Raw genomic sequence first — 72,089 nt, 5'->3', positions numbered from 1 at the left:
CAGAATCAAGGAGCTTCCACATTAAAAGAGCAGAGGGTTCATAATATGATATTCTAAAATGCAAAGAAGCTAGGATTACAACCAAGAATAATCTACCCAGCAAAACAGATTATAATCTTTCAGTGGGTGTGTATGAGTGTGTGTCTGTATGTATGTGGTGTGTGTGTGTGTATGTGTGTGTGTGTGTTATAAAATATGGGTCTTCAAGAATTCCTGATATAAAGACTAAATAGAAATTTTGATATTCAAATATAACTCAAGAGAAGAATAAAAAGGTAAATATGAAATAAAAATTATAAGGGAATAATAAGATTAAACAGATACCTTTCTATATGGGAATATGTATCTTCTAAGAACATTGTCCTTTTACAGCAGTTATAAGGACTACATGGAAACAGGCTGCAGCAATGAATTGATTATGTTTAAATAGTCTCAAGAAAAGGAGGAATTAAAAGAAAAAGAGAGAGATGTACTTGGAGAAGAAAAGAAGAAAAAGAATAAGGATAATTATCTCACATAAAAGAGGGGTGCAAGGAAGAAGTTTTACAGTTTAGGAGAAAGAGGGTGTGGCAGGCAAACACTTGAACTTCACTTTCTTTGGAATTGGTTCAAAGAAGGAAAAATACACAAATATATACACACTCAGTTGAGTTCAGAAATCTATTTTATCCAAGAGAGAAGAAAAAAGAAATGGGAAAGAAAGGATAAAACTAAAGGAGATGATCATCAGAAACAAAATAGACTTTTGAGAAGAAACAGGGTAAAAAGAGAGAATAATAAACAGAGAAAATATGATGGAGGAAAATAACTGTAAATATTAATGGAGTGAACACACCCATAAAATTTAAGTGAATAACAGAATGAATAAGAAACCAGAATTCAAAATTATGTTGTTGTTGTTGTTGTTCTTTTAAGAGACATACTTGAAACAGAAAGATAGGTGCAATTTTTTTAAAAGGGAGTGGGAGGAAGATATGAGTAAAATCTCTTATGCTTTACCTGAGATTTAAAATAAAAAAAGTCAAAAGTACCAATCTTAATCTCAGACAAAACAAAAGTGAAAATAAACACAATTAAAAGAGAACAACAAGGAAACTACATTTTACTACCATAAATAATGAATAATAGACTTTGAATTATTTCTAATAATTTAAATATAATAAATAAATTTAAATATTTTTTTAAAGTTTTAAAGCCAAATTATTCTGATAAAGGCTTCATTTCTCAAATCAAACTTTTTTTAATTGATAAATCTGACCATTTAATAGATGGTCAAAAGATATAAACAAGTATAAAAATGCTCTAAATCACTATTGATTAGAGAAATGCAAATTAAAATAACTCTGAGGTACCACCTCACACCTAGAAAAGTAGCTAACATGACAGAAAAAAATAAATAACAAAGGGTGGAGGGAATGTGGGAAAATAAAAAGACTAATATATTGTTGGTGGAGGTGTGAATGAACTGACTTTTCTGGAAAACAGTTTATAAATATAAAAAAAAGCTATAAAATTCTGCAAACACTTTGACTCAGGAATACCACTATTAGATATGTGTCCAAAGAGTTTTTCTAAAAAAAGGGGAAAGTACTTATATGTATAAAATATTTATAGAATTTCTTTTTGTCATGGCAAAGTATTAGAAAATGAGGAAATGCCCTTCAATTGGTTGAATGAGTTGTAGTATATGATTTTAAAGGAACAGTATTTTGGTATAAGAAGTGAAAAGCAAGATGGTTTCAGAAAAATTTATATAAATTAAGGAAGTCATTGAACACATTAACAGAAAAATTATAATGAGTGAACTATATGAAAGACATAGCTATTCTGACAAATACAATGATTCAAGCTAATTCTAAAGGATTCAAAATGAAAACTCCTATACACCTCAAGAGAGAAAACTTTTGAACTCTGTGAAAAATATAGCATAATTTCTTTTTATTTTTAATTTTTTTACCTTTTTTTTGCAACAAACTAATATAAAAAACATGCTTTGCACGATTTCACGTGTATAACTAATAAATTACTTGGTTACTCAATGTATGGAAAAGGGACTAGAGAAAGGAAGGGAATTTGAAATTCAAATCTTTTTTTAATGTTAAAAATAAATAAATAATCAATAAGTTGAATTCAGGCTCTGTAGAAAAACAGTTTCAATAATATATTGTTTGTGAAATTGTGATTTGATTTTTTAAAATTCTCAAAATCAATTTAAAATTTATACAAAGTGACAAACATGTCCATATACTATGAACCAAAGATTCTCCTGGAAGTATGTACCACAAGAATGTCATTGTCAATTATAGATAGTTGGTCCTTTAAGAGAAACTTTAGAAACCTTTTCTTCAAAAGTACAATTATGTAATAGTCAGGTTATCTTTAAGGTGGACCTTTGTGTAAAATTTGGAGCCATGGCCAATAAAATTTGCCACTCTGGGATGGTTTCACAGCATACATTAATTGTATATTAGTATAAAAGGTGTATATCTTGTCAGGTCTTATCCAGATAATTGTATTCCTCACTTAATGGCCATTAATAAAATTATAGCCACAAGCACTGGGTAAGGAGTAAGGCTTTGCTCTGGTTGTGCCGGGAGGTTCACCCACTTTATCACACTATCTCCTTGATGAAGGACTGCTATGGGTGCCTCTTGTGGAGCAAAAACTGATATTTCCAGGGGTTTTTGAGTGACTCTTTCAATCACATTGGATAAAGCCAGTTCAACTTCTCTCAAAGCTTCTTGAGCTTCTTTTGTAAGCCAGCGGTGAGTTTAAAGTACTGTCTCCCCTTAAAATGTCATATAATGGTTGCAATTGATAGGTAGTCAAGCCTAACACTGGACACATCCATTGGATATCTCCTATCAATTTCTGAAAGTCATTTAAGGTATTTAGTTTCTCTATTCTTAAGGAAAGTTTTTGTACTGTAAGCACTTTAGGATATATTTCATATCCTAAATATTGAAAAGGAGCATGTCTTTGAATTTTTTTCTGGAGCTATGTGTAATTTGTAATTTCTTAGTGTTTCTATGGTCTTTTGTAGACATGCCTCTAACATTTGTTCCTCAGGTGCACATCCCAATATATCATCCATGTAATGTAATAACATAACTTTTGGAAATGCTTTTCTTACTGGAGTAAGAGCAGCAGCAACATACATTTGACACATAGTAGGGCTGTTTTTCATTCCCTTTGGGAAAACTCTCCTTTCATATCTTTTATAAGGCTCAGCTAAGTTAACACTGGGCACTGAAAAGGCAAATCTTTTTGTATCCTCCTTATCTAGAGGGATAGAAGAGAAACAATCCTTAACGTCTATAACCCAAAGAGGCCATTCTCTAGGCAACTGAGTAGGAGATGGAAGTCCAGCTGAAGTGTTCCCATAGTTTCCATTTGTTCATTTACCTTTCTTAAATCAGTCAACATCCTCCATTTTCCAGATCTCTTTTTTACAGCAGACCCACAGGAATTCCAAGGATTTAGAGAAGGTTGTAAGTATCCTTGGTCAAGTTGCTCCTATACTGTATCTAATAAGGCCTGAATTTTTTCACTCATTAAGGGCCACTGTTCTATCCACACTGGTGTATCAGTTTTCCATTGGATAGGAATAAGTGTAAGGGCTGGCAGGCCTTCAACAGCAGTACTGCCTAAAAAGCCTAAGCACTCTATAGTAATCCTAACTGCTGTAAAATGTCTCTTTCCTTTTGCCTTGCCTTGGGACATCAGAGAACGAAACTGTGCTGGAGGGGCTGATAGTATCATTGTCCTCCTGCTCCTCCCTGTCCTGCCAATGCAGGTGGAGTCGGGAGAAGGATCTGGAAGCAGAGAATATCCCAAAGTCCCATGCTTGGGCTTAGGTGGAAGTGAATATGGATTGAGAAACAAAGAAGAACCATGACCCTCAAACCTCCCAGGGCAGTCCTTATCTACCTTTCTGTCTGCCCAACCCTCAAACCTCATAAAACAGTAATAAACAATATAAATAAAAAATAGTAAAAAAAAAAAAAAAAAAGAGTTCCTTAGCTCCTTTCCAAGGGTTGTATGCTCCAGGGCTATGGGCACCAACCCTCTGCTTGTTTTTCTTGTCATACTTCCTAATTTGACACCCCATGCTAAAAGCTTTCTTTTCCTTTTTCTTATATGTGGGATTCTTAAGGAATCTTAATCTTAAGAAAGCCAATTTTATCCCATTGTATTCAATTAGTTGTCCTCCTACCACCTTCCACATCTCTGGCTCCAAACTCTCTTCTTATAAAGCCACAGAGAGGAGCACTCCAGAGCATCTTAGAATTCAGTGATCTGCTTTGAGTTACCAACAAACCTTGTTTCTCTGTTAACCCAACTAAGCATGCTTTGTACTTCCCTCAGGAGAGAGGCTCATTTCTTATTATCTGCCCCATTTCAGCTGAAAAAGTGAAAGTAACTAGTTTAGCCTTTACTGAATCTTTCTGCTTGCCTATTTTTAAACATACCCTATTCCTGGGTCATGGGGACTCCTCTGCTAGATTTGGCCAATTCCATCAATCGGGCTGCTCTGTGTAGGGCCTCACCTAGGCCCCCACATTGGGCACTAAATGTTGTGTGCTTTCTAGAGCCCCCACACTAGGGTGCCAAAATATACCATCTGGACTAGCTCTCTGGAGGATCTTGGTACCAGCCCAGTTCTTGGTCTTAGTGAAGGAGTGATACAGTGAGACTCACGTGGATGGTCTAACATGGAGCCAGTTAATTCCAAAGTCTCTCAGCCCTTATATACCCTAATGCCCTTACATAACCAAAGGAACACTGCGCATGCACTAACTATATACTGTCCATGTGGGACCACATAAACAACTTGATATTGTGTATAGATGACTTTTTTCCACCTGGTATCACTCTGCTTCAACTACAACACAGGTTGGCACTGCCCCCCACTTCTCAGGAAGGCTGAGAGCCCTTAGGGGAGCTGGGAAGCTGAAGCAGACATTGTTAGCAGGTTCCCTCTGGCCTGAAGGGTCTTATTCCTCATCCAGTTTCCCCACTGTCAGTGACCCTCTACATCTTCCATGCTACTATTTTATTCCCTGCTGCCTAAAAATATGCTCAAGTCTTTACCAGTCTTAAAATACTCTCATTGCATTCTCCAGTCTATTAACAAAAAATCCATATCTCTACTGTCTTTTTCATTCAATCTCTTTGAAAAAAATCTGTGTATATTCATTGTTTTACATTTCCCTTCGCTCACTTTTTTTTCTAAATCTTCTGTAGTTTAACTCAACTGAAATTACCTCTCTAAAATTATCAGTGATTTTTGTAATAGCCACATCTGATGGTATTTTCTCAATCCCAATCTTTCTTGACCTATGTGTGGAATGTGACACTATTGACTACCTTTTCTGAGATGATTGTCTCTGTTTTCTCTTGATTTTCCTAACCAGTGACCTCATTATCTCCTAGGGATTTAATTATCATCTCTATAAAAATGGCTCCCATGTATCAATCTTATTTATACATCAGGCTTGTGCTTCTCTGCAGCTCTAGTCACATGTCCCTAACTGCTTGTTGAATATTTCATACTGGATGTGAGGTATGCATTTCATATCTTATTGTCCTATCCTATTCTATCTCATTATCTTTCCATAAAATCTATTATCCTTCCAAACTTCCATTGGTATTAAGTGCTAGTCATCCAGTTTCATGATTTCATTGTTACCTTTGATTCATCCTTGTCTTTTACCTCAAAAATACAATTTCCAACTACCTCTCTGTATGAAGTTATTTTTTTTCTCTCAGCTGCTATTTTCCCCTACAATTTATTTTCTTTATACATTTTTGAATATACCTATATATGTACATGCTGTTTCCTTTATTAGAATGGAAGCTCCTTAACCTTTCTTCCTTCCCTCTTTACTCAAGCAGGATTTTTTTTTTATTTCTGTCTTTGTATCCTTAGTGCCTAACATATAGTAGATGATTAAATTAAATATATAGTAGATGCTCAATTAATTGATGATCAGCTTCTACTGTCATCAATCTTTCTTTCTCAGATGTATCATCTTTCTGGTATATGAACATGCTAACTTCTTAAATGATCATTGTATATCTCTATTCCCCTTCCTTGCTAAAAATTTCTCAATAAGTCGTCTACATTTACCAACTCTACTTCTTTATCACCCACTCACTCTATGATTTCCTGATGGCTCTGTCTATAACAATCTATTAAAGCTGATGTCTCCAGGATCACCAATGACCTACATCTTATGAAACAATTGTATATGGGACAATTTCAATAGATTTTAGCTGCCCTTATTCTCCTTTAACTTTTTAAGATCATTTGACATTCATATGAAAAGATGCTCCAAATCACTATTGATCAGAGAAATGCAAATTAAGACAATTCTGAGATACCACTACACACCTGTCCAATTGACTAAGATGACAGGAAAAGATAATGACAAATGTGAACGAATCCAGCCATTCTGGAGAGCAATTGGGAACTATGCTCAAAAAGTTATCAAACTGTGCATACCCTTTGATCCAGCAGTGTTACTACTGGGCTTATATCCTAAAGAGATGTTTTGCATGTCTAGCCAGCCCTTGGTCATTTTTCATACCTCATCCATCAGAAAAACCAGGATCTACCTAGTCTTGCCATCTGCCCTGTCACTTTTGGAATATTTAAATTTTCTTTCTTTGGTTTTGGCTCTGAATTCAGTAATCAAATGAACATTTTCATTGGAAATTGTGTGATAAATCAACTGTTTTATTGATCCATTTGGAATTTCTGTGACTAGTCTAGACTAAAACTTCCTTCCCTAGCCAACACTTTACTACATTTGTACTATCATCCTAACAGAATGTAAGCTCTTCAGAGGTAGAGACGGTGTCACTTTTGTATCTGTATCTCTGGCTCTTAGCATAGTTCTTAGCACATAGCAGATGCTTAATATAATCTCACTCATTCATTCATCTCTGTGATTATTACTATGATTCATAAAAGCAGCATGTAGCAGTACACAGAGTACTCATCTCAGAGCCAGAAACTGATGTTCTAATTTTAGCTGTTTGGGACTTAGTTTTATCATCTCCTAAAGGAAGGTGTTGAATTATAAAGATTCTGTGATTCTGAGGTTCTGTTTCACAATCCTCCTCCTTACAGCTCTACAATTTGTCATGTTCTCCTGCACTTATAGCAAGGGAAATAGGAAACTATTATTTGGTTTCTTCTTAAGAATATATTGCAAGGAGTGGGGAATGCGTACAATAAAGAGGAATTGGTAGTTGTTTTTTTTAGAATGTTCATGAAATAAGGTGATTTAGGGAGACTTAGTCTGCCAAGAACTTTGGAGTTCAATTGAATATAGGGTGGGAGGTCAGTTTCCCTCCCTGGAAATTATTCTTGCTAAGAGCAGCATTTGAATCACTATAATAGTCCCCTTTCTGAAGCAAGAAGAAAGTTGGGGATTGGCAGGTTTTAATGAATCTATTGGTGAGGATTCAAGAACTCAATCTTATTTTGGATTAAAGAGAGAATATCCTATCCCATATGATGCTATATCAGATAGAGAAAATTTTTACTACAAAGCAATTATAAAAAGAAATCCCAAATATTAAAATCTGTCACTCTATGACAGGTCAAAATGAGGCAATATATATAAAGTGTTTCCCAAACCTGAAAGTACTATGTAAGGATACTTACATAGTACTTCATTCATGTAAAAATTTTCATTCCACAGAAATTCCAACAAAATTCTCAAAGCCCAGATTTTATTTCTATTAATGATAATGGTGTATTCTAGTCAGTTAATAAGCAATCATTAAATGTTTCCTATGGGTCAAACACCATGCTAAGCACTGGGGATGAAATGAGTGAAAAAACTAGGATCTATGACCTCAAGACCTTACATTCTAATGGAGGAGACCTCATATAGGTATATATCAGAGAGGAGAGAGAGAGAGAGAGAGAGAGAGAATAAAAGGGAAATAACTTGGGGGAGGGGGAAAAGATCTCTTGCAGAAGGTAGAATTCCAACTGAGTCTTAAAGTCAAGGAGATGAAGGTGACACATTTCATTGACAGAAATTAGGAATAATAGATACAAAATCCATACATTCATGGATCCCCTCCATTCACATTGCTGAGACTTCCTCTCTCCTAATCAGACAAGAGAGGTTGGAGTCCTGGGCTTCCAGGAAGCAGTAGTCATCCCTAACTATATTATGCCATGCATTAGAGCTACACAAACAATGTGTAGTTGTTCTACTACTAGTAGTACTAGTTCTAGAAGAACTAATTCTTCTAGTTCCATGCAGTTGGATAGGAAGCTAATGGCAAGAAGAAAAAATTTGCAAAGAATTAGATCCTAAAGTTGAGAGTGAACCTCAACTGTAGAATGGCTGAGCAATGTATTGTAAATGAATGTAATGGAATACTAAAATACACAGAAGGGGCTGATTTCAGAGAAACCTAAGAAAACTTCAAATTTTATCACCACCATACTGCTAACTCAGTTTTGAATACTCAGCTTCTTTCCACCTCTTTTTCTCCCCTTCCCTCTAATTGGAAATGGAGGATAAAGCACTAAACTTCTGCCAAAGATATTAACAATTGGACTTTGCAGCTCACTTTCCACTTTCCATCTGCAGTTCTATTTGGCTTGAACTCCATGAAATAGGATGCTTTTGTGCTGGGTATCCCTTGGTGTCCCCTTCTCCCTTACCTACAACTTTCCACTTCCTTTCATAAATTCTGTCATCAGACTGTAAGCTCTTTGAGAGTAAGAGTGTCTTCCTTATGTTTATTCCCACCACCTAACACAATGCATGGCACATTGAAATCACTTAATAAAAATTAATTGAATTGAATTGAAGATGTGTATGAACTGATGGCTAATGAAAAGAACCAGGAGAATAAATTATGCAATGACAATATCATTGTAAAAATATACAACACTAGGTGCAGCTAGATGGCACAGTAGAGTGCCAGCCCTGAATTCAGGAGACTTGAATTCAAATCTGGCCTCAGACACTTAACACATCCTAGTTGTGTAACCCTGGGCAAGTCACTTAATCCCAATTGTCTCAAAAAAAAAAAACAAATAAATAAATACATATTTTTAAAAATTTAAAATTTATATTTACATGTATATATGTGTGTGTTGTGTATGTGTGTATGCACACACACAACACTGAAAGACTCAATAATCCTGATAAATGCAATGACCAATTATAATTCCAAAGGACCAAAGATAAAGAATGTTACTAACTTCCTGACAAAGACTCAAAATACAGAAAGAGACACACATTTTTGAACACTGATAATATAGGAATATGTTTTGCTTGACTATGAATATCATTAACAAAGGTTTTCCTTTCCTTTTGTTTTCTTTCCCATGATGGCAGAGGGGGAGAATCAGAAGAGAGAAAAAATAAAAGCTTAACTAAAACAAAAAAAAAGAAAGGTCCCACATACACTAAAATATTTATAGCAACGCTTTTTGTGGCAGTAAAAACTGGAAACAAAATAGATGCCCACTAATTGAAGAACAGCTAAATAAAATGTGATATATGAATGCATTAGAATATTATTATGCTATAAAAATGATGACTACATAGAAGCATGAAAAAATGCATGAACTTATGCAAAATAAAATGAACAGAAACAGAAAAAGTATATAAATAATGACTGTGAAAATATAAACAGGAAGAATAACAACAAAACAATCAAAACTAAATTCTATGGCTGCTAGGTGGCATTATAGATAGACTGCTGGACCTGGAATCCAGAAGGCCTAAGGTCAAATTCTACTTACTTACTAGTTCTCTGACTGGATAAATCATTTAAGCTTTTCCTACTTCAATTTTCTCATCTACATAATGAGGAAAATAGTAATGATACCTATTCTTGGATTATAGTCAGTATGAAATGAAGATTTGTGAAGTATTTGCAAACGTTAAAGTGATAAACAAATTCTACTTATCATCATCATTATCATCATCAATATTATCATCATCATCATCTTAACTAGGGTTGGTCTTAAAGGTATTTTTCCCCACTCCACACACTTCTTAGCAAAGGTAGGAGCCTCTGGATATGAAGTACTGAACATAACATCAGACTTATTCAAAAATGAATTCGTTTTTCCAAATTCTTTTCTCTCTAAGAAAAATTGTTATAAGGATTTCTAGAAAGAACTTATGAGGGATATAGCAGGAAATGTAGTTAAAGAAAAAACAAAAAATAAAAATACAATTTTATTATATTTGAATGATATTGCTATTTAATATTTACAAGATATATTCATCCATACAGTTAATATTCATTAAATTCCTACATCATCAATCATGGCATCTTCTTCACTTCAAAGATTTCTGTCAGTACCCAAACCTCTCAATATAATCAAAAGAACATTGGAGCAGCTAGGTGGCACAATGGATAGAGCACTCAGGAGGACCTGAGTTCAAATCTGGTTTCAGACACTTAACACTTACTAGCTGTGAGACTATGGACAAGTCACTTAACCCCAATTGCCTCAGCCAAAAGAAAAAAAAATCATAGCATCTCTGTTTTAAGCAATTGTTTTATATTAAAGAAAATAAATAACTGATCTACATTGTACATTAAAAACCTTTCCAGAAGGGACTCTCAGTGGGAAACTAGGCATGAGTCTCTCCTAAACTGTTTTAGTATAATTTGAGAAGAGCCTCCCTCTTTGAGGTCCAATGAGTCCAAAAGCTTGTGCTATAGATCTTTGCACTTATATTCTATGACTATAAAGGCAGGATAGAGCACCAGCCCTGAAGTCAGGAGGACCTGAGTTCAAACCCAGCCTCAGATACTTAATACTTCCTACTGTGTGACCCTGGAGAAGTCACTTAACCCCAATTGCCTCAGGGAAAAAACAAAAGGTTCTAATCTCAAGGTCTGAGGGCCAACCCTGGGCAAGTCACAGTCTTATTTTCCTCCATTTGTCATCTGTAAAATGAACTGGAGAAAGAAATGGCAAACCACTTTAATATCTTTACCAAAAAACCCCAAATGGTGTCATAAAGAGTCAGAAACAAGTCAAATAATTAAACAAGAAGTCATTTAGAGGTAAAGGAATTGCAAGGGGAAAAAAATCACCTGAAGATTTACAAAGCATTTTCTCCTGAGTCACCTTCTTGAGCAAGACAGTTCATGTTTTTTTATCCCCACTGATCAAATTCCAAGTTTACTCTTCTCCAAGCCACACACACATACCCCTGAGTCTCAGCCAGCTGCTACCAATTTCCTGAGATCAGAGTCAAAGACTGTAGGGCTTAAGGCATGGTTTTCCAAAGAGCAGTAGGCTATATGATCCCACACTACTCTGACCTTAGTGAGAGTGCGTAAAAGAATATAAGGAAGTCTGGGAACCTGACTCCTTCTCAGACAATCAAAAGGGTTCTATCTAGTAAACTCCATTCAAAAGAATAATAATAAATGTTTGGAAATGTAGCCTAGAAGCAAAAGTTAAAGGGGAAAGGCAGTAAGAGTGAGTAAGGAGTGAGTTAGATCCTTAGTTAAAACTTTGTTATCTCCTGCACAAATCATATCTGCCCTGAAAAGGATATAATCATATTGTCCAATTCCACAACAGCCAAGATCTTTTGAGCCTGTCAATTCCCTGCCAAAATCTTTGCTAAGCTTTATTGACTGCAGAATAACAGGAGATTCTTCCTTGAAAGTTTTGCTTGCTTTCAATATAGATGACAGAATTGAGCTGGTTATTTTTTATCTTTTTCTTTCTAGGTTTTGTCTGCACTTAATTGAGATGACTAATTCATCCTTTTTAGTCATTTTGATAACCACATTATCGAGTCAGTATGACTGAACACGGAACACTGAAATGAACACTGAAAGCTATAAATTCATTCCTCTTGAGGCTGTACTTCTCACTTTCAGGACTTTTCTCAATTAGGTGTACCACAAAAACCTTTTTACCCTGTAAGTTCATTTTATCCTTGACTTTCATACATTTGAAGTACACTCCACCCTTTCCCACTAATTGGCTGGTCCCTCACAGAATCTCCATGACCTACCTGTTTCCTTTTTTTTTTAATTTATGGAATAAAACAAACATTTCCATAACGATACAATGAAAAACATTTTTGCACATGAAACTGCAAATCTACCATGCATAACTTGCTATTCCTTTCAAATTAATATACAACAAAATTATCATGTAAATTTCTTTTTTTTTCTTCCCTTCCCCCACCCTAGAAATGACTACCATAAGATCAAACTAGATATATCTATGTAAAAATTATTCTGTACTTACTTCTATTTATCAATTCTTTTTCTGGCTGCAGATAGCATCTTTCTTCATATATCTTTTATAGTTAGAGTATTCATAATACTTGAAATAGCTTATTTGCTCAAAGTTGCTCTTAAAGTAATATTGCCATTACCATATACAAAATTCTCTTCATTCTACTCATTTCACTCTTCATTATTTTATGCAAGTATTTCAACATTTTTTTCTAAAATGATCTGGCTCATCATTTCCTATAGCATAGCAGAATTTCATTACAATCACGTACCATAACTTGTTCAGTTATTCCCCAGTTGATGAGCATCTCAGCAATTTCTAGTTATTTGCCCCTACAAAGGGGTCTTCCATAAATATTCTAGAATATATGCTATTTTTCCCTTTCCCTAATCATATTTGGAAATAGAACAACAGTGGTATTGCTAGACCAAAGAGCTATAAATATTTTAATAATTCTTTGAGCATAATTCCAGACTGTTCTCTATAATGATTGGATCACTTCACAATTCCACTAAGAATTAATTACTGTCCCAGTTTTTCCATAAATTCTTCACCATATGTCACTTTCTGGTTCTATCATTTTAGCCAATCTAGTATGTATAAAATCATGTCTGAATGTTGTTTTAATTTGCATTTTTCTAATCAATAATGACTTAGAGCATTTTTATATAACTATATTGTTTTAATTTCTTCATTGGAAAACTGCTGTTTATATCCTTTGACCCTATTAAAAGCAATTAAACAGCAACATTACATAATTCAGCAATAGTAATGTCTTTTGTGTAGTGTTTTATAGAATTTTATACTCATCTAACATGGTTGTGACTGTAATCAAGACAGATTAGAAAGGAGAAGCTAGGAAACTTAGAATTAACAGAAAACTGAGACAAATATTGAAGGACACTTTAAAAGAAGCTGGATACAATACTAGCTGCTGCCAACTAGAAAACTCTATGCAATCCTATAGTGATAGTTTCCGGGTTCATATTGAAATAGAGCTCCCAGCCCAGTATCAGGACTATCTAGACATGTTTAATATAATTGAATCAGAGAAGTTGCCCCTACTCCTCAGGTACTTGACTATAAGATTATTTCTAGATTTAGACAGCCCAATAAAACTTGCACTTGAGAGAAAAAGTTCCTCCAACTTTTTCTTTGCAAAGGCATATACCTAGTTCTGGTTGTTTAAGACCAGGAGATTACAATTCACCCATGACTTGTATGTACCTCAGCTACCTACAGAATGAACCCATCTTAGATATTATTTAGATATTACTCCCCATTTTCCTTTCTCTAAAATGATTTCATTTCCTTCTAAATGAAAAACTGCATGAAGGAGCAAAATTGCCCATTTTATACCTCAAAACCCTTCATCTTATTTATTATCTCCTTCTTTGTTCCAATAACTCATGATTTCATCCACTTTGATTTCCTTGTGGAACTTTATGCTTTCATTATTATTGCATTCCTTCCTCTCTGTCTCAACTTCATCTCTCAATCTACTGGTGTTAACTACAAATACAGATCTTTCTCAATTAGGCATACCATAAAAACTTCTTTATCCTGTAAGTTCATTTTTTCCCTGACTTTCATACATTTGAAGTACACTTCACTCTCTCCCACTAATTGCCTGGTCCCTCAAAGAATCTTCATACCATAAATACCATAAATGACCTTCAACTTATGTGAGCTTACTATTTCATCAAGGTATTTTCCTATATTTCTTATCTTTCCTTGTCAAACTTGATCTCTAATAAAAAAGGGTCATCAATACTATCTGCCCCTTCTTCCTCAGTATCTAGTCTGATACACTTGCATCAGCACTCTACCTCTCAATTTGTTCTTTCTAAAGTGATCAGTGATCACTTTACTACAAAATGAGATGATATTTTCAGTCTGTGTCCTCTTTGACCTTTCTCTAGTTGTTGACACTAATCACCCCTCTTTTCTTCAAAATTTTTTCTTCTTCAAAATAACTTTGTCTCCTTCTGTCTGGTTAATGTTCTAATCAACCATGTCCTGCCCATTTATCAAGGAAGTTCAAGCATATACTGGGTCTTCTCTCTTTCCTTGTTCTCATCATATCCTATGACTTCCACCCTCCAATGAAAGAGGACCTCCTTAAAAAAACTGTTTAGTCAGTCAGAGACTAATTTTGTTTGTTTGTTCTTGCTATTTAATCTCTGAAATATCAATATTAATTCAGTGCATTTTACCAAGCAAGCACTTAAATGTTTATTATAATGAGTTGATTCAATTATTATAACTATATATTAAAATCCCAAATTAGGCTTGTAAATGTTTTATTTGTATACCTATTACAAAATAGGTATACAAATAGAACATTTACTGGTAATAAAGTATAAAGAAAGTCATCTTAAAACAATTCTTTGGTATACATATAATTTTACCATTTATTAAAATCAAAAATAAATTTACATACTAATGAGATTATGTGCCTGATATACTAATGCCACTTAAATCCTACATTCTCCATCTAAATGGAACCTCTCTGGAAGGCTTTCTAGGAGCAGAGAAAATATAGATTCATCAACTTAGATATAGGAAGGATTTTAAAGGTCATCAATTACAACCCCTTGATTTTTATAAATGATGAAAATAAGGCCCAATAAGATTAATTATTTTGCCCAAGGCCACACAGATAACATGAAACAAAACAAGGATTTAGTAGATATTATCTATTTGACTGTTCTTTACATCTGGAATGCTCTCTGTTCTGCTCTGCTCTGACTACCTGGCTTCTTTTAAATTTCTACTAAAATATTTTCTTTTGGGGGGAGCCTTATCCAACTCTTATTATTCTAGTGCCTCCCTTCTGGTAATTATTTCATATTTATCCTGTATATAATTTATTTTCATGTATGTTTGTACATGGTATCATTTCCTTTCCCATTAGATTGCGAAGTCCTTGAAGGTAGAGATTGCCTTGTGTCTCTTTCTGTATCCTTTACAGAGTTCTTGACACAGAGGTGCTTAATAAATGTTTATTGATTGATTGAATAAATATTTGTTAATTAGTTAATTGGAAGTTATGGTGATATTTGAATTTATGGAATTACTGAGGCCCAGTCCAAGCCATATGAGCTACTTTTTTACATTAATAAAAAACACAGTTGGGGAATACCATAAAAACACTAAAGCTTTGGGGTAGCAAGTTGAATCTGGGGGAGGGGGGAGGGAGAGATGTTTACTACTGACGTTTCCTTGTATCTTTGAGATCCAAATCACTCTGAACCAGATGATCTCCCACTCCTATTTCAGTTTTTCCATTTGTTGAAGCTGCTGGGATTTTGGCACTTCAAAGAAATCTTGGATACAACTTAGCTTGCTCACCTTCCAATTAAGACTCTGTCCTGTCTCATGGAAAGGGAAAATATTTTTGCCTTCCCTCTGGGATTTACCTAATCTCTAACATCTGACAGACTTAGGACAGGAAAAAAACAGTCTATACTATCAATGTCAATCTTTATGGCTAGCAAATGATATAACTGGAAAAATTTTTTTTTACTCATTTGTTATTCTCTTTAACTGTAGATTCCCTAGAGTCCAAACCCCATCAATTTCATTATATGTCTTTCAGGGGTTTTTTTCAGTGTAATATTCCCAATTTTTTTCTTTTATTGAAAGATAATTACTTCACTCCTCTTCAATTTTTCCTTGAAAAAATTTTTCAATGTCTCAAATTGTATATATCAATTGTATATCAAATTATGATACTCTATTTACCTCTTACATACTTAGAAGCTCTGAAATCTATAAAAAGCCTCTTCTCGATTCCCAATCAAAATATCTCATGGCAACACTCCTACCTACCATAACTATTATTTCTTGAATATGAATTCAGTTCACCTTTTTTAATTCCCATCTTAGTCAGAAGCTCCTTCTATTATCTATGTTTTTCTCTTGAGTTCCTAGAAATGTTGAGTAAGATTCTGAGAGAAGAAAAATTACTTCTTAAATATTTGGTTTGAAAATAAAACAACATGAAAGCTGAGAAATATTGTTTGCATAATTGCATCCTTTTATATAAAAAAATAATTCTCAGTGATGGCCACCTCAGATTATCCTATTTCTTGTAATGTGACTCCCTTCCTGGTGTGTAGTGGTCTGTGAAACAGAATTTTTTCTGAGGGTAGTTGAGATGAATAATTTTCTCTGCAATAAACTGAATCATTCAGGGGTATAATGACATTGAATATTTAAAAGCATGGTACTCACACAAAATTTCTCTTTTTAAAATATATTCTGTAATCAAAAAATAAGCATTTTTTTTCATATTTGTTCCAGATTGTGTGTGTATATGTTTGTACGTTTTACTTTGATACCATTCCTGCAAATAGTCAATTACTAAGACGAATAGCAAAGAAGCTAGGTGACTAAGTCAATAAGACTTATGCATATTCCATTAAAAAGTGTGGGACATGGATAGAGAGCTAATCTTGCAGTCTGAAAGACCTGAGTTCCAATCCCACCTCAGTATATGTATCTCAATATCCACATTCTTATATCATTTCCTTAAATGAGATTTTTTTCTCCTCAAAATTATTCTGAAAAGAGCAACTTTATAAAAACCTATATGTCTTTTCCAAGTGTTGCTATGCAGAGTACACTTTATGTTAAAATTCTAAATGCAAATTTACTTGAAACACCATCTCTATTGTAGACAACTAGATCCTGACAACACAAACAGGAAAATAATAAACTGTGCTAAGGACATAATATATTAGACAAAGGACTAAACTGCTGTATCTATCCTTTCTCTGCTGAACTTGAAAGAAATTCATGTTTGTATGGGCATGTGTACCTATGCATCCATAGTTCTACTAGTTTTTCTCCATCTTTGTCTTTCTTCATTTTGAATATTTTCTCCAATAATGCAATTTGAAATACATTTGCCCCTCCCTGTTCTGGGAGACATGCCATGCTTATTCACATCTTCCCTTAAATTGGCTTCAACCAAAATGTGTGTTCAACATCAGTGATACATTTTCCTTCCAAGATTTTCTTTATAAAACTTGTAAACCAGCTTCAGATAATTCCAATAGAATAATTAATCTTCATCCCTCTGTGAATACTCTTACAACCAACATCAATCACTGATGTAAGTGGTTATCTATTATACTGGATTAGAATCACAGTGTGATACAGTGAAATGACAGAAGGATTTGCATTCCAATTCTGCCATTTGCTACACATATGACCTTAAACAAAGAATATTACCTCCTCCTGGGTACAGTCTTCTATTCAATAAAGAATTTTAATAAATCAATCAATAAGTATTTATTAAGCACCTCTTATGTGCTGAATACTGGGAATAAAAAAAAAAAATTAGTCTCTGCACATAAGGAGTTTGTAGGACCACTATAACTGAAGAGGTAAAATAATCACCAGGAGTGTTAAGTACAAAATTGATTTGGGAGACCCATTGATTGTAAAAAGATCCTATAAAAATATCATAATAGAGATTGAATTCACAACATGAAACAATTATGAAAAGATATCTATCACAGATACAAAGGAGTGATATTTATTATGTGAATTAACACAGAAGTGAACAAGGAAAGAGGTGACTGAAACAGTTGACTTCTCTGAGGACTTCTCAGAATAATAATTTCAGGAAATTCAAGACTCAGCACCAAGGATCTGTAAATCATTAAGGCTTTGAGAAGAAGAGCAAAAGATTTGCTCTTCTAGCAGAAATACCTGAGATAATTTCCTGGATCTTAACTTAAACTGCTCAGAGAAAAACATGACTAATAATTTAATGACCTGGAGATATTCAAGAAGTCTCCAAACTAGCTATCTCTATTTGTTGACTGAGGAAGCCTGGGATGAAGTAAGTGTCTTTGGTTAGTCTAAAAACCTTCCAACTCCTCTGGCTTAATGGATTACTTACCTCTAAATAAATCTCTTTATTGTGAGGGATTATGTGGTTTCTCATAAAATTTTTAACTAAGGTAGATTGAACCTATAACCTAAATTTTGTTTATGAAGGTCTGATGGGTTTGGAAAATGAAATTCTTTGTACAAACCTTATAGTAGATGCTCATACTAGCTCAAGTAAGCATTTGTAAACCTTGTAAAACCGACCACCACCATAAACTTAGGCAAACATACCTGCAAGCATTTGTAATGGACCACCATAAATTTAGGTAAACACATCTGCAATATGTCAATTATATCAGCCTGACTAGAATTTACCAAACCCGTGCTAGTTCCACTTGAGCAAGCATTGAGCAAGATAGTAAAATTAACTGGATAAGGGAAGGGGGTCATGGATTCTCATGGTTTATGACTATATACTCGCCCTTAACTTCTGTGAAATTGGCTTCCTATATATGGAGAGTTCTGTGAGTGGAATGCCCACTTCTCACAAGATTCTAATAAAACTTCTCTTCTTCACTTTGAGAAATCTCTGAGTAGTCATTTTGAGTTAGGACTTGCCATATCTCATAGAGGTTTTTAACAATTAACAAGCTCCCTATTAACAATTAACCAGAAGGAAATTACCATTACAGAGAATGCCCCATAAAGTGGGACTACATCATTGATTACCAGGCTAAACCCAAAGAGTAATTTGGTAGACTAACCCCAAAGGGAGTTAGCAAGGGAAGGGGATTACACCATTCATTGGTGAACCAACTCTTAAAGGCATTTAGCACCCTCAAAGAGTTAGGTAAAACAAGGGAAAAGACACCATGAATTGAGAGAAAGGGGAAGAAAGGGGAGGAGAAAAAAAGACACCCCAGGCTAGTCCTAAAAGGTATTGAACAAAGACCTGTACCATAAGTGGACCTTTTAATGGAGAAACAAAACCTAGGGGTTTAACATCAAAATTTGACTTTCTGGTTGGATGGGGTTTCTAGGGTGGGACTATAATGAAAATCAACTTAAACAAAAGACCTACTTAAGAACAAAAGGTTCGATTTAAGTCTGAAATGATCCCTTCTTGTTTGCCCCAGAGAGTATTATAATGCTAACCATGCTTCAGGCTACCCTAATCCCCACCTAGCTACTCAGGATCTCATCACAGGTTTGAGATCCTATAATAAATTATAAAGTGCAGGTGTTGGATTGTAAGAGACTAGATCATCTGGTGTACAATATGAAGATCTCTATGAATTCCTCCCCCTCTGTAATACCCTACAGAGATTTGTTTTATCAGCCTGAGATTCCAACCTTATAAATTCAAAGGTAAGTATTATCTACTCTACACAGTAAGATGTTAATATGTTCCACAAGAGGATTAACACATTAATGTATTAAGAGTGCTGAATGCCTTATTCCTGTATCAGGAGGGTCAATCATACACACACTCCAACAAATACCTTTCTCAGACCCTTCTCTTTGGCTCAATCACTTGACTTCCTGCTATTCTCTGCTTCTGTAGAAGTATTCTCAGGTCTCAGGTTGATGTTCTATTTTAGGTTAAGGAATTGTCTACACAGTCAAATGATAATAAATTCCACAAGAATAGCAACCCATTACCATATTAATAGCAATTAAAGCTCTATTAATGTGTCAGAAGGGTGAATGGGTAGGTGGGGACTGTCTCTTTTAGCACTGCCTTCTCCTCCCCCAAAAAAGACCTTTCAGAGAAGTTTCTTTTTGACTCAGTCTCTGTTACCACTCTGAATAAACTCTGGAAAAGAATAACCCATGTTACCACTAATTATATCATGTCATACCATAGTGAAAATGAGAAAACTTACTTAAAATAGCAAGTATAGCTATTTTTTATTTTAAAATAATTTTCAAGTGTTGCCCACACGTTTGGCACCAAACAAATCCCTTTCCCTCTTCTTGCTCTTAAGGATGATGGGTTCTCAGTTCAAGTTGGTCCAAAACACAAGGTTACTGTAGGGAATTTGTAATTATTGAAGAAACAACTTGCCCATTCTGCATCTTCAAGATATGAAATCCACTCCTGCTACTCACAGAGACATGTCCTAGGAGGTCTGGAACAGCACAAATCTCATTTATTCTGCAAATGCAAACAAAATGTCAGAAAGGTCACAGAAATCTCTTGGTGCTACATTAGTGATAAGGCATCAGATTGTTGAGTTCAGAAGAGAGACCCCAAAATGTTGTGACACAGACTGGTGTCACAAGTTGTCTCAAAAGAATTTGCAGTCTTGAACCCATCTCCAAGTCAAGGGACAAAGTTAATTGTAATTGTAATGCCACTTGAAGTGGGCTAAGTTTCAAAAGAATTTAGCAAACCAAGAGAAAGGATATAGATTTACAGGACAAAGTTAGATCAGAGCTTCATGTCACTTTTTTGCTAATTTATGACTTATAGGTAGATTTGAGAAGTGGTCTATTCACTATTGTCTCAGAAACTTGGTTATCACTGACCAATAGATCATCTATCTGATAGTCAGTAGTGTTTGTAGGACTATTGTAAGGCCAGGAGTTCTACTTTAGAATCATTGACAGACAGATTGTTAGAACAATAGCACTCTAAGTTAGAGGTCCTCAGGATCACTAATATATCTCCCCTGAAGTCTAAAGGAAGAAATATTATTATATTCCTAGGCCAGAAAACTTTTACAATCATTGGTAGATAAGATTGTTAGAACAGAAGCACTCTAAGGTCAGGGGACTTTCTCACTGCTATATTTCCCCTAGAATCTGTACCCATCAAGATCACAGTAGAAAGGGGTAAAATATCTTAGTTTAGCAACCACCCATCACTATCACCACATCACTTCCTCTGGTTCTCTTTCTCTCTTTCTCTCTCTCTCTCTCTCTCTCTCTCTCTCTGTGTGTGTGTGTGTGTGTGTGTGTGTGTAATTTTTGATATATTGATATGTCTCTCTCATGACCTGAGCTCATCCATTCACAATCATCCAATATCTCTGCTTGATGAAATTTCCCTCCTAGGAGTCTGCTTCATTATCCAAATCCTAATAGGCCTATTCATCATTTGTAATACCCTGAAAGACTTAGAAACTCTGTTTATTTCAATGACCATTCATGATAATGATACTCATGAGGAATGGTATCCACTTAGAAGTGTGCTAGTAAATATTTAACAAGCAGGTCTCTATGAAAAATTGTATGTGTCCTATTTTTCATTTTAATTTGTATCATTACATTTTCTTATGTACAATCAACAAAACAATAAATCCAGCCCCAATTTGTAGCATATGAAAATTTCCAAGGTATAAATGCTAAGTTTAACAATACTGATGATTGAACAATAGTTTCTTATGAATCAGTACAAGATGGCTCCATCACGCCCTCTTTACAGAGAGGGGATGTAGTAAATATGCAAAATGATAGACATTTTTAGACGTTATTTATGGAGGACTTTTATTCCTTGACTATGTATATTTATTATACTTTTTTTTTCCTCTTTTAAGAGCTAGAGAGAAGATGTAGATTATGGAGAAAATGAGAAAAATTCTTATTAAATTTAAAAAAACAAAACAAATAGCCCAAGTTAGGTGAGAGTTTTTGTTTGATTATTTCCAAAGCAAAAAGAAGGCTCTAAAAAGAAGAAATACAGGACAAATTTTAATGAGTAGAAAAGGTTATATTAGATTATGTGTATGGTAGGTTATGAAAAGGCACTATATAAAAGATGATGAAATCATATACATATCTCCAAAACTGGTACATGCCTGGAATGAAACATGCTAGGCTAATACAAATTTGCCATTGAGGAAACTGAGGCAAACAGCAGTTTAGGACCTTGACCAGAGTCATATAGATGCATGACTACTAAATGTGTGAGGCTAGATTTGAAGTCAGATTTTCCTAAATTCAGGCAGAATTTGTGGCCTGCACAGCAGAAATAATTGATAAGATTAAAAAAAAAAAAAAAAAAAAAAGCTTAAATCTGTGGAAGTATTTGGGTAACTGGAAGTCAGCATTGCTGATGTGAAGATCATGAGATGCACAAGACTTCAGCAGTAAATAACTTTTATTGTTACTGTTTCTGATTCCATTCCTCCTCAGGACTCCCTGCCATGTCTGGTAGTCTGTGCCTACTCTCACATTAAAGTCACCCAGAATTATAAACTTGTCCTCCCTTATCACACTCCCTAAGTCTACATTAAATTATTCTTTGACCTCATCAAGGTTTCTCATGATGGGAATATACACACTGATAATGGTGGTGTGACACTTTCCTGTAAGTAACAATGGTAGGAAGTCTGTCATTCACTCTTCAATGGGCACACAAGTTTCTTGATTAATAGTGTTGATTGCAAAACCTACACCAGCTGCATTACATTCCCTTTGCTGAAAATATTCCAGAAAAAAAAAATGTGTATATAGTTCCAACTTGCAAAAACCGGCTTTCATTTGCCAGCCTTGCTTCAATCAGGGCTGTTATTTGGGTATGATACCTGCTGAGTTCCCTCATAAGAATTGTTCATTTTTCAGGCCTATTGGATTTAATTTTTTTTTTCATAAGTATGCATACAATCCACCTACCAATGGTGAGTGGAACCATTTTTGCAATAGTTTTTCTACATATTTTTTATTTCAGACACAGTGTAGGATTACTATTAGCTATGGTAAGAGATCAGGATTGGATAAAGCAGATAATTTTTAGTACACCTTTACTAGTGCCTTCTTCATACCTGGAGGTGAGCAGTGTGGTTCTTAAAAGGATGCTCAGGACCTCTGGTCCTCCAAGATGGCTAAGGGAGGAAGGAACTCTGAAGAACCTCCCAAATTCCCTCCCAAACAACTAGAAATCTGCCTCAGACTTGATCTAGGGACATGGGAGCCGCTTCCCAGTAATGTAGAAAAGGCCTGTATCAAAAGTCTGTCTCACAGAATGGGGTTCAACCAGCCAGCCTCACAGCAGAGGGCCTGCAGGAAGAGTCCAAGTCTGGGGCAATCCATCAAGTTCTTACCCTCCTACTAAGCCTCCTAGGCAAGTGGAGCAGTCTGTACAAAGTAGCAAGGGCCCCCCACCAACTTCACCATCAACAGGACCCTCAATCAAGGCCTTGATCACAATGCTGACCAGGAGTGAATTCCCTTTTCAAGACTGGCTAGTGTTTCCAAAGCAATCCAGCAATAGGGCCCCACCCCTTGGGAGAACCAGATACAAAACTGATCCTCTAGGGCTTACTACCAGAAAGATCCTGTTTCCATAGCAACCCAGCAGCAGGGGCCCCAGCCAGGGAGCAGACCAGCAGCTAAACCCAGTCTCAGGAGGCCAATAGGAAGGCCAGAGTAAAAGCCAAAAGAGAATCCTGTCCCTCCAGAGAACGCAGGCAGCTAAGCCCTGAAACTTAATGGAGTTCAGCAATAAGACCACGAACTCCAGCACAAAAAACTTGGGACAGTGCAGGACCAGGACCCAATTCTCACATAGAAACACCAAGTCACAAAAAATGAGGAAAAAATAATAACTTGACAGTAGAGAGTTTCTATGGTGATAGGAGAACCAAGGTGTAAACAGAATTGGACAGTAGTGTCAAAATGAATCATGGGAAGCCTCATAAAATGTAATTTGGTCTCAGGTCCAAAAATAATTCCTGGAAGACCTTAAAAAGGATTTTTAAAAGTAAAATAGAGAAGTAGGAAAAAATATTGGGGAAAAGAAATGAAAGCAAAGCAAGAGAATCATGAAAAGAATCAAAAGCATGAGGAAAAATAATTTTAAAATTTACTGAGAAAAATTACTCCCTAAAATAATAGAATAGCCAATTGGAAAATGAAGCACAAAAGCTCAATGGGGAAAAAATCCTTAAAAATTATAACTAAACAAGGGGAAACAAACAAAATCAAAAAAAGTGAAGAAGAAGAAAAGAAGAAGAAAGAAGAAAAGAAGAAGGAAAAAGGAGGAGGAGGAGGAAGAGGAGAAGATAAAATTTCTCATTGGAAAAATAACTGACCTAGAATGTAGATCCAGAGATAATATGAAAATTATTGGATTACCTGAAAGCCATGATTAAAAAAAGAAAAACCTAAATAACATCTTTCAAGACATTATGAAAAAAAAAACTGCCCTGATATATTAGAATTAGAGGGCAGATAGAAATTGAAAGAATGCATCATTCAATGACTGAAAGATCCCAGAATGAAAATTCTTAAGAATATCAGTCAAATTTCATATCTCACAGGAGGAAGTGCTGCAGGCAGCCAAAAAGAAACAAATCAAATAAGGATTATATAGGATTTGGCAGCTTTCTCATTAAAGAATCAGAGAACCTGGAATATTATACCGAAAGGCAAAGGAGTCTGGCTTATAACCAAGAATCATCTACCCAGAAAAACTGAATATCATCTTTTTTGGGGGGAGGGGAGATTGATATTTAACAAAGTAGAGAACTTTCAAGCATTTCTAATTAGAAGACCAGAGCTGAATAAAAAGTTTGACCTTCAAATATAAAACTGAAGGAAATCATGAAAAGGTAAAAAAGAAACAAGAAAGAGAAAACATAAGAAACTCAATAAGGTTGATTTCTATATGGCAAAATAATATTTATCACTCAACTTTATTACTATAGGAGTAATTAGAAAGAGCATATATAGTCAAAGAGCATGGATTTTAATTGGATGATATGAAAAAAAAAAAGGTGAAAAAGAAAATTGCTCTGGAAGAAGAAAGGGAGGGGAGGGGGGATTAAATAAGGTAAATTATCCAACATAAAAGAAACAGAAGAGCTGTTATAATGAAGGAGAATATGGAGGGAAGGAGCTGGCAAATTGGCTGAAAGAGGGAATAACATACACATTCACTAGCATATAGAAATACATTTTACCCTATAAGGAAATGGTAATAATAAAAGGGGGAAGAGGAACTAAAAAAAAAAAAAAAAAAAAGAAGAGAATATTGAATAATATGGTAATAAAGATGTAAAACATTTTTGAGGAGGAAAGGGATGAAGGAAAGAGACAGAGATAAACAAGTGAAAAATAGTATGGAGGGAAATACACAGATAGTTATAACTATAAATGTAAATGGCACAAACTCACCCATAAAATAGAAGATAGAAGAGTGAATTTTAAAAAAGCAATCCTATAAATTTTGTTTACAAGAAACACATTTGAAACAAAGAAAAACATACAGGGTTAAATTAAGAGGCTAGAGTAGAATCTAATATGTTTCAGCTGGAGCAAAAAATGCAGGGGTAGCAATCTTGATCTCAGACAAAGCAAAAGCAAAAATAGTTTAATTAAAAGAGATAAGAAAGGAAATTATATCTAGCTGAAATGTACCATAAACAACAATGCCATATTGGTACTAAATGTATGCACTAAATGGTATATCAATTAAATATTTGAAGGTGAAGTTTAAGGAGTTACAGAAAGAAATAGATAACGCTATTCAGTTGGGGGTACCTCAACTTTCCCTTCTCAGAACTAGATAAATCTAACCAAGAAATAAACAAGAAAGAAATTAAAAAGGTAAGTAAAATTTTGAAAAAGTTAGATAAGATAGTTATCTGAAAAAAAAAATTTAATGGAAATGGAAAGGAACATATTTTTTTCTTAGTTTTCTTAGTACCTTTGTTTACATGGCACATAAGCAAAAATTAATAATAAATTTTGGTATGTTGTCTCATTGTTGTAATTCTCTTTAATGAATCATATAGATCCACATGTGAATTGTACCAAACAATTAAAGAACAATCAATCCCAATACTATATAAACTATTTTGAAAAATAAGCAAATAAGAATTCCTACAAAATTCTTTTTGCAAAACAAATATGATGCTAATACCCAAACAAGAAAAAAATCAAAGCAGAAAATATAGTTCAATTTCCCTAACAAATATTGATGCAAAATTTTTAAGTAAAATGCTATCAAAAAAATTACAATAATATATCACAAGGATCATACTCTATTATCAGGTGGGATTTACTTGAGTCACTATTAATCTGTCAGCAAAATTGACCATATCAATAATAAAACCAATAAAAATCATGTGATTATTTCAATAAATGCAGGAAAAGTCTTTGACAAATACAACATCACATGTTTAACACATATTGGATTACTTGGAGTCTGGGGAAAGGGTGGTAAGTGAGGAGAAAAAAATTGGAACAAAAGGTTTGCAAAGGTGAATATTAAAAACTATCTTTTAATATGTTTTGAAAATAAAAAGCTTTAAACAAAAAATTATAGCATCCATTCCTATTAAAAACACTAAAAAGCATAGGAATAAATGGAGTTTATCTTAAAATGATAAGGAATATTTATCAAAAACCATCAGTAAGTATTATTTGTAATGAGAATAAGACAGAATCCTTCCGAATGCAATCAGAAATGAAACAAAAATATCCATTATCACCTTGATTACTTAATATTGTCCTAGAAATGTTAGTTATAATAATAAGAGAAGGGGGGAAAATTAAAAGAATTAGAATAGGCAACAGGGAAACAAAACTATTACTCTTTGAAGATAATATGTTATACTTAGAAAATCCTAGAGAATCAACTAAAAATGACTTTAAATTATTATAAAATATCAGCATTAATATATATTTCCAGCAAAGTCCAGCAGCAAGAAATAGAGAAATTCCATTTAAAATAACTAATTCCTTTTAAAATTACTATGAACAATACAAAATTCCTGAATGTCAACCCACCAAAACAAACTTAGAAACTATATGAACATAATTATAAAACACTTCACACAAATAAAGTCAGATCAATTGCTCATAGGTAGGCCAGACATTATAATAAAAATGACAATTTTACCCTAATTAATCTGTTAACTCAGTACCATCCCAATCAAACTATCAAAAAGTTATTTTGCAAAGCTAAGAAAAAAATAATAAAATTCATCTGGAAGATAAAAGGTTAAGAATATCAAGAGAATCAATGAAAAATGCAAAAGAAAGTAATCTAGTCATACTAGATCTCAAGCTGTATTATAAAGTGGTAATTATCCAATCTCATACTAGCTAAGAGAGCAGTGGATCAGTGGAATAGATTAGGTACAAATTATATTATGGTAAGTGACTATAGTAATCTAATGTGTGATAAATCCAAAAATTCAAACTTTTAGAACAAAAACTCATTATTTGACCAAAAACTACCAGAAAAACTAAAAAAACAATGTGGCAGAAACTGAATATAATCCAAATCTCACACTATATACCAAGATAAGTTCAAAATGGGCACATGATTTACTATAAAAAGTTATACCACAAAAAAGTAAAGAAAACATGGAAAACTATCTGTCAGATTTATGAATAAAGAAAAAATTTGGGAACAAAGAAGATAAGAAGAGCATTACAAAATGCCAAATAGTTCATTTTGATTGTATAAAATTTAAATGTTTTTGCACAAGAAAGAAACAATGAAAGCAAAATTATAAGGAAACGAAAACGGGAGGAGAGTGGAATTTTGCAACAAACATCTCAATGATCTTTGATCAGTTCTCAAATACACAGAGAACTTAATCAAATTTACAAAATACAAGTCATTCTCCAATTGATAACAAATATGAACAGGCATTTCAGACAAATCAAAGCTATGTAAATTAAAACAACTCTGAAGTACCATCTCACATAACCAAAATACCTAGAAAGATTTACATGAACTGAAATATAGTGAAGTAACAGAACCAGGAGAACATTGTTCAATGAAGAACAGTGAATGATTTAACTGTTCTCAGCAATACAATGATCCAAGATAATCCGAATGACCAAATTGTGATATATAATTGTAATTGAAGATTATTGTACTATAAGAAAAAAACAAGCAGAATGTTTCAGAAAAAACTAGAAAGATTTAAATGAACTGAAATATAGTGAAGTAAACAGAACCAGGAGAACGTTGTGCACAGTAATGGCAATATTGTTCGATGAAGAACAGTGAATGATTTAACTCTTCTTAGCAATACAATGATCCAAGATAATCCCAATGACCAATGATGAAGTATATGATCTGTCTCCAGAAAAAACAAATTTATATTGACTAACTACAGACTGAAGCATACTATTTTTCACTTTCTTTCATTTTCTTTCTTTTATTCAAATCTCCTTATATAAAATTACTGATATGGGAATGTTTTGCATAATTGCACATGTTATAACTTATATCTGATTGCTTACTGTGTCAGGAATGTGGGGTAGGGAGGGAAGGACTAATAGAATTTGGAACTGAAAACTTTAAATAAAAAAAAAACTAATTAGAAAAAGAAAAAAAAATAGCTATTCAGACACCCAAGGGATTGCCAAATCCCACTGCTCCTTCCAATGAGAAGACTACTCTATTTTTTGGATCAGTTGTGTGCTGGGTCATGACTACAGTTCCCAATATATCTGCACTGAAGCTTTGTCATTTTCCATCACCACAGGACTTTGGGATAAGTAACAATGGCAAAATGGCATGGGTAATATCTTTTGACTTGTGCATAAACTAGACTTAAGTGAAGCAAAATTGGGGGAAATCATTAGCCTCATTATTTCTTCCAGAATTAGCAAAGTTTGCATGGCAGGACAAAGTTAAGTTGAATAGAAATCAAATCAAAATGACTCTAAAAACTTATCAACAAAACTAAAAGTTATTCTTTAAAAAAAGCCTAATAATATTGATAAGCCTTCAATCAATCTATGAAAAAGAAGACAAAAAATCCAAATCAACAAAATATCAAGTGTACGAAGTGAAATAACTTTATCAGAGTAAACAAAAAGAATTATCAGAGCCTTCTGTATACACTTGTATAATCTGATAAAACACAGAACAAAAAAGAAACAGAATAGCTTCCAAAAAAAAAAAAAAAATACCTGAACTATCCAGAAGACTAATAGAGATCTTAAACTATCCAATCTCATGAAAGAAAATAGAACTAGCTTTAAAAGAAATCAAAAGAGGTTAAAAAAAACTGATGAATTCACAGAATAATTCTATAAAACTTTGAAATAATAATTAGCACCAAAAACTACACAAATTATTCTCAAAAGTTGAAAATTAAACACTCTACTGACTCCTTTTATTAGACAAAATAATCTTAAACCAAGAAAAGAAAAAAGAATATAGATCAATATCTTTAATGAATATTAATTCAAAAACTTTAAATAAAATCTTGTCCAACTAGTTCATCAAAGAAATCATTCATTATTACTAAAATAAATTTATCCTTAAGTTTTTCTTTATTTAAATAATATTTTATTTCTCCAAATACACATAAAGACAATTTTCAACATTCATTTTTGCATAATTTTGTGTTCCAATTTTTTCTCCTTCCCTACCTTAGCTCCCCTCCCTAAGACAGCATGCAATCTGTTATAGGTTAAATATGTGCAATTCTTTAAAACATATTTCCATATTTGTCATGTTGTGCAAGAAAAATTAGGTCAAAAGGAAAAACAACCCACAAGGAAAAAAAACCAAATACAACAAAGGTGAAACTATTGTACTTTGATCCATACTCTCCATAGTTCTCTCTGAATGCAGATGACATTTTCTTTTTTTTAATTTGGCAAACTTTATTTATTTATAAAGCTTTTATTTTCAAAACATATGCAAATATAATTTTCAACTTCACCCTTGCTAAACCTTGTGTTCCAAATTTTTTCCTTCTTCCCTAGATGGCAAGAAATTCAATACGTGTAAAGCATATGCAATTATTCTATACATATTTCAACAATTATCATGCTACATAAGAAAAATCAGATCAAAAAGGGAAAAAAATGAGAAAGAAAACAAAATTCAGGCAAACAACAACAAAAAAAGTGAAAATACTATGGTGTCATCCACATTCAGTCCCCTCCCTAAGCGCAGATGATTCTCTTCATCACAAGACCATTGGGACTGATATGAATCATCTCACTGTTGAAAAGAGACATGTCCATTGGAACTGATTATGGTATCATCTTGCTGTTACAATGTACAATGTTCTCCTGATTCTATTCACTTCACTCAGCATCAGTTCATATAAGTCTCTCTAGGACTCTCTGAAATCATCCTCCTGATCATTTCTTATACAACAATAACATTCCATAACATTCATATACCATAATTTATTCAGCCATTCTCCAATTGATGGACATCCACTCAATTTCCAGTTTCTCACCATTACAAAAGGGCTGCCACAAACATCTTTGCACATGTGCGTCCTTTATCTTTTTTATGATCTCTGTGGGATACAGGCCCAATAGAGATTCCTGGATGAAAGTGTATACACAGTTTGATAGCTCTTTGGACATAGTTCCAAACTGCCCTCCAGAATGGTTAGGTAAGTTCACAGTTCCACCAACAATGTATCAGTGTCTCAGTTTTCCTACATCCCCTCCAGTATTCATCATTGTCTTTTCCTACCATCTTAGCCAATATGAGAGGTGTACAGTGGTACCTGTTGTCTTAATTAGCATTTCTCTGATCAATAATGATTTAAAGCATTTTTTTCATATGTCTAAAAGTGGTTTTTATTTCTTCATCTGAAAAATGTTTATTCATATCCTTTGACAATTTATAAATTGGAGAATGGCTTGAATTCTTACAAATTTGAGTCAATTCTCTATATATTTCAGAAACGAAGCCTTAATCAGAACCCTTGGATGCAAAAAATTTTTCCAGTTTGCTTCCTTTCTAATTTTGTTTGCAGAAAAAATTTAACTTAATATAATCAAAATTATCAGTTTTGCATTTCATAAAGCTCTTCTTTAGCTATAAATTCCTTCCTTCTCCACAGACTATCCTTTCTTCTAATTTGCTTATAGTTTTGCTCTTTATGTCTAAATCATGAACCATTTTGACCTTATCTTGGCATAGGAGTGTTAGGTGTGGGTCACAGATGACATTTTCCATACCAAGTCTATTAGAATTGAATTACCACATATTTTTAAAAGAACCAAATTAATTGATCATCCCATAATCTTATTACTATGTACTATGTTCTCTTGGTTCCCCTCACTTCACTCAGCATGTAAAATGCAATTTTCCTGAGGATGTAGGATTAAAAAAACAATCAACATATGTAATCACATTTTAAAAAATCCAAAACTACAAGATTATCTCAATAGACAAAGAAATAGCCTTTAACAAATTGCAAAATTCATTTATGCTTTTAAAAAAGCTTTAAAAGTATGAGGTTAGAGGGACTTTTAAAAATAACATTATTTATCTAAAAGCCAAAAACAGATATAGCTTACAATGGTAATAATTAGAAGTTTTCTCAAGAAATAAGGACTGAAGCATAAATGTGTCCTTTCCCTGGGATTATTTGGTGTAGTGTGAAAAATGCTAGTAATGGCAATAAGCCAAGAGAAAAAAATTAAAGACAAAAGATAGTCAAAGAAGAAAACTATTCCTATTTGTGGGGTCCACATTTGTTTAGAAATTTCAAGAGAATGAGCAAAGATATTGAGACAATGAGTTCAGCAAAATCCAAGGCTACAAAATATACCAAGAAAAGTTCAGATCTGATTGCAGCACACCCATGGCCATATTCCATTGAGCTTGACATATACCTCAAGGTTTTTGCTTAGATAAATGCTCCATGGACTGAGGGGACACAGTTATCTCTTTATTGGTCACTAATAATGGGGATTGTGTCAAAGATGATTGGTAACTGTGGCTCAGAACAATGGAATAATATTTGTTGAAACCACCTCCTATGTGGGCAATAACAAAGATTCACACTCTTTGGGATCTTTTTGCCTTAACACACTTTTCCAGATCTTTTGCTTCCTTAGACTTTTCAAACAGGGGGAATAACAAGAAAATCCTTTTCTTTCTTCTCTACTCTCTAGATGTCAATGGTAGATTACAACAGAAATATATAGTGATAAAAAAAAAAAAAGTCAGTGCCAAGGAAATAGTAATTGCAGACCTCATGTCCCTTCTGAATATTTTTCTTTTATGAGCAAAATCAGAAAATAGCAATATTTAGAAATCAATATTTCTAGCCTTGGTGGTTATCTTGTAGGTTGAAAGTTGTTTATTTCAGAGTGTGGGCAATAATTTAATGGAAGAAGATTTTTGGTAATTGCATATTTCTTAGAAGAAAAGAAGAAAAATTCCAGGTTTCCCTCGTCCTTGAAAACTATTACTTTTTAATTTTTAAAAAACATTTTATGAGGGGCCAACATATCTGGATCCTATCAACATTCCATAAAAGCTGTGAATGCTGGGACCATGCACTTATGAGTTAAATGTAAAATCTTTTTTTTTCAGCAGTTCCACAAAGAGTTTTTACTGTCCAAAGAGTATATGAATTCAACAGGTCATTAAAGTGTTTTCTAAATTTGGTTCACAATTATCATTTAGACCTTTGAATCTTATGGACTTTTGTGGGAAGATCTGTGCTTTGAGGGAATACTAAACACAAATAATAACTAAGCTTTGGTCTTTGGAGTTTTACTCTGATATGAAGGCAGAGTGAGTGAGAGAAACCTGACCCCCTTATGTTCAATCTCCAAAATGGACCCAATTCTATGTTATCAAAGAGACCATCTTTGAGAGACTCTGGGATGCTGGCTGCAACACAAATAAGCAAACACAAGACATTTTGGAAAAAGAATGTATATTAATAAATGGTGGGATTTGGGGGGAAAGATAAACTGTCAAATAGGATTCAGGAAAGCTTTTTATAAATTAACCTCCCAATTGAAACTCATCACCTATAATCTCAGTACCATGCCCTGATCAAAAAGTAGCAAAAAAAAAAAAAATAAATGAATTCAGGAAATCTGGGTTACTGTGACAACCCCAAAATAAAAGCAAATACTAAAGTGTCCCAATACATTGTTTGGGAATGGTGACCCAAGATTAATCACATTTCATGATATTTCATGATATTCATGAATGAAGACTATAGTATTCTTAAAATAAGCATTGCTACCATGACAACTGTGAGCCTCATTTTTGATCAGAAGTAAAATTCAGAGAAATAATGGTTAGAACAATAAGATCTTTGAATTAAAATGGATTCTTGGTCCTCTTCATAATCATAAATATTTTCATAGAAGATCCAACCATGGAAAAAACTTAGAAAAATTATATCCACATCCTAAGGATAAGGGACAGCAAGATGGCACAGTAAATAGAGCGTCATCCCTGGAATAAGAAAGATTATCATTCTGAGTTCAAATCTGACCCCAGATACTTCATAGATGTGTAAGCCAGGGAAAGTCACTTAACCCTATTTGGCTCCATCTGTAAAATGAGCTGTGGAAATCAATAGTACACCACTCCAGTATGTTTGCTAACAAAATTCAAAAGGAAGGAGGAAATTAAAAAAAAAAATCCAAAGAGGGGTTTCGAAAAGTTGGACACATCTGGAAAAGAATTAAACAGCAGTTATATAAGACAACAATATAAAAGGCAAAGTAGGAGTCAGCAAGGAATTTTAAATCTTGCATCAGCTTGAAGGAAGTCTAGTTTCATGAACAGTATGTATCCTGTTAACACTATTCCACATCATCCACATCCACATTTTAATATGAATTCGTCCTTTTGCTTCTTGTTTTCCAACAAGGATATGAAACAAAGGCTTATATGTCTGGGTATCTTTTTTTTTTCCTACAGACCAAATATTGTATTTTATATTTAGTTCTCAACCAGTTTTTGGTTCCAATTCTCCCTTTTTACCCTAGGCTCTCATGACAATTTCATCAAGGTTCTAAAGGAAAGCACAATTCAGCTTTCAAAATGGATAAGTAGGAATAGGAAGAACTGCATGTAGCTTAAACCACAAACAGAACATTATTGCCTTAGAAGGGAAGATCCTGAATTGAAAATAAAATGCTTTTTCATGGCAAATTTCAAAGGTGACTCTCTTCTGCAAAGCCAGGATTCATATACCTACAGGTTCTCCTCACTTAAGTGGCTTCTCAGGTTTGATATTTAAAAGCCATCTGAGGCTTGTCTGATTTTAAAGAAAACTATTTAAAAGGACCATAAGAAACTGAGCAAAATGAAGAACCATTCTTTGCATAGAAACACATAATTACCTATAGTTTAATATGCATGAACACTTCTAAGACAAAATGACAAGAGGTGAACCCTAAAACAGAATGAGTATTTGGGATAGCTAAACAAAGGAATTTGCTATTTTCAGAGTTGGGGATGTTGTTGAGAGTGGATAGAAGTGAGCTAAAGCAAAAAATATCCATAATTAAACTAAAAACGTTGGTGAGTTATATTCAACATCCAAAAAACACTGCTCCTCTGTCTTTCTCCTTGGCACCACTTCTGCTCTTGCTTCAGCTTGATGTTCTGGATTTTCTGGGACTCATTCATTTCAATTTAGTGAGCATAAAAAGTAATCCCTAGCTTCAAAAAGCTTACCTTTACATTCTGCTACTGAGATAATGACAAACACAACAGTGAAATCTCATTCATGAATAAAACAAGGATATTAATAATCATTAAGTGCCCACTGTATCAGGCACTGTAATAAGTGCTTTACAAATATCTTATTTAATCCTCACAACAACGCTGAAAAGAAAATGGTATTATTATCCACATTTTACAGCAGAGAAAACTGAGGCACACAGAAGTTAAAAACTATCCAAAGTCACAATTCTTGATGCTGTATTTGAACTCAGATCTTCCTGACTCCAGGCCCAATACTATTTCCACTATTTCATCTAGCTGCTTCAAAGAAAAATAATTGTAAACTCTCTTTTGAAATGTATGCATGCCAAAAAATAAAAATAAATAAAAGTCCCATGTGAGATAGATTAAAAATTTATGCTTATTGATTATTGATTTTTTTCATTTAATTCAGAGCAAAATTTAGCTCTACTGAGATAAGGTGTCTGAAATATATATATATATATATATATATATATATATATATCAAAATAATGTGACAAGGATAGTGATCACTATGGAAAAAATCTTAGAGCAAACAAGTTATTCAAGTGAGAACATTTTCACTCAAGATATTCATTGTCATGTGAAGTATCCAACAAAGATCTTTCTATATATTCTGTTCTGGCTACAACCTTATTGGGTTGGAGTTGAAAAGAGAAAGACATGGATGGGGTTATAGAGGAAGATTAAAGAGGATATATATTATTAGACAAAGACAATGAAGGTTAGATGAAAGAATTTTAGTGAAGAATTTTAGGGTTTGTATTTCTTTTACTATCACTTGGCAACCTTAACATTAGTTGTGATTCAGCATCATAAATTTAGAGAATTGTTTCCAGATTGCTACATTCTCTTTCCGTTTAAAGCTGCTACTTATCAGCAGTTCACTGTGAACAGAAAATATTAAATTACAGCCTTGAAGTACTGAATTTGTAATGGGTATGTTGGAGCAACTTAAAATTATTTCTGCATCATTCTGCATAAGTGACTAAGGGTCTTAAGTACACATGTCATCATAGAAAATTGGAAGGACACCTAGGAGTCATCATCTGCTCTATGATCTATTACATGCCTTTGAAAACACAATTTCCTATATAAGAATAATAAAATAATCTTGTATCTCATAATGTTTAATCTTGTGAAATATAGGTAATTGACTTGTTTCCTCCCTCACAATTACTAGTAAAAAGTTAAGCTGATTTGAAAATTTTGGTGGAAAGTTTAAAACAAAACCATTCCCAACCATTGTCATAACATCCTATTTTCAGAGTTCTTTTATTTTAAAATAAATTTTGGAACTCTTTTCAAAAAAGAGAAAAGATAAATTTTCTGTGCTTGAATAATAGGTAAATTCCATGAGAAGCATTTTCAGAGGTTGTGTGCTTCCTTCGAGGCCTGTCATCTAGGAAAAATGCAATTTAATTCTTATGACATTGATCCAAGGTCATGATAACAAAATAGCTGTCTCTCTTTTTGATACATATGTTCCAGGCACTCTCTATTACAAGGTCTATGCTATTTGAATTTCTTTCAAAGTAAACTCATTCTCCATGGTCTCAGCCAGAAAGCATCTTGCTTCAGGACTGAAAGTAAGTTCATGCTTTTCTCATTTCATAGTTTTGTAGATTTTTTAGTCTGTTACTACCCAGAACCATTAAGAAGACTAAAGCAGGGAAAATTTTAAATTATCCACCAGTTAATTTCCTCAAATGTTTGCTTTTCCTTATTAAATGAGAAAAAAAATATTCTTTTTCCCTTTTCTCTCTCTGTCTCTCTTGTTTTTTTCTATCTTCTTGCTGTCTCTTTCAATATATTTCTGTCTCTTTGTGAGTGTCTCTCAAAATATTCCTTTAGTTTTTATTTCATTGCTTTTTCTCTATTTTCATCCAAGTTAGTTATCACGTCCTACATTAAAAGCAGGAGCTTTTGCCCCTGACTCCCAACTCTTGCCCCTGACTTTTGAAACTAAGAGGGAAAATTGTAGTCTTTTTGATCATGAGAAAGGATTGATTTCTTTTTGTTCACCCAATTCTTCTGGTATATAAGATATAACTAACTATAACTATATGATTATCAGGGATGTTGACTTTGGTGGGGGAGTTATTAATTTCTATTTTCGAGTCTCCTTAACAAAAGTCTTGTGTTATACTTCTGATCATCTTGTCCTAGTTAAGATCCTAAGTTAAGGTTAAGTTAAAACTTGAATGTTTCATTGACTGATTTGTAGTTATAAGGAATGTTACATAAAATTTGATAGAAATCAAAACATTACAAATGCTATTCCAGATTACTGATAACTGTAAATTAGACATAGATCTAAGCAGCTTATTGTTTTACAGTAATCATACTATGAGACGAGAATGAGGAGGAAAAGGGAAGTGTCAACAGGAAGGAGTAATGCTCATCACTCTTCCAGATTTAGGAATATTTTCCAAATACAGATCCTCAACTTTCTTTTTTAGAAAAAAATATCTGTTCTTTTTTTCATTCTTATGAAACTTTAAGATGTCTGGAACAGTGCTAGCAATAAACTCCTTAAATAGAATGGGAGAATAGGTATCCCCTGCTCTCTCCAAACCCCACTGGAAATCATGGAAAACCTTAAAGGTTGGCAGAAAAAGGGACAATAGTTTAGCTGGTAAATCAGCATGTACAATGGAAAATCCTACCTTTGAATACAGACATATTTTTTTTTGTGTTTTTTGGTGGGTTTTTTTTTTCAGAAATAAATTTTCCCATTAGCAATTTCAGGTTTATTCTTAAAAGGCGTGTGATAATGCAAAATTATATATATATATATATATAGAGAGAGAGAGAGAGAGAGAGAGAGAGAGAGAGAGACAGAGAGAGAGAGAGAGACAGAGAGAGAGAGAGAGATATGAATGGGGGGGTTCAAATAACATTATAATGTTTATCACTTGTTTCCTTCATCCTTGTCCCAAAAGGCTAATTCCTATACCTGCCTTTAATAATATCCAGACCTGCCTTCTCAAGAAACTAGTTTTACCAATTAGTCCCTGTGTCTTTGCCTCAGCTTCTCCACTGCTCCTTTCTCATATGCCTATGAACCTTAACTCTAATTTCAACTCAGTTTCATTGAATCAGAACTGTTTCCAGATTGCTATATTAATTTCTGCCTGAAGTTGTTATTTCTTTCCAGTTTATAATCAACAGAAAATACATACTATGAGCTCTAAACCACAGAATTTCTGTTAAGCATGGTAGAAAAACATATTATAATTTCTATATCATTTTGAATATATTACAGTTGGAATGGAGAGGAAAGAACAGATTATGATAAAATTTTCAATGAAAAGAATCATGATGACTTAATGATTAACTGGTTATGAAGAAATTAGTCAAAAATGACCCCAAGGACTCATGACTTGAAAAATAATGGTGCTTTGATTGAGATTTACTTCTAGAAAAACAAAAAAAAACATCCAATTAGTGGTGGGTATTTCTAGTCCTTTTTAAGGATTTTATCTGAAAGAAGTTGCTTATATAAATAGAGATTGTACATTTTAATACCAGGAAATTAAGAAATTTTCCAGCTTCCTGGAGAAATTGTACACCATACTGATAATTTCCCTACTGTTGTAGTCTTTGAGACTAAATATAGTATATGTGAAAGCTGAAGGGAGTGTGACAGCAGGGTGGGGAGTCACACTTTTAATGATCATTATAAGGTACTAAAGTTCTAACTCTAATGCCTGATTTCTCTCAAATGGTGTAGTTCAATCGGCACTTTATTCCATTTTTTTCCCTAATGTTAAGTGCTTATGCCTGTATTACACCATAATTCTATTCCCATCCCCATAATAGTTTCCAATCACCCCAGTTTGGAAAGAACATTCAGCATTTTGTAACTTGTCAGGGTCAGGTACCTTTAACTCATTTCTCGGAAGAAATTACATAAAGGGGCAAATGATGTTGTCAAAGACCAAAAGATGTGTCCCCTTCTTCATAAAATTAACCCACCTAACATCTGCAGATACAGGAATAATTTAAATTTGCTGCATGCTGCACATTTTATGGAAATCAGTGATATAAAAGAAGAAAAGGAAAATAATTTAGAATGCACAAAAGGAGAAAGTCAAGGAGATAATGTCCTTTTAGATGAGTGTCTAATAATTGAGAAAATATCAAACATTTAGAACTGGAAGAGATCTCAGAGACCATTTTGTCTAGCCCCCTCATTTCACAGATGAAGAAACTGAGTTCCAAGGTCACACTGGTAGTAATAATAATGTTTCTATTCAGGAATTTTCAGTCATATCCAAGTTTTCATGACTCTATGTGGGCTTTCATGGCAAAAATAATAGATTTTTTTTCCATTTCCTTGAAGAAACTGAGACAAACAGCATTCAATGAGAGACTTGCCATGGGTCACACAGCTATTAAGTATCTCCGGCCAGATTTGAACTCAGGAGATGACTCTAGGTCTGGCCCTCTATCTGCTGTTCCCCCGACTGTCCCAATAATAATAATGCTCATATTTATATAGTGCTTTAAAACTTACAAAACAACCACTCATTTTCTAGCCTTCATTCTAAAGACTAAGAGAGGTAATTGAGAGTCACATAGCCAGTAAGTTTCTTAGTCATTATTTTAATCCAAGTTTTCCTAACTCCAAGTCTAGTGTTCAATCCACTGTCACCTACTTACCTAGATTACAAATCCATATATGTAGACCTATAATTTCATTTACATATGGAACTCCTGGTATGAAAACTCCCTGAACCATAACTAATGGTAACTCATATGAATTTATAATCCTAGAAAGTAGCCTAACATATCAATTGATTGACATATAAAGATTAAATGACTCATCCATAGTCATATACTAGCATGTGTAAGTCAGGACTTCAATCCAAGTTTTTTTTACTTTCACATTAGGATTCATTGAAGGGAAAGAAATAGGCATTTATTAAGTGCCTGCTGTGTATCAGGCACCATACTAAGTCCTCTTGCAAATAATATTTTATCTAATCTTCATAACAGCCCTATGAGGTAGATATTATTATTATCCCCATTTTACAGTCGAAGAGACTGAGGTTAAGAAAGTTACATAGAATTACACAGCTAGTGCTTAAAACCAGATTTAAACTCAAGCCTTTATGATCCCAAGCCCAGAGCTCTATCCATTGTGCCATCTAGCCACTTGAAGAAAATGAATATATTTACTTTGAAGAAGAAAAGACTTCAGGGGATGTGATGTCTTTTTAAAATTTATTTCCACTAGTTACATGTAAAACAATTTCTTTTGTTATGTATGTACATTCATTTTTATATGTTTCTGTAGGAATTGTCTTGGAAAAGAGACAATGAAACAAAAGGGGAAAACCATAAGAAAAAAAAATGGAAAAAAGTGAACATAGCATGTGTTGATTTACATTCAGTCTCCTTAATTCTCTCTCTAGATGCAGTTCTATACAAAGTTTATTGGGATTGCCTTGGATCACTAAACCACTGAGAAAGTCTGTCATAGCTGATCATTGCACAATCTTGCTGTTCTTACATACAACATTTTCCTAGTTCTGCTTGTTTCACTCAGCACATGATAGATATCTTAAAGTATTAGACAAGCTATCATATAATAATAGTAATATCTAGCATTTATTTGGCATTTAAAGATTTACAAAGAGCTTTATAAACATTATCTCATTTGAGCTTCATAATAATTATGGGAGGTAAGTGCCATTCTACCTCTCACTTTGTACATAATAGGAATCAAATATAATAATATATGTAAAGCACTGTACAACTTTAAAGCAATACAAATTTAGCTATTGTTCTGACAATAAATGTTTATTGATTTTTTTTACACACAAAAGGAATTTAATAAGTATTTGTTGAACTGAATTTATAAATTAATGCAACAACTAATACTGGGACCAAATTCTTAGGTAGGTTATTCTTAGCTCTTTCTAAATTTGACCAAAACAATAGCAGTAGTCTTATTTACCACCCCTTGAAAAAAATAAACTCACTGAGAGTAGGAAGTATTTCAGTTTTATCTCTATGTCCCAAGTGTGTAGCACAATGTCCCTGCCATCTTGCCTCAGGCATTTACTAAGCCTGTATCCCTAGGCAAGTCCCTTAAGTCTTCCTTGGTTATCCCACTATAAAGTGGGATAAAAAGAGCATCTACCTCCTAGGGTTGCTGTAAGAATCAAAGAAAATAATATTTTTAAAACTCTTTGCAAACCTTAACATGCTAGATAAATGTTGGCTATCTTCACCACTACTACCATCATCATTATTAAACATCTAGTTATATCTCTAAATCTCCTCCAAAATAAGTATTATTTCCTCCAGGCTTCTGGATGCCATGGTGGATAGAGCACTGGACCAGGAATCAAGAAGACTTGAGTTCAAATCTAGCCTTAGATACTTACTAGTGGTGATTTTGGATAAGTATTTTTTTCACTTTTTATTTTCAAAACACATGCAAAGATAGTTTTCAACATTTACCTTTGCAAAACCTTGTATTCCAAATTTTTTTCTCCCTCCCTTCCCCACCTCCTTCCCTAGATAGCAAATAAACCAATATATATTAAATATGTGCAATTCTTCTATACATATTTTCATATTTATCATGCTGCAAGTGTGCAAGCAAATAACAACAAAAAGTGAAAACACTATGCTGTGATCCACATTCAGTCACCATAATCTCCCTCTGGGTGCAGATGGCTCTCTTCATGGTCTTCATAAGACCATTGGAACTGGCCTGACTCAATTAGCTGTTGAAAAGAGCCATGCCCATCAGAATTGATCATCTCATAAATTTGTTGTTGTTTACAATGTTCTTTTGGTTCTTTTCATTTCACTTGGCATCAATTCTCTCCAGGACTTTCTTAAATTAACCTGCTGATCATTTCTTATAGAACAATAATATTTCATAACATTCATATTCCAAAACTTATTTAGCCATTTTCCAACTGCTGGGCACCCATCCAACTCAGTTTCCAGTTACTTGCCACTACAAAAAGAGCTGCTACAAACATTTTGCACATGGGCATCCCTTTCCCTTTTTTATACTTTAATAGCCCTTTGGCTATAATTCTATATTGCTCCTAGATAAGTAATTTAATCTTTATTTGCTTCAGTCTCCTGAACTGTAAAATGAGGTATTATAATAATAATAATCATGATGATTATGATGATGATGATGATGATGATGATAATAAAATGGATAATAATAGCACCTACCTCACAGTGTTGTCGTGAGGACATGATGAGGCAATATTTACAAAAAAAATTTAATATCATGTCTGGCACAGAGTAGACAGTTAATAAATGCTTATTCCTTTCATTTCTCTTTAATAGATGCTAATATAGAATATTTTATACCTCACTATTCATGTGAGAATATTTCTCTATGTGCTCCAATTTGTGTATATCTTTCCCAAAGTTTGGGACACAGAATGGACTCTAAAGGTAACTTTACTAGAGCTCATTGTGTAGCAGAATATAACCTTCCTCATCAATATACTATAGCTCTCAATTCAGCCTAGGAGAGCCCTAGCTTTCTGACTTTCAAATAACACAACTGACTGATACTGACTCTCCAAATAGTTTTCATATGAACTATATGAACATCCCAGATTTTTCATCCAGTTCATCTTTATGTCATGTACAAATCTGACATTTTTATCTTTTATAACTTCTTGAAGTTATAAACATGTTGAACATCACAAAACTAAGGACAGGTTCCCAGGATGCTACATCAGAAACTACCTTCCAAGCTGACATCAACCCATTAATGACTCTTCTTTGGTCATTCATTCATGAATATGCCTCTATTTTGTACACAAGATCAGAATGAGGGAGGAAAAAAACTAATACCTTGCTGAAATCTAGGTATATAGTGTCTTTATCTTTCTTCTAATTTACCAATGTAGTTATATTAATAAAAAAAAAAAGTACTTTGTTCCCCCTTCCCTAAGAATTTCTGATGCTGTGGCTTGAGGACTGATTTTCTTAAGGCTTAAAAGGGGAAAGGGAATATGGAGCTGCATCAATTATTCAGTGTATTCCTGTTGTTCAGTAGATGTCACTTTCTTTGAGTGGTGGACTAAATGATCTAAAGTTTCTGTTATTCAATCTTTTTTGTTTGTTTGTTTTCAGTTGTCTCTGACTCTTCTTGACCCCATTTGGGGTTTTCTTGATAAAGATAATGGAGTGGTTTGCCATTTTCTTCTCCAGCCCATTTTATAGATGAGGAAACTAAGACAAAAAGAATTAAGACACAACTAATAAGTGAGGGGTGCCATATTTGAACTCAAGAAGATGAGTTTTCCTGAATCCAGGCTGAGTGCACTATCAAGCTGCCACTAAAATTTCTCAAGTGCATTAAAAGACTTTCTTGAAAGGCTGCAATATTGCTCCCTAGCCTCCTCCACCAATCCTGAAGTTTCAAGAAATAGGGTTATTGAGCTCTAGAATTAAGCTAAGAATTATAAGAAATATTAGTTAAAACATTGATATAGAAAATCTCTATTTTGTGCCAAATCATAATCTCCACAACATCTATTTGAATTTTCCTCACTTACATCAATTACTTAGTATTATTTTTAATACATTAAGATCACATAGCTTATTCAACATAAGAAGAAAGAAAAGAAATTGCTCAAATATCCTGTAAGGAGCTGTCTGACTATGTTAATCTCCTAAACCTCCTTTTATTTGTCCTTCAGATCTTCAAGGGGTCCTGAGGAGAATTTCCATATTCCCTACACCTACAGACCATAGAAAAGAATTGAGGAAGTAGAAGTGTGCTGAGGATTTGTAATTCAACAAAAACTGCTAGAAAAACTAGAAAGTAATCCAATAGAAATTAGGTATAGACAGATATCTTATAACTTACAACAAGATAAACTGTGACTTAAACATAAAAGTCATTGCATAAACAAATAAAGAGATGCAAAAAATAAATTATCTTTCATATATCTGGATCTATGTTTAGGAATGACTCATGAACAAAAAAAAAGATAAAGAGGATCGCAGAGTATAACATTTTAACTATATAAAGTTATATATATATTTTACATAAACCAATACAAACTAAGACTAGACAGGAATCTATCAACTAATGGAAAAACTCTTTGTAATAAGATTGCCTGACTGATTGAAAAAAAAAAAAAAAAAAAAAAGAACTGATTGAAAATTACAAGCCTAAGCATCATTCACCAAGAGATAAGTGGTCAGTGGATAAGAAAGAGAGCAGTTTTCTAAGGAACAAATCCAAGCTATCAACAACCAAATACAATATACAATAGTTACTTAGCAGTTCTAAGGTTCATATATCTGTGCATTAGGTGAACAAAAATAATTTTTAAAAAATGAAAATTGTTAGAAAGACTGTGGGAAAACAAGCACAGTAATGCACTATTGATAGAGCCATGAATTGGTATAGCTTTTCACGAGATCAATCTGGAAATGTGCCCAAGAAGTGCCAATTCATTTATAAACTTGCCTTCCAATGCTGTACTAAAGTGAAAGTCCCTAGAAAACATTGCTGAATAAGGAGACATTGATCCCCACCCTAACAGGCTCCTCTGTCATTGTCACAGCACAGATGGTGAGGTTATTACAAGTTCCCCATTTTTCATGTCTCAGGATTTGCTTTATACATTGAACTAGAAAGATCACTTAAAGCTCTATCAATCAGTGAGTGACATGATTTCTGGTAGAAATAAAAAGTTGAGCTGATCAACATTCCCCTCACCAAACTATTTTTAAAAAATTTTATGACTACTTTGTGATGCAGCTGAGATTCCCAGATGGTCTTATTCCAGAGTTTCTCACTTCACAGTTCTCAAAGCCAGGATTGCTTATGCAGTATTCATACACTCCCAAATCAAAAGCCTCCAATTCTCTTTCTACTAGAGTTACTTAGTGTTCACTGAGGGTTCCCACTTTGATTCCTACTCATCATTCTGCCCAGAGGAATAACTTCCATTCCCAGAGTTCTCTTGATGTGGGAGATTGAAAGCTTAAGAAATTCCATCCACTTCCATGAATATGAGCTCTTTAGGGACAAAGATTTTCATTTTGTTTTTCTATATTTAAAACCTACCTGAATTTTGAGTCAATTTATTCTCTACTTTTTCCTTTTCTCTTCTAGAAGTACACTATAATAATACATATTCAGCAAATAGCTGCCACTATCAATACTTTTAATCATTTATAGGACAGTTCAAGCACACCATTGATCTATTTCCATCAAAGCCCTGGTGGAGCTAAATTGAATCACATTTTATTATGTGCTTATTATGTGCTTTATGGGGCCACGAGAGGGTGCACTGGGTAGAGTGCCTAGTCTAGAGTCAAAAGAAAACTTCATCATCTTCATCATCTGGCTTCAGAACTTTCTAGCTCTGGGACACTGGGCAAGTTGCTTAACCCTCTTTGCCTCAGTCTGTAAAATGAATTATAAAAGGAAATGATAAACCACTCCAGTAACCCTGCCCAAAAACCCAAATGAGCTCATGAAAAATTAAACACGACTGAACTGACTCAAAATATCTGGCTAGCACTAAGTGAGTTGTGTAGCAATTACAAGGAGGCTAGGTGGTGAAGAGATTAACCATGAATTCAGGAGAACCTCAGAATCTTATTAGTTGTATGCCCCTGAAACACTGGACAAGTCACTTAACCCTGGAAAAAGAGAAGAAAAGAAAGAAGGAAGGAAGGAAGGAAGGAAGGAAGGAAGGAAGGAAGGAAGGAAGGAAGGAGGGAAGGAAGGAAGGAGGGAAGATTACAAAGACAAAAATGGAATATCCATATTAGGGAAGAGAACAGACCAGACATCACTTAGTCTCAGAATATCACCACCATGTTTTGGTATGGACACTTCTTCCTTTTCTTTCATCCTTTTCAGCTTCCCCTTTATGTGTTGTCTTCCCCATTTAAAATGTAAGTTCCTTGAGGACAGGGACTAGCTTTCCTTTGCTTACATTTGTAAATTTATCTTCTGCCTCCTGGTACACACAGTATTCAGAATATAATAATCATGTAATAAACACCTATTGACTAACAGCAGTTCCTGCTCTTAAGGAGTTTGCACTCTATTGAGGAAAAAGCAGGTATACATATAAGTAGACATACACAAAGTAAATAAAGTTTTAGAGAGCTATTTAGCAACTACAAATTGTCAAAGAGGTTTCAACTTGATGATGAGTGATGATGAGAGAGAGAGAGAGAGACAGAGACAGACAGACAGACAGACAGACAGAAACAGAAAGAGAGACAGAGAAACAGAAAGAGACACAGAGACAGGGAGAGACAGAGAGACAGAAAGAGAGAGACAGAGAAAGAGACAGAGACAAAGAGACAGAGACAGACAGACAGAGACAAAAACAGACAGAGACAGATAGACAAGGAGAGATAGAGACAGAGAAAGAGACAGAGACAAAGAGACAGACAGAGACAGAGACAGATAGAGAGACAAGGAGAGACAGAGAAGAGAAAGAGACAGAGACAAAGAGACAGAGACAAAGACAGAGGCAAAGACAGACAGAGACAGATAGACAAGGAGAGACAGAGACAGAGAAAGAAACAGAGACAAAGAGACAGACAGAGACAGACAGAGACCGATAGAGAGACAAGGAGAGACAGAGAAGAGAAAGAGACAGAGACAAAGAGACAGAGACAGAGACAGACAGAGACAGACAGAGACAGAGACAGACAGAGAGACAGGGAGAAACAGAGAGACAGAGACAGAGAAAGAGACAAAAACAGAGAGACAGACAGAGACAGAGAGAGAGAGAGACAGAGACAGACAGACAGACAGAGAGACAGAGACAGAGAAAGAACAGATCATCTACTGAGATCCTCAGTCCTGGTTCAGTAGCAGAGCAGACCAGTGAGGCAGCCTTCAGTCGCAGCTCAGAAAGCAAATTGCCAGCACAAGAAAACGGGCTGTTGCCTAGAGAGAACAGGTAGAGTTCCTCCCTGCTGTGAGCAACACACCACACTCAAGGGGCCCCTGTATTCAAAGCCAATGCTCAGAACCACACAGGAAGTGAGGGACAGCACCTCCTTTATCCCAGGAGCAGACATCAACCTTAACATACACCAAAGAGGAGATACAAAAAGAAAAGGAAAGAAAATGAACAAGAAATAGAAAAGAACCTTGACTATATAACACTACTATGGTGACAGGGAAGAACAAAACACCAACTCAGACAAGGACAAATGTGCACAGAGGTAATTACAAAGACTGATACGAATTGGACTCAAGTCCAAAGAGGCTTCTTTGAAGTGCTCATAAAAGATTTTAAAATCTTAAAATTTTAAAAATAAGAGAGGTAGGAGAAAAATGAGAAAAGAAGCAAGAAGCATCAATAAAAAGTCAACAGCTTGGAAAAAGAAGGCAATTTCTTAAAAAATACAATTGGCCAAATGTAAAAAATAATCCACTGAAGAAATCAATTCCTTAAAAAACACAATAGGCAAATCCACTGAAGAAAACAACTTGGAAAAATAGAATTAATCAAATGGGGGAAAAAATACAAAAGCTAATCACACATTAAAAATCAGAATGGGATAAATTGAAGCTAATGACTCTGTGAGACATCAAGAATCAAACAAACTAAAAAAATGAAAAAATGGAATAAAATGTAAAATTCCTCACTGGAAAAACAGCTAACCTGAAAAATAGATTTAGGAAAGACAATCTTAAAATTATTGGTCTACCTGAAGGCAATGACCAAAAAAAAAAAAAAGAGCCTAGATAGCATTCTTCAAGAGATTATTAAGAAAAAGTATCCTCTGTATGTGCATGAATGTTTGTGGCAGTCCTCTTTGTAGTGGCCAGAAACTGGAAATTGAGTGGATGCCCAACAATTGGAGAATGGCTGAATAAATTGTGGTATATGAATATTATGGAATATTATTGTTTGGTAAGAAATGACTAGCAGGATGATTTCAGAAAGGCCTGGAGAGACTTACATGAACTGATGCTGAGTGAAATGAGCAGGACCAGGAGATCATGTACACTGCAACAACAATACTACACGATGACCAATTCTGATGGACCTGGCCATCTCCAGCAATGAGATGAACCAAATCAGTTCCAATAGAGCAGTAATGAATTGAACCAGCTACACCCAGCGAAAGAACTCTGGGAGATGACTATGAACCAGTCCGATTCTTTTTGTACATCAAAATAACTGTTTGGACATGTATATTTATATTGTATTTAATTTATACTTTAACATATTTAACATGTATTGGTCAACCTGCCATTGGGGGGGAGGGGTTGGGGAGAAGGAAGGGAAAAATTGGAACAAAAGGTTTGGCAATTGTCAATGCTGTAAAATTACCCATGCATATAACTTGTAAATAAAAAGCTATAATAAAAAAAAAAAGAAAAGAAAAAGAAATCTACCCAGCCAGTAGATCAGCCCAGAAGACCCAACTAGAGTCTTCATAGCTATCTCTTGACATCACAATGGAATATAATCAATTAATCAATAAACATGTATTAATGAATTTCCAAGTGTAAAAAAAAAGAATCTATTGATCACCTCTGGAAAGAGATCTCATAAGGAAAAGCCCAAGGAAGATTATTGCAAAACTCCAGAACTATAATCTCAAGGAAAAAAATTCTGCAAGATGCCAGGAAATAAAAAAACAATTCAAGTATCAAGAAACAACAGTCAGGATTGCTCACATCTGACAGCATCTACAATAAAAGATCAGAGGGACTGTAATACCATATTCTGAAAGGGAAAGGGCCTAGGGTTACAATCAAGAATTAACTACTCAGCAAGACCCACCATCATCTTTTAGGATAGGAGATGGATCTTCAATGAAGTGAAAGATTTTCAATCATTTTTATTGAAAAAAATCAGAATTAGGGGCAGCTAGGTGGCACAGTGGATAGAGCACCAGTCCTGAAGTCAGGAGAACCTGAGTTCAAATCTGGCCTCAGACACTTAACACTTCCTAGCTGTGTGACCCTGGTCAAGTCACTTTAAAAAAAAAAAAAGAAAGAAAGAAAGAACCAGAACTAAACTAAACCCAGAAAATTTGATCTTCAAATATAAGATTCAAGAGAAATATGGAAAGCTAAACTGGGGGAAAAAATAATTTAAAGGTTAAACTATTTACATCAGCAGATGGAAAAATGATATCTGTAACTCTTGAGAACTATATCTATTATTAGGGCAATTAGAGGGGACATCACATGAACAAAGTGTGTGATTGTGAATGAACTTTGATGTGATGATATCAAAAAAAAAAACATTAAGAGGTAGAAAAAGGGTTATAGTAGGATAAGAGAAAAAGAGAGTAAGAGTCAAATTAAATTACATAAAAAGACACAAAAGATGTATTACAATAGAGGGAAAGAAGGGAGGGGAATGAGCATTGTCTGAAGCTTGCTATCATCAGTTTCTTGGTTTTGCTCACTTTACTCTCCATTATTTCATACAAATCTATATATGTTTTTTTAAGATCGCCAAGCTGATAGTTTCTTACAGAACATCTTATACAATGTCCCATAGATATTCCAAACTTCAAAATTTCCGAAGAGATCTCTTGCTTCATTCTTTCCATCTTTTCTATTTGAGGCATTTAGAAGGCAAAGAAGCAAAGAAATTAATGAAGGTGAAGAACTCTAAACTTGCACTCAGGACTTTAACTCAAATCCAATCTTATAGACTTGCTAGCTATGTAACCTTAAGGAAATTACATAAGCTCTCTCTACCTCCGTTTCCCCTACTGTAAAATAGAAATAATAATAAAAACTTCAAAAGTTGTTGTGAGAATCAACTGAAGTAATATTTGAAAAATGCTTAAAATGATGCTTGGCATATATTATTTCATTAATAAACACTTGTTTCCTTCCTTCTTTTTCTCCCTTCTTTCCTATTATTATGAAGGACACCACCATCCTCTCAACCACCTAGGCTTTCAATCTCTGTCAGCCTCCATTCTTCATTCTCACTCCCTATATATCTAATTAGTTATCAAATCTCATGACTTCTCCCTTTAAAACCTCTCTGCTAATGTCTCTTCTCCACTTACATGGGAATAACCCTAATCCTGGCCCTCATTATCTCTCTTCTGCACTATTTAAATAGCTTTCTATTTGGTTTCCCTGCTTCAAACTTCTCCACACTCCAACCCTCCTCCACTTAACAGAAGAGGGAAAGAGAAAAGAAATGCAACTAAATTTTTTTAAATGAAATAAGTAATCTAAAATAAAGCCTCCAAACTTGTAAAAAAAAAAGTTGATGAAGGGATCAGTGGATAAAACGGGGAAGAGAGCTGTATCAAAGTAGTTTTATCAAAGCTAATCAAAGGGACAACATACTAACTTAAAGGAGAAAGAGGAATAATTTTTTTAATGATTGAATATGATGGGATCTTCCTGGAGAAAGTCACTCAAACTCTTTGAAATTTACTTGCTAATAAGAATAACAATACTTCCATTACTTGTCTCATGAGGTTACTGTGAAGAAAGCACTTTATAAATATGAATTATATGCAGATGTCAATTACTATCATCCTTGTGTCATTGATTGTCTATCAATATCAGAGCCAATAAGCATTATAGGAGTTCTGATGTGAGAGAAATCATTTTGGGATGTCATTAGGGAAGATTTCAAGAAGGAAAAGGATCTTGAAGGATGGATAGCATTTAGATGGGGAAGAAGAAGAATAAGGAAGTAGGATTGTAGTAGGAAGAAGTAGGAAGAGGATTAAACATAAGCAAAGCAAGAAGGCAGTAATGCAAGGGCATCTTCAAAAGACAACAAGTTATTAGTCTAATTTAAATGGGGATTTTGTGTACAGGTGTATTGGGAAATCTGATTATGAATATAGATAGTAGGTGGTCTTAGATGTTATGTTAGAGAATTTTAACTTTCTTTGGAAGGAGAATAAGTAGCCTCTCAAATATTTTGAGCAGCAAGCACCAAGAGTAAGATAGGGAAATATTTTTTTTTTCTGTTGGTTGTTTGAAAGATGGATTAGAATAGGAAAAACCTAGAGATAAGGTAATGAGGGTGTCATGTCAATAGACAATTTATTAAAAATTGGGACTTTAAATTGCAATACACTTTCCCATCTCCAACATACCAGCAATTACAGGCATTCTTTTAACAAAATTTAGTTGATAATTAGGCAATTTAAAAAGAGATGATATAAGGAAATTCATATAAAGTGACAGCATGGTCACCCTATTCAAGCCCAGAACTTAAATTGATTATATATTTGTACATAATCTATACATCATTTGCTTGTTTTAATTTTCCAGGTCTTACAAATGCCCTGTTTGGAATTCAACAGTTTTCATTTGCACTGCTCACATTCAGTATTACATATTGTCCTAATAGGCTCTGATACTTTTTTCCTAGGCCCATATATCAATCATCCTCAAGTTCTCCATAAATATTTTCTAAATTGTCTAATGAAAATGAAAATACAATAACATATAAGAAAAGAAAGAGGATGGTAATTTTCTTTTTAAACTGTTCCCAATATCCATTGGGTCAGTGGTGGTTTTGTTTACACCTAGCACCAGAATTTGTTTTCATTATGACCTCAAGCTCTGTGGAGAATAGATCAAAAGTTCAACCACTCTCCAAAACCTTATTCTGCTTTCAAATACTTCCTTTAAATATAACAACCACACCTAACTTCTCAGACTTTACTTTCATGGAGTGATGATTCCAAGAATATTGTTTATGAGAATTTTATTTTCTATTTTAAAAAAGGACACAACGATGAATCCTTGGGCTAACTTCAAAGGTAGAATGTCACAACAGGAGCAGAACTTTCAGAAGATAGATTGATTGTACTTTAGCAAATCCCAATTGCAGATAAATGTGGTTCTTACTTTTTGAAAAATATTAGCTTCCTTAGTCAGAAAATTATACTGCTTCTTTTGGAGATACTTAATACAAACAAAAGACAAGCATCAGGCAAATCCATCATCTCCACTTTCATAATTGGAGCTTTCATCTTAATTTGGATTAAATAATATTATTTGTATAAGTATGGGGGATATTTCTTTCAATTTTTGTATGTATAATGCAATTCAGAGGCAAATATTCTATGCATAATTATGACCAGGTTCTCTACAACCAAAAATATCATCCATATGTATATCACATAGTGAATTGAAATGTTAATGATTGAATTAACGATAGTTCAAATAAGTTTTACCTTGAGGGGAAAAGATTTTTTTCAAAAAAAAATCAAAACCCATATTTTTCTTTCATTTAATGATAAAAAAATAACCTCCCAAGATATTCTCAGCAGCATCCCTAATGAGCCCCAGGATATTATAATTCTACCAAACATAATGTTATAGACTTATCCTTTCATGAAGTGATCTTCTGGGACTCTGAGTTTTCCTCCTTTCTGTGATAAAATTCTTTTGCTAAATTTAAATATTAATAGATGCATAACATGTATAATATATTGTATCACCAATTCAACAAACTTTAAAATTCTAAAGCCCTGCAACAGAGTTGAATTAAGAGAACCTATAAATACACATAACCATGGGGAATTGCATTTCCAACTTTTGGAAATCAATATTCACTCACCTCCAACATTACTTAGGCTACTATAAAGGAAATTTCTCAAGGCTTAATTTGTATAGTCTTTAAAACACAGAGATAAATAAAACTATAGGAATGCCTGATGAATTATACAAAGTAAGGAAATTAACCTAAGGAATCTTCTCAGAACCATTGTACTGTAATCAATATTATTGACTTCTCCAGCTCATTGTCCAAATCTCAGAGCTAGGAGTTTGCATCAGAGTTATTAGGAAAGGGAATTCATTTCATTCAATACAAATGAAAGTTTAGCTTCTATTCTCCAAATTCTCAATTCATAAGTGGTCACCTTTATAATGTGTCCACATATTCAACTTATATTTATGAGTGTTTAAAGGCTATATAGCATTGTAAAAGCTACTGAAGTATAAAACAAGAAAGAATAAAGTACTTGCCTTCAAGTAGATGGATGAATTATGTACATTTTCTTATCTTCAAAATAACTGTGTGTTTTTTCTGAATTAAAAGTTAGAACACAAGATCTGACAATATTTTTCCCTAGATGTATAAATTTATGAAAATATTGACCCTCCTGCCTTGTCTCTCTCCTCATCAGTTCATCTCCTATCTAGGTACAAAATTGATATTCCTAAAGCACGGGTCTTAGTAAGACTCTTATCTCCTGCTCAATAAATCTTATTGACTCCCTATTAGTTATGATTTTTTTTAATCTCCTATTCACAATATGGTTTTGATTGACCAATGTAAGCTTATTTCATATGTTCCCCTCCACACATTCTCTGGTCTATCTAAAATGACATATTTGCTATAATCACTACTTGACATCCCATCTCACATCATTGCCTTGCACAAATTATTCCACTAATTTTGAATATACTCCTTTCCCACCTTCACCTCTTATAAATCCTACTTTCTTTCAGAATTCAATTCAATTATTACTTTTCCAGAAGATGGGTTATGAAATCTCCAGTAATTAGTAACCCTCATCTATCACCACTACCCCCAAATTACCAAATATATACCTATCTGTGAATATGTCGCTTTAATATTACAGAATTTGAATTGGAAATTACCTCAGAGGCTATCTAGTTAAGCTTGGAGAATAACAAAAATATGCTTTACATTTTATTTTAAAAGTAGCCTTTTCCTGAAGGCTTCCAATAATGGGGAGACCTCCCCTATCTAAAGTAGTTTATTCCATTTTCAATTGGTCTAAATTCTTAGAAAATTTATTTTACATTAAAACTAAATCTTCCTCTCTGTAACACTCACACATTGATCCTTATTCTGCCTTCTAGGTCCAGCAGGACAAGTCTGATCCTTTTTTTTTTTTTTTTTTTTTTTTTACACTGTAGCCCTTCAAAGAAATGAATTGCTATCTAACTATAACTACTCTATTTTTTACTTGTGAAATTGATTTCTTAATCTAAGATCTTTTATGATCCCTACTAAATTTATTAAATGCCATCTTATTCAATTTAGTCTAATAGTTACCTTACTCACATAATTTCGAATTCTGACTATCTAAGATGTGACTAAGTTTCCTGTGCATAAACACTGGTCTACTGAGACAGCTTTCTTTCTTCCTTCTCCCTAGAATTATTTCTCTTTGTATAGCCAGAATGTCATTTTGAAGACCTTTTTATCCTTCTTTGACTGACTTTCCCTGTATAATTTTTGTCCAGAAAATCTTTTCTAACCTTTCTCTGAAATCTTTAAATATATACTTTTCAGTTATTATTTGTCAAAAACTTGAAAATTATAGCAAAATGTAATGATTTCTAGAGAAAACAAAACATAATGTTTGAGTCAGAACTATAGTGAGAAATCTAGTGTATCTATGGTTCTCCCTTACAGAGTTTACTCTAAAGGTTAATGCCCTTTATCACTTTGGAATTTGAATTAAGTGTAATTTCACAGATTCACTATCTGGAGTCCCTTTTGTTAGAAGATCTGAGAGATAAATGGTTAGAAAATCCACCATGATGATAATGTTTATTCATTCAGTCAAACGTATTGAGTATACATTACATAAAAGGCACTATACTAGGTTAAGGAAGATAAATGAGACTCCATGACTTCCCTCAAGAAGTTTAGAATTTTGGACAGAAGATAAAAACATTCCAATTACTATCATATGTGGGACAATGGACTATGTGCAGAAGGGAAGTACTAAGTATCAAGATAAATGCTATATTTTGGGTCAAGTTATATTTTTACTAGTTATAGAAAGATCAGCTACTCAGGAACATAATATAACACATATTAATTAGGTTATATCTCTAAAGGCACTGAAGATGTCTATGTTGTTAAATATTGAGTCTTAACTAGTTCATAAAGTGTATTGAGGTTTTTAGGCACTCAAAATTATAAATTAAAATATCATTTTGGATGACCTGGCTATTAGTTGGTAAATTGTTTGACCATAGCCTTAGCTTTAATTTTTAAAATGAGTTTCATCATCCAAAACAGCCTCCAAAATTTGGAATTCTCAGTCCCCTTCCTTTAACCAAACATGCTATTAACCCATATCTTTCTAGGCTGTATGGAGTGAGGGAGTAGAGAAGTGCAGGAGGGAGGGGGGAGAGAGAAATTTAAAGAAAGAAAGTGACTCTAGTCTGAATATCTGGAGTAATTGCCACAGTTTGAATGGTGTTTGTACTTTCACTCCATGAACCTTATCCAGTCCCATTTGTGCTGGACAATTAATGATCAAGGAATAGCTTTTACTTTTTATACTAATAAAGGAGGGATATCTTTATAGGGCCCTTATTATTAAAAGATTAAGGTGTCTAAACTCCATCATTGCCTCAGGCAAGAAGCAAACTCCAGTGCTGAAAAATCAGACACAATTTAATGTGTCCTACTTTGAATTAAGATCTGTATAAAGTTTAATCCTGATTAATTCTGCTTTATTGACTCTATTAAATGATGACTATATCATTACATACACAGTAGGTGCTCAATAAAACCTTATTGATTGATAATAAAATGACATCAAAGAAAAATGTTAGCTTGACAGAAAACTAACTTATGTATTATTAAATCTTAGTCAACTCCTAGAAAAAGCCAAAGTTAGTTTACAAACATACTGATTCACTCTGTTGAAGAGCAGCTTTCAAGTTTATTTTCTAAAATGTTCTGTTTATCCTTTATTTCAGCAATTGTTTCTCCATCTGAAGGTATTCTCCTCAAAGTAAGGCTGTTTGCTCCCATCATTTACAGGTCATGGTGAAATCCTGATTCTGATTGTGCTGAAGAAAAATCAAAAGTGTTTTCAAGGAAAACTCTTCTTTTAAGGATTATGAGTATTCAGGATTTCATTCAGCAGTGAGCTTCTAGAATCTCACATTCACTTTCCCCTCCCTCCCATAGAAATGAGGAAAGTTGATTGGTGATTGATAGGATAGGTGATAGGATCTCTGAGAGGCAAAGAAATTGATTATTTTTAATTCACAATTAAATATTCTGCAAATCATTAACATGGTGTGATACAGTGGAATAAGACTAACCTTAGAGTTAGTCATTCAGCCCTTTATTAAGGGTCTACTAAATTCCAGCTATTATATTAAGTGCTGGGGATACAAAGAGAGGGAAAAGATAGTCCCTGCTCTGGACTTACAGTATAAATGAAGTCAGGAAGACTAAGTTTCAGTTCCTGCCTCTGACATTTACTGTCTATGCATCCTTGTTCAAATTACTTAACTTTTTAGTTCTTCAAACAATTTCCTAAGCCATATCTACTAAGTAATAACTCTTTGTGATAAACTTATCCTTCAAGATTACTGCCAATATTTGATGATTATTATCATGATATGCCCTTTTCCATAAATATACAGCACATAATTCTTGCACAGAACTGTCTTTTTATATTCATTCATAAATGTGCTTTGTAACCCAAAAGGAAAAAACATCAGTATTTGAGATCTTTGCTCTAGGATTGCTTTTTTCAATTTCTTTCAATTTGAAGTAACAACAATGAACAGAAGTGGATACTATAGAACATTTTCCACAGAGTAAATCTTTAGATTGTAAGAGTCCTGAGGGCAGAAGTCTTTTGCCTTTTATATATATATATATTTATATATATTCTCCTATATATATATATATATATATATATATATATATATATATATATAGTGCCCTAGCACTAGCCTAGCATAGTTCCTACCATATAGTGGGTGCCTAACTTTTTTTTTCTTAGTTTAATGATTGCTCCTGATTTCAAATTCCTACTGAACAGAGGATTTGAGAAATATTTCAATTCAAAGTAAGCACCTTTGCAGAGGGAAGTTATCAGGTTCCCCAGAAAGAAAAAGGAAATGAAAATTTGGTATAGGGAAAAAGGAACCATAAGCAGATTTGCAAATATAATCGGATTTATATATCCTAAATCTAATAGGACACATAGCCATAGTACAAATTAATATATGATAGATAAGAGCATTCAAAAAGTCTAAGTAAACTATTATATAAAGTCCTGGAAAAGACAGTGAGGAATCAGAGAAAGCTTCTTGGAGGAAGTAGCTTTAAAAGTTTCTGAACTTTAAAAGGAATTGAACAAGCAAAAGAGGAAAGCATTCCAGACAAAGGAAAAAAAAACAAAAAAATTAATTAAAAAATTACAATTAAATTTTTTAAAAACCCAAAAATAAATAAATAAATGAAAGTTTAAAAAAATAACATTATGAACAGTGAAAAGAGAGAGAATTCATTCAAAAGACTACAGGTAGTCTAGTTTGGCTGGAGCATAGTGAAGTAATTTGAAATAAAGCTGGAAAAACAAGGTGGAACAACATTTTAGACTACCTTGAATGCCAAGAACTTTACTTGGTCTACACTAGATAACCACTGAAGAAGTTTCAGGAGGAAAAAAAGTCATCATCATATCTAAGCCCAAGAACATATTGGTAGAAATGGATGTGAAGGAGAGATTACAGTGGGAGAGAGTCATAATAGAAATACCTATTAAAAGATATTTATAATCATTCAAGTTGATGGTAAAGAAGGATTATATTAGGATTTGATAAGGAGACTGGGGAAGAAAAAGACAGAAACAAGGCAGAACTGACAGGACTTTGTAACTGATTAGATAGGTAAAGTGATAGAGGGGAAAAATACAAAAGATTCAAACATGACAGATTGACTAATAATATAGGTGATGGAAATGTTAAAGTCAGATGAAGGAGCAGAATTTAAAGGAAAGACAATTAGTTTACTTTCAGATGTATTAACTTTGAGGTCCTACTACTAATTCCAGGAAAAAATATCCCTGAAGGCTGTTGGAGGAAAGGGGGTAAAAGTGTATCATTGCATTTCTCTCAAGTCCATGTGCCTCATAATTTTCATTAAATAGCTTCTTCCTTAACACAATTTTGTCTTTATTCGGGGAAGCTGAAGGTTCAGATACTCTAAGGGCCAATCCCTAAATTTTATAGTGATGTCAAGCTCAAATAGAAACTGATGTTTAAAGGCAACAGTTCACTTAGAAAACCACAAATTAACATTATCTGTGTTGTACTGTATTTTTATTATTATATTCATTTATTAAGCATTTCCTAATTATAATTTAATTTGGTTTGACCAGACTCTAGAGTATGCTTACGTTTGATATCTCTGGCTTAGAAAAAACAGAAATACTGGCTCTTAATAGACTTAGTAAATCTCACCAAAATACATATATAATATAGCCAGTATGGCAATGCTAGATGCTGGTGCTAGCTGCTCTGAGAGATATATAAAGCATAAATCCAGATACTTGTGATTATTTATATAGAGGACTGAGAGACTACAGAAGATACAACATAAAAGACAATAACACAATCAATCAGAAGCATTAAGTAGCTACAATACAAACACAAAAGTGAGATATTTTCTGCTCCCAAGGAGCTTACTCTAAAATATTGAAGAGATGGCTTTCAACTTTTTCAAAGTAAATAGAGTATGATTTGTTCTGGGTTCTAAAGTGGTTTTTCCTAATTTCCCTTATGCAAACATACACAGTGACAATACTGAATAAAATGGGAAGATTTGGATGAGAGTCTGGAAAATTGTCATTCAAAAAAATTTAATTAGAAATATCAAATATTAGGATTGACTTAGTAGAGTGGAAATTTAAAGTTAAGGAGGTGGGATAGTTTGGTAAAAATAGCTTGTACAGTAGAAATCAAGAAAATGAAATTCCAATTCTAGTTCTACATATAGATGTATGACTAAATGAGCCATTGTCTCAGTTTGCTCATTTGTAAAATCAAAGTGTCCCACCCGTTGGTTCTCTAGATTTCTTTCAGTTCAGAAATTTTATGATTCTAATAGTCTGGATCTTTTTAATATTTTTGTTGTTGCAATTTAATTATTTGTGATCCTATTTGGGCTACTGGAATGCTTTATCCATGTCTCATTTTACAGATGAGGAACTGAGACAAATGGGATTCAGTGACTTGCCCAGAGCCTCATAGCTAGTAATTGTCTGAAGCTAGATTTGAACATAGGAAGATGAGTCTCCCTGATTCCAAGCAGGGCACTCCAACCAGTGCAGCATTTAGCTATGTCTGTTTATATTTATTGATTTGTTTTTGTGACTGGTATTTTTATGTGTTGTCCTTTAGGCAGAAGTATTTTTCCATCAAGCTCCCAGCAAGTGCTCCATTCAGAGGAGCTATTCCAAGTAACACATCGATTTTCCTGAGAAATCAAGCTTGAGTAACATCTTCACTTGAACACTAAAATAGGGAGAAATGCAGACAGATAGAGCTCATGAGTTGATTAAGATCCTGGGACATGGTGGCAATCCACCTGAAAATATCACTGAGAACTCTACAAATAATACAGACTGTGTCCCAGTTGTGGTCCCAGAAGAAGTGTTCTTCGCCATTTCCATCATTGGAGTTTTGGAGAATCTGTTGGTCCTCCTGGCTGTAATCAAAAACAGAAATCTTCATTCCCCCATGTATTTTTTCATTTGTAGTTTAGCTGTTTCAGACATGTTGGGAAGCCTATATAAAATCCTAGAGAACATCCTGATCATCTTCCGGAACATGGGCTATCTCAAGCCTCGTGGAGATTTTGAAACCAGAGCAGATGATGTTGTGGATTCCTTATTCATCCTTTCATTGCTTGGATCCATTTTCAGCTTATCAGTGATTGCTGTTGACCGCTACATTACAATTTTTCATGCTCTGCAGTATCACAGCATCATGACAATGAGACGTGCTATAAGCATCCTAGCAGTGATCTGGGCATTTTGTACAGGAAGTGGGATTACCATGGTTATCTTTTCCTATGATGTACCCACTGTCATCTCCTTCACTTCACTGTTCCCTTTGATGCTTGTTTTTATTCTGTGTCTATATGTGCATATGTTCCTCCTGGCGCGGTCCCACGCTAAGAAGATTACTTCTTTGCCCTCAAGTAGAGTGCACCCAAGAGCCAACATGAAAGGAGCCATTACACTCACCATCTTACTGGGCATCTTTCTTTGCTGCTGGGCTCCCTTCGTCCTCCATATCCTCCTGGTGACATTCTGCCCAAATAATCCTTACTGTGCCTGCTACCTGTCAGTCTTCCAGGTGAACGGAATGCTGATTATGTGTAATGCTGTCATTGACCCAATGATTTATGCTTTCCGGAGCCCAGAACTGCGGAGTACTTTCAAGAAGATGTTCTGCTGTTCTGGATGCAAATGTAATTATTAATCTTTGATCCAGAAAGAGCACATAACTGATTTCTACCTACCACTAAGTAGCTAACGAGTCATATGAATAAAAACCAAAAAGAAGGTCCAAAAGAAAGTTTCTTTTTTAACTGACAGCATATGGCAATTTCTCCCATCTTCAAGAATACTGAGGTGTCCACCATTCCACAGTCACGGGTTCTTAAATTGTTTTGAATTTCCAAAAATAAAGGAGCACACACTGACATGTCTTCTTTGTCTGCTTACTAACACTATTGGCCTTAAAAATCCCTAAGCAGCATAGCTCATGCTTTGAAACCTGAATTTTCAAACAAGAAAATCTATTTTAGGGATGCTCTGGATCCTGCTCCACAAAAGAATCAATAGAAGAAAAAAATATTTGTTTAAATAATACACTGGGAATCATGATGCTTTTTTTTTTAAGTCAAAACAGTCAAAGAAAAGAAAAACAGTTTGGAGTGAGAAGTCTATTTTTTTATAAATATTTTACCCTATATTCTTAGACTTAAAGAAACTAAGATAGTAAACAATGGTGAAAACAAAAGACATCTTATTAGTTAATAAAATTAGACACATAAAAGAAAAATCCCCCAGTTATTAAGAGAGATTAAAAGAAAGCACAGCTATTGGAGAATTTACTAGAAAATTCTAGCATTTGTCTAAATAATTTTATTAGCCAATTTTTTGATTTTTAATAGTTGGAGGACCAGTTTCAAAGTGAAAGCCATTTTTTAATTGACAAAAGAACATAGAAAAGTAAATTAAAGGGCAGGATAGAAAAATGAATTTTAAAAAAGACTCAAGGGGAAGGAATAAGGCATCTGTATTCAAGTCAAGCCTAAGAATGCAAATTTGGAGGAACAAACAATCCAAAGCAAATACTTTTCTTGTTTATAGTAGCATGTGAACATTTTGGCACTATGAGATCATATATTTAAAAAGGGAAGAAATCTTAAAGGCCATAAATTTCAACAGTTTCACTTTACAGAAAAAGAAATCGAGGCTTAGAAAGGTGAAGTTTCTTTTCTAGGATCACAAAGATATTAGGAAAATCTGAGATTATATTTGAAGTCAGTTCTTCCAGGATCTGAATTCAGTGTTTTATCTCCTTTGTCATATTGTCTCCCATGTGTTAATGTTTCCTGGAAGAAAGAAGGAATTGCTACCAGCAGAGTGATCTAGAAAGTATTCAAAAGATGAAAAGACCCAAGATTGTTACTATAGTTTATGGCAAGGGCTAAGGGAGTTTCTATTTTAGTTTTTCCAGTGAATGGAGGAGTTAAGTAAAAGGTAGTAGAAGGTTTATCAAAAGAAAGGGAAGTAATACAGTTGAGGAAGGTAACGTTATTCAGCAATAACATATGGCACAGTATAAGAAAAGGTTTTATGACCTTTGTTTCTCTCAAAGGGTAGAAACAATAAATTTTTAAAACAAACTAAAATATAATACCTTATTTATTCTGTATCAAAAAGGTATCAAATATTCCATGTAAATTAGAGTTCACATATTTCACATAACTAAAGCTTGCTCTTGTAAATGTAAAATTTTAGTTAAACATTTTAATATAAATTTTCACAGAATCACAAAAATGTAGATACAAAAGAGTATTAAGGAAAAGGAAAGGAAACAAATAGTTATTGTCTACTATGTGTCAGGCACTACACTAAATGCTTTACAAATATTATCTCATTCTGTCAATAAAAAGTTATTATAATTAAAAAAATATTATATCATTTATATTTAAGACAAAATTCTTAGATTATCTCTTAAAGCTTCAGTGACAATCTAATTCAATCAATGCCACTAAGTAGTCATCCAACTTCTACCTGAAAATTTCCAGCAATGGAGAACCCATCACATCCCTAGTGATGCCTTGTTGCACCTTGGGATAATCCAATGTTAGGACATTTTCCTTTACGGGGAACCAAAGTCTGTCTTTCAACAATTTCCATTCACAGCTGCTAGTTCTAGCTTTTGTGACCAAGCAGAACAAATCTAATCCCTCTTTCTCATGATAGTACTTCAAATAGTTGAAACCACAATTCCATTTGTATAGTCTTCTGTAGCTTAAAAAACTTCAAGCTTTTCTAATCTATCCTCATAAGGCATGAACTTGCAGCCCTTCAGCATCTTATTTAGCTTCCTCTGAAAGTTCTCAAGTTTGTTAACTTTCTAAATGTGGCTCCCAAAACTGAACACAATATCCAGATGGAATCTGACAGCTGTAGAAAAGAGCATTTCCCTTTCTTAATGTAAGCCACAATCATTAGAATCAATTCACTTCTGTTTGCCTGTTTCCTCATCTGTAAAATGAAGATAATAATAGAACCAAATTCCCAGAGATGTTGTTAGAAGCAAATAAAATAATAATTTTAAAGGGTTTAGCACAGCACCTGGCACATAGTAAGTGTTATATAAATAACTGCTAATGTCATTATTATGTCATATTAATGACTTAAACTGAGGATCCAATTCATTATACCCAATCTCATAGCTTTTTCAGAATTCCTCTTTCATTCATAATTTATTCTTTTTGAATTTTACTATGTTAAATTAGATCCAATATTTTATCTTGTGAAGTTCTTTTTTCTTGATTCTTTTACCCAGAACATAAACTTTTCTTTCATACTTCTATCATATACAAAAAATGAGAAGCATGTCACCAATACTTTATCCAAATCACTGACAGAAATGTTAAGTAGCACAAAGCCAAGCACTTATTTTCGGGTGCTATTTAGGTGCATAATGATTCATGTCTTTATATTAAATAGGCTATATGCTTTGAAGGTTTTTAAATTTTCTCTTTGTGTGTGTGTGTGTATTAAATTTCCTCCTTCACATCAGGCGATCACTTCTTGCTGCTATTAATGAGTGTCCCTTTAGTAGCTGCTATTTCTCTTCAAATTTGCTACTTCTAATTCCCTATATTTGGGAAAACAAATAACTAAGCTTATTAAAATTGTCTCTAAATAGGATAAAAGGGAACCCAAGAGCTTTTGCATAAATAGAATTGAGTACTTGTAACTTTGTTACCTCAGTTTGGACTATTCAGAATTGGTTTTTGCTTCAATTTTTCTTTGCTCAATTATCTTTAGCTATATCCTAAAAAGTTGCAGTTGTGGAATAAATAACCCTCAGAAGAGTAATTGATTACTTGTCTCCTCTGAACCTAGAAAAGCAGTAAGTCAGCATTCTTTCAAGCATGGAGACAAGAAGCATCTACTTCTATCTCAATTCCTCCATTCCTCATTCCAGTCAGGGACAAACTTATATGGGCTGCAAATGTTTCAACTGTCACCATCATTACAATGCAATGTCAAAAAGGAAATCTGAAAAGTCAACATAGTTTTGGGGACCTTTAAAGGGACACATTTACTATTTCCCTTTGGAGTCAATTCCCTCAGACCAACTTATAGATGAACTAAAGTTTGGGAAAATAAAAAATAGGAGTGGGTGGAAGAGAAGAGGGGCAGCATCATGGCAGAAAAAATAAAGAAATTCAAGAAGTCTTGGATTCAAATCCTCCCTCTAATATTTAGTATTTTGTGACCATAGGCAAGTCACTTATTCTAAGTCTGAGATTTCTCAACTGTCAAATGAAACAGTTGAACTAGATGGCCTCTAAGTTCCCCTAAGAGCCTATGAAATGCTCCCACATACAAATAAATTCGTATCCTGATAATGGCAGCATGATTATACAAGTTCATGTCTTTGTTCTCTCCCTATTCACCTTGAGGGAGATTGACTCAACTTCCTTTGGTATTTAACTTCTACTAGAGACTTGTTTGTAATGGCACTGTAAAATATTATTCAGTGAAAAAAAAAGTTTTATTTTTAATTTATGGAATAAAACATGTACATAAGAAGATGATTGTATTATACACAACTTGCTGTTCCTTTAAATATATAATAAAATTACCATGTAAATTTTTTCTATTTTTCCATCCCCCATCCTAGAAATGATGTTTGTATGTATGAGTATGTATGTGCATGTGTGTATGTGTCTTCATGTATGTATATATGTGTATGTGTGTGTGTGCATGTATGTAAAACCATTCCATACACACTTCTATTTATCAGTTCCTTCTTTGGATACAGAGGGTGACTTTTTGCAAAATGTCTAATGTTTAGTTGTGTGCTGTCTTTAAAGACATTAAAGACATTACAACTGCCCTGGATTAGAGTCTAAAAAATTACTGTCTGGGAAGCAGAGCCAAGATGGCAAAGTAATGGCAGGGACTAACCTGAGCTCTCCCCTAAACTCCTCCAAAGATCCTTAAATAATAGCTCTAAACAAATTCTATGGCAGCAGAACTCACAAAAATACAGAGTTGAACAATTTTCCAGTCCAAGAAATCTTATAAAGTCAACAGAAAAGGTTTAACAACCCAAGGTGAGAAAAGGGCACAGTACAGCACCGACCGGGCCAGCACAGCCCCTGATTCTGAAAAGCAGAAAAAAAAGGCTATGGGAGCTACTGAATCAGTAGCTGCAGAGGCAGCTTCCAGAACTCTCAGACAACAGAAGATAAGGGGAGTCAAGAAACTGGTTAGAAGGAAATTAGAGGGAATTTCTTTGCTAGCATCAAGGCAGGATTTTGTTGCTTTTCCCATACTTGGATTTGGGTCACTGTCCTGGTATGGGGGAGCACTAGCACAACAGAGATTTTAGGGATCCTCCTCAGTTCCAAGACAAAAAAGAGGGCTTATGGTCACTCATAGACCAGAATACAGGCCAGGACAATAGTAAAAACACCTCTTCCTAGACAATACCATCTGGAAGAACTGAAAACTTACAGGTCTCTAGAAATATCTCTGAAAACAGCTGCACAAAACCCCTGATGTTTTGGACAGTACACCCTTCACTGTGGGAGCAGAGCCCTACTTTAACAAAAAAAAAAAAATAATAATTAAATCAAGTACTGGACAAACAATAACAAAAAATATTCTGATCATAGAAAATCACTATGGTAGCAAGGAAGATCAAAACACATGACCAGAAGATAACAAATTCAAAGCTCTTACATCCAAAGATTCCAAGAAAAATATGAATTTGTTTCAGGCCGTAAAAGAGCTTACCTCAGTTTCCTTCTCTAACTCATTTTACATAGAATGAAATTGAGGCAAGCAGAGTTAAATGATTTAAAGTCATACAAGTAGTAAATATTTGAGACTGGATTTGAACTCAGATATTCTTGACTTCAGGCCCTGCCCCTTTGTTTAGGATATAAATACTTGAGACCTTTTATGTTGATTTTATTTCCCTATCCTGCACTCCACTCACTATACCACCTAGCTACCATCCCCTACTACTTCTATTCTAACCCTAAACCTCTCTCTTTTTTAGCTCCCCCATCAAATCCCAACAGGTCTCTCTAACTCTGTTGCTTGCATATCAAGAAACACTTCATCCCTTCTAGTTCAGTGGAATTAAAGTCAATATAAAAATTGCTTCTAGGGATTAAGGAAAACTAAAGTGATTTGTGCATAGAAGCTTAAGTTTGCCACTAAAGTGGGTTTTTTTTTGTTGTTGTTTTGTTTTGTTTTATTTTGTTTTGTTTTTTTGGCATTATAGCCAATCTGAGAGCACTGATAAACTTGCTTCTTTTTAACTTCCTGCCAAGCCTCCATATTTACCTCAATACCCAAAGGGGAAAGGTAATAAGAGTAATTAAAACTAACTCTTCATGGGATGCAGGGAGCCCTCTCCATTACAAATCTATTGAACTGGCCTGAATCACCTCATTGCTGAAAAGAGCCCTGTCCATCACAGCTGATCATCACATAATCCTGTTGTTGCCATGTAGAGTGTTCTCTTGGTTCTACTCAGTTTACTTAGGATCAGTTCATGCAAGAATTTGTGAATTTAGCAAGAAAGCATCATACAGGGTATGACTTCTGAGATAAGCTGTTGGAAAAAATCTCCTGATTAGATTAAATTCTCTGAAGCCAAATTTTAGCAGGTTTTGAAACCCAAGTCTAATTTGAATGCATGATCAATATATCATTCTCTAATTCTCCCAGAGAGTTAACCAATTATTTGATTGTTCTCAGCAGCTATGGCAAGACATTATAAAGGAAGAATTACATTTTACTAAGGTTTTGAATACATATGACGTTTATTCTATTAAATAAAAATAGCTGGCATTTTACTAGCTCTTTTAAAAAATTCCATGGATACATTTTATTTGGTACTTACAAAACCTTGTAGTTAAGAGCTATGGCTATTATCATCACCATTTTGCAAATGATAAAACTGAGGCAGAAAGAAATTCCATGACTTGCTCACAATAATTCAAGCCTCAAACTCATAAACCTTGACTCTATATCTAATTCTCTTTCCACTATACTCCAGTTATCTCTGGCTTTTATCTATTACATGATGATAACAGTATCTTGTAGTGTTGGTAGGCAATATAAAAAGTAATTCTTTTTATCCTTAAATTACATATGGGTAATAGTCATAACAAGAACCATGATAGTGACGCCAAAATTACAATCAAGATCTTTTAGCCAACCTTTCTAAATTAAAACTTAACATGTGGTGAAAGTCTATATGGAGATGAAAGAAAAGTTTCATTTACCTTTTTACCTGTGTAACACTGACTACTGCGACCCTCACTGCCTGGAAAGTCAGGTAGGTAAGAATTTACCTTTCATCCCTAGGGTTTTGCAGTACTTTAAGGGATTTGGGGGATATCTGACCTCTCTGCCAATAGTTCCAGACCCGGCCACTGGTGCTCCTCTAACTGTAGGAGGTATTCCTCTGTACTCCAATTCTATTTAGCCACTAACAGTCAGATTAATTTTTACACTGAAATATTCACCTAGAAACTAAAATAGAAGAGAAACAAACACCTTAGGCTTGTTTTTCAGCACAGGGGAAGAAGAAAGTCCTTTTCTTTTAACCAGTTCAGCTCATAGCACCTGTGCCTTGAATGAACTAGGTACTTCACCCTATGAATAAAGCAAGAAAGAGTGTGGCAAAAGAGACAGACAGTCAGAGACAAAGAGAAACATGGAGAGAAAAATACAGAGACTCAGACTTGCCAGATTTAAAGATGGAGGCAAGTCATCAAAGAAAGTTTCATCTGTACATGTGGTGGAGCACAAATGGAAGTAACCTAAATGTTAGGTAATATGAACCTTCTGCAAAACCCCTCAAAATGCCTCTATATTTGGAGGACTAGTCATGTCCAGAAAAGCCCAGGTTACCCCTGTACACTTAGTTACATATAGGCATATTGATTGAGTTTACAAAATAATAATGTAATGTTCTTCCCCATCATACTACTCCCGGAGCCAACCCAGCCATAGACTGACTAAGCCATACTTATCTCAGAGGCTATAATTTTTGCTAGATTTCTGTTCCAAATGAGCTTAGCTTCTGGTATAACCTCTTTATATAAGGAAAACTGTTTTTCCCTAGTCTGATAGTTGAATAAGCTTAAGAGATTGACTTTCTCACTGAAAAAGCTGAAGTATAACCCATGGGTTATAAGTTTTAAAATGGCAACAGAGCCAATATTTCTAATGGGGAAAAGATAAGCCCTTTAGCTGAAAATTATAACTAAGTCCAAGAACAGAGATCAGTAAGGAATAGCTATAATGTGACATGATACCAACAGGATATATCAATAACAGGACAGTTGGCAGATCAATACATTGACATCACCAGAACATATCAGCAGCTCTACAGTACCAAAAGTATGACTTGCCTTTCCATATATGTCCTCACCATACATATTCCCTACATCCATGTTCCTGAACCCAGATGATTCCTATATATGAGACATATCCACAAAGTGCCTTCATCATATTGTTTTCCTTATGTATACATCCTTCCATTCATGTGCCCTTCATTTTCTGTGTGCCCTTCACATCATTTCTTTTTGTATATTCACTTTTTACATCAATATAGTGATATGTATAATTATAGAAGAATGTATCCCAGGTATATGGGGGAAGAGAGAGGTTATTAATTTTCTTATTATGCTGCTTCATTAAATATCTCAACTTTGAATTGTGTCCTCTGACTAGTAAATTTAAACCCATTAATGGGAACTATGCATTAAGCATGCAAAAAAAACAAGATTTTGATTATATTAAATGAAAAAGTTTTTGTACAAACAAAATCAATAAAACCAAGGTAAAAAGGATAGCAAAAAAGGCAATCTTCATAGCAAGTGTCTCTGATAAAGATCTAATTTTTCAAATCTATAAAGAACTGGCCCCGGCGCCAAATGTGAAGATCATGTATTTTAAGATCAGCACGAGACAGGAATTCAGGTTAGGGGAAAATCGTCAGTCTTTATTCTCAGTGAAGAAGGATCGGAGGTGGAAGAGAATCGGCGATAGCAATGTGTGCAGCTGAGTCAAGAAGCTAGCTCAACCAGCAGCCACACAACCAGCAGCTTGGAGTCTCGAACCCAGCCCAATCTCTCCCAGCTTGTCTTCCTCCCTCTCTCTCTGCCTCCACCCACCAAAATCGTCATTTCCTATACAACACATCAGGACTTGCACGGAGAGTGGGCAGGGACCATTCTTTATCCAATCATGTATATTAATAGAGTATAGCCCAATTACTATCTAGCCTCATGTACTTGGGACCTCAGTGCATCAGCTCAAACCTCAGCCCATTACAAAGAATTGTGTCAAGTTTATAAGAATGTAAATTATTCCCCAATTGATAAATGGTCAAAGGATTTGAAAAAGTAATTTTCAGATGAAGAAATTAAAGCTATCCATAGGTATGTGAGGAAATGCTCTAAATCACTTTTCATTAGAGAAATATAAATTAAAACAACTCTGAGGTACCATCTTATATCTATCAAATTGGGTAATGTGACCAAAAAAAGGGGAAATTATAAATATTGGAAAGGATGTGAAAAAATCAAGATATTAATGCATAGTTGATGGAGTTATGAACTGATGCACATTCTGGAGAACAATTATTTAGAATTATTCCCTAAGGACAACAAAATTGTGCATACCCTTCCATCCAAGAATATCACTACTAAGTCTTTTTCCCAAAGAGATATCAAAGAAGCGAAAGGACCTTCATGTGCAAAAATAACTATAGCAGCCCTTTTTGTGGTGACAAAATATTGGAAAGCTAGAGGAATGTCCATTAGTTAGGGAATGGTCGAACAAACTACAGCATATAAATACAATGGAATACTACTGTGAAATAAGAAATGAACAGGAAGATTTCAGAAAAAATTAGAAAGATTTGTACAAATTGAGGCAGAATGAAATGAGCAGAATTGAGAAGACATTGTGCACAGTATTAGCAACATTATGGGATGATCAACTATGAATGATTTAGTTCTTTTCAGCAACACAATAATCCAACAAAATACAAAGGAGTCATGAAAGAAAATGCTATTCACATCCTATATAAAGAAATTATGGACTCTGAGTGCAGATTGAAACATATTCTTTTCACTTACTTTTATATTTGTGTGAATATTTGTGTGTGTATTTTCATTTTGATCAATTTCTTCTTTCACAATTGTGACTAACATGGAAAAATGTTTTACATGGTAGCATACATATAGCCTATATCAAATTGTTTACCATTTTTGAAAGAGGGGAAAAGAGGGAGGGAAAGAGAGAGATTTGGAACTCCAAATCTTGTTTTAAAAAATGAATGCCAAAAATTGTCTTGACTTGTAATTGGAAAACATAATAAAATACTATTTTGAAATATATTAGAAGGCATTAGAGGAGCAACATTATGTCTTGTGGCCATTGTTATATTGCAGTAGTTCTTAATTAAATAGTGCATTGGGAACCTTAAAAAATAAATTTTATTATATTTGTATATAAAAAACTGGATAATGAGCAAGAAAAGGGAGTGCTGACTAGGAAAAATGAGGATATTGAAGGCAAAGTAGCCATTTCACAATTTTCCCCAAAACCAGTTCTCCTGTTCCTCTTTGGTGAATGGCATTAAGAAAAATGAATCCAAAATGCTATTTTGCTCATAAAGCAATGATTTGGTCATCCAAGACACCCAGAAGCCATGACCCTATAGCAAATCACAGCTAGAGATTGCCGCTAGCCTTTCCTGGGCAAAACTGCAGAAATTATAGCAAGGGAGACTTAAGGATTGAATACCACCTACTGGTAACCTGCAACTGTTTTTTTTGTTTTTTTATTTGTTTGTTTTTTGCCTGAAGTCAGTCACTCTCCCTGAAACAGAAATTGGATCAGAGATTCTGGGCTATTAATAGCATTTGTTGTAATATCTATCAGTTCCAAATTCAAATATAACTCATGCTTTTAGCTAATACTTAATACCTAGTGAAAAGCTCTTTTATAAAAAGATAGTGATCCAAAGTTGACAAATCCTTTCCCCTCTTCTCCTTTTCTTCCTCTCAGAAACAATAGGTGGCAATTCAGGGAAGTATCTTTTATCTTAACTTTTCTTTTTTTTTTTTCTTTTATCTTGTTGGTAGTAAATCATAATACAGAATTTTCTCCATATACTTCTTAGCAATAGATAATTACAGAGAATACAATATTTTCTCACTATACTCCCTCTCAGCAACAAATCATAATGTAGAGCAGAATATTTTTTCACTATACTCAGCAGCAAATAATAGAGCTTAGCAGCATGTCACAATAAAGAACACATATGCACAAACACACATATACATATGCTTCTTATTTCTATCAACAAGTCAAAATAAAGAGCAGAATATGCTCTCTTAATACTGATTATTCTCAGCAGCAAGTCATAATGTAGTGGTGAGCAGGGTATGCTCTCAACTCTTTCAGAAGCAGATAACAGTAGAGAGAGCACTCTAGCTTTTTATTGGACAATTAATTTTGCCGAAAAAATGACAACGTAGAGGAAGAGTTATATTTTCTCTCTGAGATATTTCTGAAATCTGCCCTCTTTCCTCTAATAATATGCTTCATTCAACATTCTTTCCAGCTAGATTCTTTCCAAGAAAAACTCTTATTATCTTATGGGTAATAATTTGGCCCATAATCGTAGAACAGTTAATATCATTTAATATGGTACCCATATTTCCCCAGTTATTAATCCAAAGGCCCTTTAATTCTTCATTTTTCATATGTAAATCACTGCAGCAGACTGAAGTCTCCATCCACTTTAAATTCTACATGTTCCATTTAAAAGAACAAATACTATCTACAAATGGTACTCTTAAGCAAACTTGAGTCAGCAACTGCTTCTCTGTAGAACTTTGAGGTGATTTGTAAATGTCTTTCGGTACTGATGTTTTTATGATGTCATATATGTTGTTGGGCATGAATATAGATAATAACATTAGCAATTATAAGGTCATGGGTCAACTTTATGAAATCTGACATTACTGGACTGATTATGGCTCCATTCTCAATTTTCCAGGGAAAAAATTGTTACATTCGTTCTTTTTACCAAAGGTATGGCTGGCTGGGTGCCTGAAACAGCAAAAAAGTATCAGCCACACATATGGCAGAAGCAGATGGTCTAGCATGATGACTTGGCATGTCACCCACTGACATGTCAGCACAGGATTATCAAACTTTTGCTTGAGAATGTGTTCTGATTACACAAAAGGAAGAACCCTAAAAGAAGAAAGATCTTGAATCTTATCTCTTTAAAGTGCATGCAACCCCTCCTGAAGATAATTCAGATCTATCACATGAATTCCTACTAGTGGTGGGAACTGAGTTGCAGTGAACCATCCACAATGTCAGCACACACCATTTGTGAAGCAGCTCGATGGGGTAAGTACCATAATTAATCAGGTCTTATAAAGCAATAAACCCAGCAGAAAAGGGAACTGTCCTCATTGATGAATCTCCAAAGCAGTAATATTGTAGATTTCTTTACTTACTCCAATGGGCCAGTTCCTGAGGGATAGTGGAGTAGAAGTCTTTTTCTGTAAGGACCATTGTTCCTAACCTGACCTCCAGCAGGCTCAAATTCTCCCAGATGTTCCTCTTGTAGGTATGTGTATGTTCCTTTTTCCTCAGAGTCCAATTGAGACAGGATATAGTTTTTCTCCCAAAACAGAACAATGCTAGTAATTTTTAAATTGTTAAAAGTTTTTTTTTAATTTTTAAAAGTAAAATAAAATAATTTTCATAGGAAAGAATTCAGGAGAAACATCCCCAGTCCCAAATACATTAATGGTAGATTTTACGTCTATCTCCAAGGAGTAAAAATGTATAGTTTTCCCCAATGGTAACAGAAGTTTCATTTCATTGTCAAGTTCACACACATCTTTTACCTCCAATTAATAAAGATAATTGACCACAGACCCCCACCGTATAAGTGAAGTCTTC

The 72,089-nt window shown here is 34.0% G+C and overlaps 1 protein-coding gene across 2 annotated transcripts; it reads left to right on the top strand.

The window, feature by feature from the left end:
• The first annotated feature begins 36,045 nt into the window (after positions 1–36,045).
• MC2R (melanocortin 2 receptor) lies at positions 36,046–60,007 on the top strand. Of its 2 annotated transcripts, XM_031946684.1 has the most exons (3): positions 36,055–36,130; positions 55,252–55,272; positions 58,699–60,007. In XM_031946684.1, exon 3 carries the CDS (start codon positions 58,828–58,830, stop codon positions 59,782–59,784), a length of 957 nt encoding a protein of 318 aa, XP_031802544.1. In that variant the 5' UTR covers positions 36,055–36,130; positions 55,252–55,272; positions 58,699–58,827; the 3' UTR covers positions 59,785–60,007. The 2 variants fall into 2 exon arrangements, with proteins under 2 accessions (XP_003760133.1, XP_031802544.1); XM_003760085.2 differs by lacking the exon at positions 55,252–55,272 and having other exon boundaries at positions 36,046–36,130.
• The last annotated feature ends 12,082 nt before the right edge of the window (positions 60,008–72,089 follow it).

Source organism: Sarcophilus harrisii, chromosome 1 (genome assembly GCF_902635505.1).
Source record: "Sarcophilus harrisii chromosome 1, mSarHar1.11, whole genome shotgun sequence".
NCBI lineage: Eukaryota > Metazoa > Chordata > Mammalia > Dasyuromorphia > Dasyuridae > Sarcophilus > Sarcophilus harrisii.
The sequence above is the reverse complement of the archived record's forward strand: the minus strand, read 5'-3'. Positions and strand labels throughout refer to the sequence as shown.

Coding starts and splice junctions, on each gene's coding strand:
- MC2R (XM_003760085.2), top strand. CDS start 58,828: ATGCAGACAGATAGAGCTCATGAGTTGATTAAGATCCTGGGACATGGT.